The sequence below is a fragment of the Hemisphaericaspora subhashii genome, assembly GCF_019202705.1.
Source record: "Hemisphaericaspora subhashii strain CBS 10753 chromosome Unknown scaffold15, whole genome shotgun sequence".
Classification (NCBI taxonomy): Eukaryota; Fungi; Ascomycota; class Pichiomycetes; order Serinales; family Debaryomycetaceae; genus Hemisphaericaspora; species Hemisphaericaspora subhashii.
Window position 1 is genome coordinate 1 of NW_026057436.1, and position 70,473 is coordinate 70,473.

Sequence of the window (70,473 nt, forward strand, 5' to 3'; positions counted from 1 at the left end):
TAATGAAAGAAGAAAAGAAAAAGAAAAAGAAAAAGAGAAAAGAAGAAAACAAAAATTTTGAATTCTAGGGGATTTCCAGGTCTATTTATACTTGAGATTTTTTTGCAACCACAAAAAATCTGCAACCAAATTTACATGATTTTTTAAATACTATTGCTCCATAACCACAAAAGTCCATACACAAAATAAAACTGAGGCGTTTTTGAAAAGAGGGGATTGTAAATCTCTATCAAATTTAACAACCACAAAAGACGATGCCTAATCTACTCTTTTTGTAAACTCCACAAATTCCTAGTGTTTCGATTAAGTTTCCACAATGTCCTTTTGATCATATTTTGTTAAATATTTTTATTCTAAGAAGTGTATTCCAAGTATACCATGCCAAAATAATATTAGATTATTGTAAGTGAAACATAAGAATAAAAACCATGCTCGGATCATTCTTGATTCTAATAACCAAGAATGGTGAATGATACCTAGCTCAACAGTTCACTGAAAATAGTTTTGACAATGATTTCCTACTATTGGTTTTCATAGTCTAACCTTGCTTCAACCCATTTGAAATTATAAGATAACCCACTGACATAACCCGATTCCTAGTCAATTAGCTCAACTAATGATAAACACAATTTGGGCGCTACCACCCGTCGACCTTCTATCTAGTGAGTATTATATGGGTTTTTTTGCAACCATTATTTGCAGCCACTTTTAGTAGTTTTCTAACAGAGCTCCAAAACCAGTTCAAATAGGCGACGATGAACTCTATGAATAGAATGAAATAATATTTAGATGTTAATTAAGCACTTATGCTTTGCATCTAACAGAAGCGTCTTAGTTAAATTTTTCAAGTTACGAAGATTTGTGTTTATATGATGTCTAAAAATGACCAATGGGTAGAGTATCCATTCCACGATAAATAGCGAAGCTATGGATCTGTTTGAGAGATATATGGCTATGACGATTCAAATAAATTAATTTCTATAATGTTATTCTCTATTTACATGAAAATGCAGTTAAAACCAATATGTACTTAAATTCTATTAACTAACCATTTCTCTAAATCAGGATAAAACTTAGCAACTACAAGTTTACTTTCATTTTCTACTTCTATTTCTTCATTCAATTTCTTCAAACCATGTTCAGGCAACTTCAATATTTTTTTAGCTACAAATTCTTGTTTCAATTGGATTAAATCTGGAGAACGGTTCATTAACTCTAATACTAATTTGGTTATATTCTTAGCAGTAACTCCAATCTGTTTAGACCAATCAGAACCCTTTCTGAGAGAACGCAAAATCCAATTATCATAATTTAGATTGAACCAAACATACAATTGATGAATATGTTCCACGTTCATTGAATACGTGAAACCAATTAATCCCAATTCAATCAATTTGGAATCAATATTATTCAGGATGAAGTTTAAAGTTTTATGAAGAAATTGGGAATTATTCGGGAATGATAAGGATGACACAGCAATTGTTTGCAATTCATTTTCAGATAAATTGGTTTGATTCAAGATTGATGAATTGGCGTTTTTGACAAAGGCAAGGACTTGTTTATATTCTTTCATGGAAGCTTGAGTCATCATAACATTAAACAAAGCAGGAATCAATTCTTTAGGAGTAAAGGATTTGTTTATCCCTGAATTAAGGAATTGGATATATAATTTATGAGCAATATCGTAAGCATGTTTGTTATGAAGATTTAATTGGAGTATAGAAGCACGAGCTTGGATTTCAATTGGGTCATAATCAATTGAATAAGTCTTGTTCCAATTAACTCTATTGAATAATTTTTCAGAATATCCTTGTAACCATTTTGAAAACGCATCACATTCCGTAAAATGTAATAAATTATGATTAATTGATTCCAAATATCCAACGGCAATTAATATAACTTGCCAATCCCATTTCCAGATCTTTTTAGTAAATGTTTCAATAAATTGAATGAAATTAATTAAATCGTTGCTGGTGGAATTGGAAGTACCCAAAATCTTACCCAAATCATTCAATACACCGATAATAGTATCAGGTTCCATCAAATGAATATTAGATAACCTGTCATACAAAACTCTATAATACCCACCGCGACCAGTGTTAATTGCAACAAATTGTTCAATTGGAATATCCAACTCCATAGAGCGATCAGTCAATACGATATTCAATAGTTTTCTTTCCCCATTATCTTTAACAACATCAATTAAAAGTGGGATATGATAAGGAATATCTTCAAGACCAACTTGTTCTGCGGTTAAATTGTAGAGATATGCATGTTGTTCAATATGAATCTTGCTTCCATCTTCATTACTAGTTACTTGAACCAACGGGAACCCATGGGCTCTAGACCAGGAATAAACAAAACTTGGTAAATCGATACTTATCTCTTCATTTAAAACTTGCCAAATATCGAATAATTTAATTGATTTATTTTGATGTTGCAGAATTACCTTAGTCATTGATGAAACCAAATCTTTATTTTCACTTTTGAAAACATGATGAATCATATTAAGTAAAACAATCCCTTTTTCATACATATTGGTATCAAAAATAGTCGAGGTTGTGGCATTTAATCCAGTATATACTGTCAGCATATGTTCTTGTATACTTCCAATACTATACTTTTCATCAACATAGAAACAATCTCTATCTAATAATTCCTCATATGAAACATCATTTGATATAAGAGTCTTGGCTAACCAAGTAGCAAATGATTCATTAAACCAGAGTAAATTCCAATTATCAAATGACACCCAGTTCCCAATCCATTGATGAACTAATTCATGAACTACTAACTCAACAACTTGATTCTTTTCTGGTTGTGATGCCGAAGCTTCATCGATCAACAAGCTAGAACCAAGAACGGTTACCAATCCCCAATTTTCCATGGCACCATCGTTTAAAAATGGTAATGTTACAAAATCAAGTTTGGATAATGGATATTTATGACCAAATTTCGATTCTAAAATCGGCAAGTATTTTTCAATTATAGATAATGCAAATCTAGCATACTTACTTTCACCAATTGATGTATAAATTCTAACATTAGATAATAATTCACTTTGAATATATTCGAAATCACCAATTACAAATCCCATAACTGCTGGGGTTATAGGTAAGTCATATTCAAATTTAGACAAAGTATTTTCATCAACATATTCTGAACTAACTAACCTTCCATTAGTCATTACTTTAAATTTAGTGTTGGTAGTGATATCCAACGCAATGGTTGGTTTATGGGTCAATTCATCAATGATCGGGAAAACTTCCTTGGCGAAATGAGGTTGGAAATGTGTTGCCAAAATGTAGTTGTTTGCTTTACCTGAAATAGAATCTAAGTAATTTGTCTTGAATAAACCCAGAGTATTATCTTTAAATGTTCCAATTGTTTTGATTTGTCCCATATATTTAATATACAAATCATCCAAAGTTGAATCGATGACTGCATCTTCTGGGGAAGAAAATGTTATTCTTTGATTGGGTTTATCATAAGTGACTTTCAATGGGACGTCTCCAATGGTCGCTTTGGTAATGATTAATCTGGAAGCATGCAAAGTTAATGAAAATCCAAAGGTAGCAACACCTTGTGGTTCTTCACTAGCATTCTTGTTGCAATTCTTTGAAAGTTTGATTATTGCTTCTCCAGAAAAATTCGGTTTCAAATGATTTATATTTAATTTGTAATGATAATGAATGGGAATTACTTCATTGGATATAGACAACGGAATGGAACTGTTGTCAGCCATCTTTAAATTCTCTATTTGGGGAATATACTCACCAACTGGTATTCTGATCCAAAAAGATGGTTTTGAAAATTTTTTTCTTCCCCAACAACTTCTTTATTAGAGAGAGACAAGAAACATACAGACAGACAGCGAAGACAAACCTTGTCTAAATAATAAATAATTTTTCTATGTACATGTCATAAACTTCTAGTGATAATGCAAAGAGAGAAAGACAACGAAACAAAGATTAAGCCGTTAATGTTCAAGAGCGTATTCTTTGGCATCCACTATTTTATCTTTGTAGCAAACTTTCCCATCTAAGAGAAGCTCCCTAGCTTTCTTTTCAAGTTCTGCTAATTCATCGGCAGATAACCTACGAAACCTATTCCTACCCTTTTCTATAGTCAATCCCTTTTCTAGACGATAAAACTCTATAAGCATGGGCTTTTGAATAGAATAAACAGCAATCACATCACCTGTTTCGTTCAATTCTAAATCTACACCTTTGTACATGCACCAGATTAACTCATGCTCAACCGTTCTTTCTTCGAACGGAATAATTTTCCCATATTCTATATATTTGCCCGCTGTTACTAATTTTGCAAATCTCTGTCCAAATAATCTTTTATCCCTGGTACTAGATTCTTTCCATTCTTGTTGAAGTTGGGCATCAACATCTTCCATAGTCAAATCTGGCTTGTCCAATTCTTTCTGCATTTCACTAAGTCTAGATTGTTTCAAATAATAGCGTCTTTCAAATTTTTGTAATTCTCTATCGAGGGTGGGTGGTTTACCACCACCAATCTTCTGTGGATTTTCAACTATTGGATATCCGTCCCCAACCATTTGTTTATATGTGGTTACAATCCTTTGCCTTGTTGTGCTGCCAAGTTCATTCCATCTACGTTCTACAAGTTGTTGAAAATCAGGAGGAAAAGCTAGTCCCACCTTAGTTACTGCTTCATGTCTCTTTGCACTGTAATACGTGAATGTCTCATTAGTCCCCACCAGAGCCACTCTTGCTGCTTTAGCTAGTGCAACAGCTTTTTCCTTTCCTTCAATTTCATTTATATGGTATATTTTATACCATTTAGAGACGAATTCTTGAATCGAATCCTTGGGAGTATCTTTAGTAAAGTTGTGCTTATCGAATTCTTCATTTACCAAGTCTGTGTATTTATTGCTAACATCGTCTGATTTTGGGATAATATACCATCCAAATTTGGTATACAATGGTCGAAGTTGATCAATTGGTAAGTCAAGTGAAGGTTTTACATAATTGAATCGTTTTGATAGTATAATACTGCATTGTCTTGGAAATGAGCGGATCGAGTTAAACATTATATTAAAAGCATAGGAATAAAGTAAATGAAAATAACAGTAGATATGGAGATGTGATAAATATTTGTTTATTATAAATTATTTCTGTATTGTTAATTATCCGAAAAATTTTTTTTTTTACAAGCGAGCAACTGGTAGCACTAAATCAGATACTCTAATGACATTGTATAGCTTATTTTTTGCCCCAGAATATTATATGAAGGATGAAGAGATTGAGCAAGTAGAGAGGTTTCATAGAACATGTACCAATTGATAAATACGTGATTAACTAATGGTACCAATGACAACGAAATTTTTGGAAAAATTTGCAGCCAAGGGGAACTCTCGAAGATCTAATAACACAACAAAAGAGACAGTATATGAACCAGATAGAATCAAAAATCTGGTCTTGTTTCTTGATTTTTGTGCAACTTGTTTCTGGGCTAAATCTTTTTACTTTATCTTGTTTCACAGTTTCTATAAATTATATCTAAAACCAAAGTTCTTCATCGGATTTGATTTTACTCTTTAAAATGACAAAGCTCACACTCCGAAATCGCGATAAAAGAAGTAGTGTATCTGGAAAGAAAGCCGAGAAATATCTAGATAAAGAGAACATTATACCCTAGTGATTCACGAGCTTCAATCAATGTCTATCTTCTGTCCACGCTAATAGTTAAGAGGCGTAGACACAGGTTGTATGATATCCGAAGACCATTCATCAAACCTCCAAGTACTGAATTTTTAAACAGGTTCAGGTATCCGGACTTCTGTCAAGTAGTTCCGACTTTTTGGGTTTTGCAGCCACGGGGAGCTGCGAAAAGGCGGTCATTGCATGGAAAAAGAGGAGGATTAAAAGAACATGATAGCAAAGCCAATTACAATACGGGAGAGGGTACCACGTACCGAACAAAGTTCCATGGCGAGTTTCGAATGTGGAGATGTGGGAAGCATGCATGTCGCTAATCCATATCTACTGTACATAACGCAAGGTATTCACTTCAATCTCAAACTTCAACAGCCGCAACCAAAAAAGAACATATCTCGTGTGACATAAAATTGGCTCTTTAATGATCGATAGGTTTATATGAGTTCTAACAGGTGTCACGAAATTGTTAGATATAGCAAATGGAAATTGTGTTTGAATGCTAGAATCTACTCCCACGAACTGTTGCAAAATTCTCGTCTATCGGGGCCACCGGAATTGTATAATCTGCAACACTTCATAATTATAAGAGATTGTACCTGCTGACACATTTAGACTTTTTTTTATAATTATGTACATGTCAAACTTACAAATCCGTTATCGCTCATCTGGCTGCCATGGCAGGTATAGTAGAATTAATTAAAGTGAAATACGATGTGAGGGGTTCTTTACGGACCTTATTAATCACAAAATCAAAGGTATAAAAGTCCTCACAATAGAAAACCACACAAGATCGGAATTTTTCGTTTTGGGTTTGGCTTGTTTATTCCGAAGTATTCCGTTCTCCGTGAGGTTTTTTTTTACCAGTGTACAGCATAAACCGATATTCGGGGGGACAACCAGCACAGTATATCATATTAACTGTAAGTAATCCTCGAGGTCTACATAGTAGGGATTGATTAGAATGAAGTTGGATAGCGCATTAGGTAACTATAAAATGAAATGATAAGCGAAAGGAATATACGCCCTGCAAAAAGAAAAGGCTGCTATTTCTTATAGTTTTATAGGGACTGTATATAGCTACTCCTCCTCCGCCCCTCACTTATATCTCTCAATAGCGTTTTTTAATGTGGCTTGTGTTTGTTTGCGTAAAGTGTTGGCAACAGTTGGTGTAAAGGATGGAATATCCGCAATGCGCCAACTAATTGGCGCATCTTTCTCAATTTCAGGAAAAACTCGGAAAAGAAATTTTTTTATTTTTTTTTTTTATTTATTTTTAGCTCAATAGAAAAATTTTTAAACGAGAGAGAAGAATAATAACGCATACACGTGACTTAACAGGGTCAAGAGGTCTAGACTTACACCTAATTAACTTTTTCTATTAACTTGTAATTAATACTTATATGATACGAGATGGACCACCCCAGGTGTGCATTCTAATAGGACATCTTCTTTAATAGAAGTTGCAGTTTGACCGATATATGAAATGTTTCTACGGACATCTTATATATCGCGTCTTCTTCCTTATTGTTTAAATTTGTGTTACATTTCCTTTTCACCAGATGAATTAGTGTTACCCAAAAAAAAAGTTGGGGGTAGTAGAAGTAGAAGAAAAGAGGGGAGGACAACCGGAAACAGGACCGTTTTCTCTTGACAGTCTTAGCATCTCATCATCCCTTGACGCCAATCTTTCTATCTTGTAGTTGTCGTACGATATAGACATATCTGCTACTATACATTCAATAGTCTAAGTAACTCCCCATAAACTATTGAGGCGAATTTCATTTATTTCTAGAAAGATGAGAAAGAGTTTATTATAGGCACAAGATTGAATTAATTTAGAATGAAATGAAAATTAAAATGTGTCAAAAAATAAAATTTTGTTATACTGTCTTTACATTAAATAAATTAAATGTATAAAGGATTAAATCGGAAACTCAAAAAGAAACGGATAAACCAATATTTTATTTTTTTTCATAATTAAAACAATTACGTTTAACATATTTTTATTTAAATACTTTCCCAAATTTCCATTCCAATAAAATTTTTAAATAAGAATTTCCTTTAATTTACAAAATCTAAGTCATATTTTATTTTACTTCTCAATTGGAACTTCAAATCAATTAATCAACATCCTACAACTAACAATGTTGAAAGTAAGTTATAGACCACAAATAAGATTTGCTAGATTTGCATCTAGTGTAGCCACCAAACCAACTCCAATTCATACTCATACAATTAAAACCCCAGTTGATGTACGGGCTGCTATTGCTAGTTTAAAACCAAAAACAACCAGATTATCCATTGAAGGTCCAATTGAATGTGATTTAGAAGGATTTTCCTTATTAAATTCCCCAATCTTTAATAAAGGTTCCGCTTTTACTCTAGAAGAAAGAAGAGCATTTAGTTTAAATGGTTTATTACCAGCACAAATAAATACTTTAGATGAACAAGTCGAAAGAGCTTATAGACAATTTTGTTTTTTGAAAACTCCTTTAGCTAAAAATGATTTTTTAACTTCAATGAGAATTCAAAATAAAGTATTATATTATGAATTAGTAAGAAGACATATTAGAGAAATGTTACCAATTATATATACTCCTACTGAAGGTGATGCTATTGCTGCTTATTCTCATAGATTCAGAAAACCAGAAGGTTGCTTCTTGGATATAACTGATCCTGATTCAATAGATCAAAGATTATCTGCATATGGTGAAGATAAAGATATTGATTATATCGTTGTATCTGATGGTGAAGGTATTTTAGGTATTGGAGATCAAGGTGTTGGTGGGGTTAGAATTGCAATTGCTAAATTAGGTTTAATGACTTTATGTGCTGGTATTCATCCAGGTAGAGTTTTACCAATTGTTTTAGATGTTGGTACAAATAATGAAAAATTATTACATGATGATTTATATATGGGTAATAAATTCCCAAGAGTAAGAGGTGAACGTTATTGGGATTTTATTGATAAATTCATTAATTCAGTTAAAACTAGATTCCCAAATGCGGTGTTACATTATGAAGATTTCGGGGTTAGTACTGGTAGAGATATGTTATATAAATATAGAGAAGAATTGCCTTCTTTTAATGATGATATTCAAGGTACTGGAGCTGTTGTTATGGCTTCAATAACTGCTGGTTTGAAATTTTCTAAACGTGAATTACTTGAATCGGAAATTTTAATTTATGGAGCTGGATCTGCTGGTTTAGGTATTGCTGATCAAATTGTTAATCATATGGTATCTCATGGTGCCACTAGAGAAGAGGCAAGATCTAAAATTCATTGTATGGATCGTTATGGTCTTATTTTAGAAAGTTCTACTACAGCCAGTCCAGCACAAATGAGATATGCTGATCCAGCTAAGGATTGGGAAAATGTCGATACAGCCAACTTAGTTGATGTTATTGCCAAGGTTAAACCAACTGTTTTAGTTGGATGTTCTACTCAAGCTGGTGCATTTACTGAACAAGTCATTAAAGAAATGTATAAACATAACTCACAACCAATTGTTTTCCCATTATCCAACCCAACTAGATTACATGAAGCCGTTCCAGTTGATATTATGAGATGGACTGATAATAATGCTCTTATTGCCACTGGATCACCATTTGAACCTGTGGATGGATATTATATTTCTGAAAATAACAATTGTTTCACATTCCCAGGTATTGGACTTGGAGCTGTCTTGTCAAGATGTACTACTATTTCCGATACAATGGTTTCAGCCGCGGTTGATCAATTAGCTAAGATGTCACCAAAGATGGAAAACCCTAAGAATGGATTATTACCTCGTTTAGAAGAAATTGATGAAGTTAGTGCATATGTTGCAACTGCAGTTATTTTACAATCTTTAGAAGAAGGTACTGCTAGAGTTGAAAGTGAAAGAAGACCAGATGGTGGATTTGTTAATGTTCCAAGAGATTTCTATCATTGTCTTGAGTGGGTAAGATCACAAATGTGGAAACCAATTTATAGACCATTGGTTAAGGTTGAACATGTACCTGAAATTCATACTTATCAATATTAATTGGCATAAATATTTATATTTTTCTTTTCTTTTAATGGTGTACTTTATAATTTTATTTAATTTAATTAGTTATTTTTCTTTATTTTTGGGTTTAATAGACATACAATACGATATTCTTTAATTATTCAAGTTGTAATGTAGAAGAGGCTTGATAAGATGCAATCTTACTTAAATACTCCCAACTAAACTCAGATCTAAATGCTTAAAAGTGAAGTTGGTTGCTAACGGTTGTCTTGGCTTCTAAAGCTCTTGACGATTCTTTAGTTTACGTACTCTTTCAGGAAGGTTATGTGGGGGAGTATATAGTACTTAAGAAGGGACCAATTAAAACACGCCAGAATCCCGGAGTCCAAATAATATTTTTTTTTTTTCTTTTGTTTTTTGCGGGTTCGAGAATTTTTCACTTTTTCTCAATTGGAGGTTGCATTTTATATTGTTCACTTCTCAGATTTTCAACAAAAACTTAAAATTGATTTCCTTTTTCAATTCCAATTCCTTTATCAGAAGAACTATAAACTAAAAACATGTCAGTTGAAGACTTAAAGCAAACCGTTGCCAAATTACAAGAACGTATCCACCAATTGGAAAAGAAAGCTGGTATTATTCCAGATGTTCCAAAGTCAATCCGTATGGTTCTTATTGGTCCTCCAGGTAGTGGTAAAGGTACTCAAGCACCAAACTTACGTGACAAATTCTGTGCTTGTCATTTAGCCACTGGTGATATGTTGAGAGCTCAAGTTTCCGCCAAGACTGAATTGGGGGTTGAAGCCAAAAAAATCATGGATCAAGGTGGATTAGTTTCTGATGAAATTATGGTTAATATGATTAAATCTGAATTGGAAGGTAATAAGGAATGTAAGAATGGTTTCATTTTAGATGGATTCCCAAGAACTATTCCTCAAGCTGAAAAATTGGATAAGATGTTGGAAGAAAGAAAAACTCCATTAGAAGCTGCCGTGGAATTAAAGATTGATGATGAATTATTAGTAGCTAGAATCACTGGTAGATTGGTTCATCCTGCTAGTGGAAGAAGTTACCATAAGTTATTCAACCCTCCAAAGAAGGAAATGACTGATGATCTTACTGGTGAACCATTGGTTCAAAGATCAGATGATAATGAAGCTGCTTTAAAGAAAAGATTGGTCACTTATCACAAACAAACTTTCCCAATTGTTGACTACTACAGAAAAGCTGGTATTTGGAGTGGTGTTGATGCTTCTCAAAAGCCATCCAAGGTTTGGACTGATATCTTAAAATGTTTAGGTCAAAACTAAAGAAAAGCCAGTAAAGCTTAAATAAGTATATTTATTATTGAACTTTTATATATATATATATTCTAAAATAAAAGAGAGTATTTATTGTTCTTGTATTTAAATGAAAATGTTAAACACTATACGGATGATCTATTAACTAAACACATAGCTTTTCTATTTGACTTATTTCTATAAAACATTGGTGAGTTCAGTATTTTCCTCTTTTAACATTGATTCCACCAACTTCACCCTCAGCTGAACGTTTCTTATTAGATTCATTAAAACAACTTACATGAACAATCTTTCTACTATTTTTCCCTTCCCCAGGATTCTTCATACATCCAAACCAACACCATTCTCCAATCTCATCATTATAACTAGCCTTCACTTGTTCACGACATATCAAACATCTATTATTCATATTAGTATCAGAACTAGCCACCACAACATATGGAACCTTATGATTCTTATCATATACATCCACATCACTTGCTGCTGCGGCTGCTTCCATTTCTCGTTGTGTTTCCCCCGTAGTGGCATATTCCAACAATGCATCATCCTTAAACTTAACCCAATCATAATCATCCAAATACCAGCCCCGAGATTGAACATTCGATCCAGCTGACCCGCCACCAGCACCACCACCACCCAGGGCGGATAATTTCTTATTGATTCTGAAATGCCAATCTAAATGCAATCTCTTTCTTGTGGCACTACCTTCATCATCCACGGAAAATCTCTTACCACATATGGAACATTTCGATGGTTTGGCATCATATAATAGATTAATTGTTTGTGTGGTTGGTTTGTTCCCATTGATGAAATCTTGTAGGGATGTATTGGTGATTTTCTTGGTGATGAGTAATAATTCACCAAATTTTAATTTTTCATATTCGGAACGTTGAATTGAAGAACTGGCATTTAAGATGTCTTCTAATGTATTATTTGATGGAAGTTCATTAGATGGCTTGACATATTTGATCTTAGGGAATACTAGGGAATAACTAGGTTTGGATCCAGGAATTGGTTCTTGGTGTTTTTTGATTAGACCGGATTGTATGAGTTGCGGGAAGATGGCAATCGCTGGGTTTATTCTGGGTTGTTGTTGTTGGACTTGTTGCTGTTGTTTCTGTATTTGAAGGGGAGCAGCATTCGCGGCTGGTGGTGGTGTAGGAGTTAATTCTTGTTCTTTGATGTTATTAAGTTGACTCTGAACTGCCAATAATTCAACTTGTTTCATTTGTTGACTATTTAATAATAATTTCAATTGTTTTAATGCTTCATATTTGTCTTTTACTTTTATATCATTACTTGATTTCAATTTTCTTTCAAATAATGGAATTAATTGATTTATATCATCAATCAATGATTTATTAGTCAATGACATCGTCTTTTTCCCTCCGCTTGAACTCTTGGGATATCCTGCCTTATTAAGAAATTGGTCAATCTTATCAATTTGTGATCTAGGAAACAATGGATCAGTAGTCCCTCTTACTTTTGAAACCTTCCAAGTTTCAAACAATCCAACTAATTTAGTTCGTGTTTGTTCATTTACCAATTGGAATACATGAGAATATAATGCAAATATGTCATCTCCAACTAACATACAATAAGGATTTCCTATGGTCTTACATATAGAATCTAATAAATATAATGCAAATAACTTTTGATCGGGTATGGCTTTATAGATTCGTTGACTAATTAAATCAATTATTCCATCTGCTATTGTTGAGTTTTCTTTGGCTATAGTTGTTAAAGTATCAATTATAGGACGTGAATTGAAGGTTAATTCACTTAGACTCTGTTCATATGCTTCTAATATATCGGCCATTCTGGGGTGAAGGATAGTGAAAAGGGGATGATGCTGTTTGATTACAATTCCATCTTGATCATTTGAAGAGAAGATTTTCAATTTCTGGGTTTTAGCAGAAAAGAGAATAGTTTGTGCGGCTCACAGAAAATTTCCCAATTGAGAAGAGACAACAGATCCAATTACTTTAGTGATAAACAAGATGAAACTACACAACTTGAATGTGCAAAACTTAAAGTGCTTTCATAGTACTAGTAAACGATTCCGTCTTCCATTAGTAACAAATAGGTTTGCAAAACGAGACAATCGCCTAAAGCTTTCGTGAGACAACACTCAAACTACCAGTGGTTACTTTGAGACACAGTATTTTTTTATAGTACGAAGATAACAATCTGACTTAATTGCTTATTTACATATTAGGGTACACTTGTATATCAATAAGGGTACCTTTATATCAATTATGCTTTTAAAAATTTGTTATAAGGATGAATTCCAGGATGATACATTCTGTGATTTTTAGGTCCGTCGTTTCCCAAGACGAAGTTAATTTAGAGTTTAAGCTAATTAGTAAACTAGAGTAATATTAGTCAGGATTTGCCTTAGGGGTTTGCTTAGGGAGCTTAGACGAGCTTTCTGGATTAATATTAATATGAGTGGATTTCCACCTTTTGGAATTGATATTGTTAAAAACTAGTTTAGTTAGTGAATTTCTATATATGTCATACAGGGAGGTGTTAGTTCATAATATCTCAGGTATCAAATAGATAACGCGTTTCCAGGTTTATAAAGCTTATTTCTCAATAACTGCGTTTCACTCTTACATTGTGATTGCGTCTTTTTATTGAGTTTAATATAATTGTTCAAACAAAATTTTATGCATTCTTTCTCAAAATGGATAGAAACATAAATCCTAAATTGAGGAACAGTTAAATTCAAACAAGAGAGGTACTAAAGTTACAAAACACACCGGAAGGGAAAATACGCAGTTGGTTCAAGAAAGTTCTTCAGAACAGGTTGGTTCAGGGAAGGGAGATAATCTTCTCCACCGAGATCCTGATCGTCAGAAAACTGGAGGATCTCAAGATGCTTATGATGGCAGTGGTGATGGTGATGATAATGCCAATGACCACAATGTAAGAGTGTAACGCAGTTATCGAGAAATAAGCTTTGCTAACCGGAAGCGCAATTATCTATTAGATATCTTGAGATATTATAAACTAATACCTCCCTATATAATTTATATAGAAATTCACTAACTAAGCTAGTTTTTTACAATCTCAATTCCAATGTAGAAGTGGGTTTAATGGTTGCAAAAATAAAGTATAAACCCAAAAAAAGGGAATTTGATGGCAAAAGATTTAGTGTTCAAAGAATCCCCGTTTAATGTATTTCAGGAACGGTAACAATCACATACCACTCTACTCATAATGGCAATGTTTCATACTTCATTATATGGCGATATCTTACATATGTTGGTGATTAAGTTATTTGCATGATTTGAATGACTGATCTACTAATCTACCGGTAGTGCTTGTTCTTGGAACATAAGGAAACAGAAGTTTCGCACGAGGTTGTTTCTAGTCATACGAACTAAGACGTTCTTCTAAATATCTTGGAAATGTATAATGAGTTTAGGTAATAGATTTGCAACATTGTCAATTCATTTATGCTTAGTATGTGACGCAATGGAGTGTACATAGAGGTTTTGTGACGTAAAAGAATTGACGAGGTTACACACTTCAAAATATTCATACCCCACAAAATAGAACACAACCTCGGAAGTGTCAATAGAGGATTTGGTAGTCAACATTAGGCTACACAGTTGTACTGAATTATAAGTTACCAGTCATGCATACCTTTGAGAAGGGTTCTCATCCCGCAGTATTAAACCTAACTAGAATAGTCTGAAAGAAAGTGTGGCATGAGAGATTGCGGAGTACTCATAGATACTTGTCATGAAATGAAATTCCTTTACTATTGCAAACAATGTAGAATGTGAATGTCTGAGAGTAATTTCCCCATTGTAGTATTGTTTATCGATTACGTAATTTTTCACAATATTTTTTTTTTTTCAGTTGCCTCTGTCTCTCTGTCAATCTGGTCTAGGTCTAGGTCTTATGAATCTTATAAAATTCCAAATAACTATTAAAGTACCAATTTTTCACTACTAACAACTTAACAAATAACTTATAGAAGGAGAGTGTGTGCATTGTATATGAAAGTTATCTTATATACAGTATTACTCTTACCATTAATGTTATTTATAAGAAATAGTAGTTTACCATCAATTGTATCTTCATTTATTACAACCAATAAATTATTTCCCATTAAATTTATTTACAACACTTTTACAACCTCAACAACTTTCAATACCACAATGAAAGATCAACAATTCACTTTATTGGCAGACAACAATGTCATTGAGAAACCAATTATAGACGACCGTTCTTATAGATTTATCAAATTAAATTCAAATGATTTACATGTTTTATTAATCAATGATCCAACTGCTGATAAATCTGCTGCTTCATTAGATGTTAATGTTGGTTCATTTGCTGATAAACAATATCAAATCCCAGGATTAGCTCATTTTTGTGAACATTTATTATTTATGGGTACTGAAAAATATCCTCAAGAAAATGAATATTCCAGTTATTTATCAAAACATTCTGGTCATTCAAATGCTTATACTTCATCTGAACATACTAATTATTATTTCCAATTAAGTTCGGATTATTTGGAAGGTGCTTTAGATAGGTTTGCTCAATTCTTTATTTGTCCATTATTTAGCAATAGTTGTAAAGATCGTGAAATTAATGCCGTTGATTCCGAAAACAAGAAGAATTTACAAAATGATGATTGGAGATTACATCAATTAGATAAACTGAATAGTAATCCAAATCATCCTTATAATGGATTTCTGACTGGTAATTATCAAACATTACATGTTGAACCAATTGCGAAGGGGATAAATGTAAGAGATGTATTAATAGAATTTCATAAAAGTCATTATTCTTCAAATTTAATGAATTTAGTTATTCTTGGTAAAGAAGATTTAGATACTTTAACTTCATGGGCAATTGATAAATTTTCAGCAGTTCCAAATAAAAATTTACCTAGACCTCAATATAACGGTTCAATAATTTTACAACCTGAGCATTTAGGTAAATTAACTAAAGCAAAGCCAATTATGGATAATCATCAAGTTGAACTTATGTTTATGGTTCCTGATGATTTAGAAAATCAGTGGGCAACAAAACCTCAAGGTTATTTCTCCCATTTAATTGGACATGAAAGTGAAGGATCTATATTGCATTTTTTGAAATCAAAAGGATGGGCTACTGAATTATCTTCCGGGAATATGAAAATTTGTGAAGGGAATTCATTCTTTATTATTGAAATACATTTAACTCCTCTGGGATTGGAGAATTGGAAACAAATTATTCAAATTTCATTTGATTATTTAAATCTTATTACAAAAGAACATGAACCACAACAATGGATTTGGCAAGAAATGCAAGAAATGTCTCAGATTAATTTTAAATTTAAACAAAAATCAGATACTTCTTCCACGGTATCAAGATTAAGTAGTACCTTATACAAATATCCTGCAATAATCCCTCCGGAATATATTTTAAGTTCTAGCATATATCGTGAATTTGATCCCAAATTAATTAAACAATTTGGTCAATATTTAAACCCGGATAATTTTAGAATTACATTAGTTTCTCAATCATTAACTGGATTAACCAAACGGGAAAAATGGTATGGAACAGAATATGAATTTGAACCAATTCCTCAAGATCTTATGAAAGCCATTCGTTCTCCAACTAAGAATCCAAAATTACAATTCCCAATTCCAAATGATTTCATCCCAACTGATTTTGAAGTTCTTAAAAAGAAATCACCAACTCCACAACTCGCTCCTTATGTTATTGAAAATAATAATAAGATGAATGTATGGTATAAACAAGATGATCGATTTGAAGTCCCCAAGGGTACTATTGAAGTGGCATTTCATATTCCTAGTTCAAATACTGACATTTATTCATCAACTTGCGCAGCATTAATGACGGAATTATTGAATGATGAATTGAATCAAATTACATATTATGCATCTTTGGTTGGGTTGAAAGTACATATAATTACTTGGAGAGATGGGATTAATTTTAAAGTTACTGGATATAATGATAAATTAGCAGTGTTGTTGGAAAAAGTATTACAAAAATTTGTTAATTTTAAACCTGACAAGGAAAGATTTGATGCAATTAAATTTAAATTACGTAAAGAATTTAAGAATTTTGGATATAGTGTTCCATATGCTCAAATTGGAACCTATTTTTTAACTTTGGTTAATGAAAAGACTTATCTTTATGATGATAAAGTAAAAATATTGGATGATATTTCATTTGAAGATATTTATAAATTTTCTACTGAAGATATTTGGAAATCAGGTATATTTGCTGAAGTTTTAATTCATGGTAATTTTGATATTGTAAAAGCAAATGATATTAAGGCTACAATCCAAAATGCTATTCAAAAAATTAAACCTATTGCTAATGAATATAATCAAATTGAAGAAGTTTTCAGAATGCAAAATTTCATTCTTCAACTGGGTGAAGTTATAAGATATGAACTTCCTTTACAAGATGATAAAAATATTAATTCATGTATTGAATATTATATTCAAATTAGTCCCGATTCTGAAGATCCAAGATTACGTGTCTTTACTGATTTATTGGCTACTATTATTCGTGAACCTTGTTTTAATCAACTTAGAACTAAAGAACAATTAGGATATGTTGTATTTTCAGGTGTTAGATTAGGTAGAACTTCTTTGGGGTTCAGAATCTTGATACAATCAGAAAGAACAAATGATTATTTAGAATATAGAATTGATGAATTTTTATTACATTTTGGAAAATATGTGAATGAAAAATTAACTCAAGAAGATTTTAATAAATTTAAACAAGCACTTAAGGATTTCAAATTAGCAAAATTGAAACATTTGAATGAAGAAACTTCTAGACTTTGGAATACTATTACTGATGGATATTATGATTTTGAATCTAGACTTAAACATGTAAGTATTTTGGAGAATATCACCAAGCAGGAATTTATTGATTATTTTAATGATTATATCCGGGCAGGAAATACAAAGACCGGGAAGTTATTGGTTTATTTAAATTCTCAAAATGCCAATGAAATTAGTCTTGAAAAGAGAGTCCAAAGTGCGGTGGTTAATTATGTTTATAAACATGATTATGAAATCGATCATGATATTATTGAATCTATTGTCAAAGAACAAATTCAAGAAAAGATCGATTATAATCTCGTTACCAAGAAATTAATTGCAGAAATTAGAAAAGTTAATCCAGATGCTGAATTGGATGAAGCACTGATTGAATCCGTAATTCAGATTATGGTTGAAAAACCTGTTCCTGAAGATTATCCAACTGGACAATTGATAACTCAAATTAATGAATTTAGAAATGATAGATTAACTGGTGGAATTCCAAAACCAGTTAATCCATTATCGAAATTTTATTATGATCAATCGCATTTATAGATTATTATTGTACTTATTTATATAAAAACTATTCAATGCTATATTAGACTGTCTTTTTATCTGATCTCTATCGGCATTTCCTGTTACCAGTAGATTGTTGGGAATGTACTGCATATAACTAATCAGTCACGTGCGTGTTGCCAAACCTTAATATTCAGGGAAAATATTATGACGATTCATATTTTACAACTCTACTTGTTGTTCCTCTTCTCCTATTCATCAGTGGAATTGAAAAGTTACAAGATGACATTAAGTTTATTACAAGTTAAGGATAGTTATTTCAATAAGATATTCTCACCATCAACAACAACCAATGCAAAGCTGAATACTGCCGGTGGCACATTAACATCAAATGTCAAAGCTAAGGTATTATTACTTGATAAACATACAACCCTGATTATATCAATGTGTTTTACTCAATCTCAATTATTAGCCAATGATATCATCTTAATTGAATTAATAGAATCACAACTGCAATTGGCTACCATGAAACACCTTAATTGTATTGTTTATATTCATCCATGTAAAGAATCAATTCAATATTTAAATTCAGAATTACATTCACCACATTTTGGTAAATATCAATTATATTTAAATAATTGTATTTCAAAGAATCAAATAGAATCAATTGCTGAAGCTGATGAATTTGAAGTTATTGAGAAAGTAATGGAAATCTTTCAAGATTATTTAATTGTTAATGATAATTTATATTTGATTGAAAAGCCAATAACTGGAATATTAAAAATTAATCCTGCAATTGAAGAATCTAATAGATTAATTAGTTTGTTGTTATCATTAAAGAAAACTCCAATTATCAAATATGAATCGAATTCACTTGATTTGAAACGATTAAGTTCTGAGATTTTGTATAATATCAATTCCAATTCAAATAATAATTTATTTGATGATTTGAATAGGAATTCAGATGTTGCTCCAATATTATTATTATTAGATCGGAAAAATGATCCAATCACTCCATTACTTTCCCCATGGACTTATCAATCAATGATACATGAATTTGTCGGTATATCCAAGAATATTGTTCAATTACCAGATACAAAGGAACAAATTATTTTATCAGAAGAACTGGATAAATTTTATCGTGAAGCAATGTATTTAAATTATGGAGATTTAACCGAAAAATTTCAAAAATATGTTGAAGAATATAAAACTCAAACTAAACAATCTTCTTTAGATAATTTAAAAACTCAAAATTTGGTGGAATTAAAACAATTATTAACTAAATTTCCTCAATATAGAAAACTTTCCGAAAATATTTTAAAACATTTAAATCTATTATCAGAAATTGATAAACAAATCCTGAATCAAAGTCTATGGGAAGTTGGGGAATTACAACAAGACCTTGCTTGTGGATCAGGTGAATCAAATCATCTGGAACTTAAATCAAAACTTATGGAAATCCTCGAATCAAATAAAACAAACACCATCAACAAAATCAAATTGATTTTATTATATTCAATCAGATTTCATAATAATCCTCAAGAATTATCATTATTTATATCAAAATTAAATAATCCAACCTATACGAATCCATTACCAACCCTGGCACAAAATGAATTAATGAAAAGATTTAAAACATTATTTAGTTCTGCCATATCTTCAACCCATCATAAATCAGACAATCAACCAGTATTGAAGAATATCTTTGCCAAAAAGAATATTCAAAGTTTATTTAATCGTGATAGCAATAATTCTGGAAATGATAATATTTATTTACAATATACACCTAGATTGAATGATATTCTTAATGATTTGATTAATCCAAATACTGATTCCAGCGGTCATCGTTCATCAAGTCAATTCTTATCCACCTTGGTTCCGGATACGGTTAGACGACAGTATGGAAATCTGGTTGGGAATGGCGGTGGTGGTGATGTACAAGATATAATTATTTATATAAAGGGAGGAGTAACTTATGAAGAAGCAAGAGTGATTCAGGAAATTGGACAAGTGAATAAAAAAGTTCATTTGATAATTGGTGGAGATGATAAGATATTGAATAGTAATACTTGGATATCGAGTCTTTATGAATTAGTTAGTCATGAAAGTGATGATGATGAAGGAGATGGGTTAAGAATTGATAGACAAGCACAATTACGGGAGATTTTATAGGCGGCTATTTCAATACATATATATAATAATACAATTACCAATTATGGAGCATATTTCCCGAAATTTTGTTCCCAATTAAGGATTTTATCAGTTAATTTCTCCATTAATATTAAATTTTCATTAAAAGTAACTTCTAAACTTGCGGTATCTTTTATAATCTTTTGTTCATCCCCAGATTCATTTTGTTGAAAATTGAATAATTCAAGTTTATGTAGTTTTTCATCTTCTAATTCTAGTTGTGATCTAGCTAACCATTCCAATATCGCTCCTGTTCTCTTACGTAATTCATATATGGAAGATCTATCACTCACAAATCTAGGTTTTGATGGTTGATTAATCAATTCTTCTCGAGAAGGTAATCCTTTACCATTGTTACTATTCATTGACGTAGTTGTAGCGGAAGTAGAACCAGACGCAGCTGAAGATGAAGCGGAAGATGGTTGTAGGACAGGTTTTTTCTTTTTTGACTTATTATTAGCCCCCAGTTTCCCACCACCCCGGGTCTTCCCACCTCGTTTGGGTTCAAGTTTTGATTCATCAATCCCAATTTCGTCTTCTATATTTGAAGCCGTATCTTGATCATTCATATCTGAATCTGTCGCCCCTTCAATCTCGATCTTGGGCTTTTTGAGTTCAGGTATTGGGTCATCTTCATCTTTGATTGGATCATCAACATCATTATTGACAGTGGTGGCGGTAGGCGGGGTGGAGTTGTTACTGCTATTCCCACGAGATCTTCGTTTGGAAGCATTATTATCAGATTCAACGGCTAGCCCTGATTCTTTTGCACTTTCTCGAATGGCACGTTGTAATGCTTCTTTATATTCGTCGTCTTCTTCTTCATCATAATCATGGTGATGATGATGTCTTCTTTCTCTTTCCTTTCTGTTTTGTTTTGCCGAGGATGCCGATTTGGTAGAGGTGGTGGTGGATGCAGTTGACGCAGTTGGAGAATTTCTCTTTCTTTTATTATTATTGTTGGCGGTGGTTGTGTTATTATTGTTATTATTGGTGGTGGTGTTGTTTGCTGTTGACAATTGTTCAACTTTCCGTCGACGATCATTCACCGGTTTATATAATGTTCTTTTTGATTTAATTGGTGGTCCTTCAGTAATCAAAATATGTAATTCCGGTTTACATACTTCACACCAATACTTTTCCGGTACATCATCATTTTCAAACAATCCAACACAATAACCATGTTGCCAAACTCCACATCGATCACATTGAATAAATAATCCATGATCAATCTTGATTTGGAATTCTTTATTGAGTAATGATTCTAAATCTTTGTTGATGTAGTTTGGTTGAAGTTCATCATGAGCACATATACATCTTGTGACTTCATCATCTTCTTCTAATAATTCTTCATCTTCTTCGATTGAATCTTCTTCTTCATCGATGATTAATTCTTCTTCTGGAGGAGGTGGGGGTTGATCAGTTAGAGTGGTATCTCTGTCTGTTGTATATGCTTTTCTTCCTGATCGACGTGACATTATTACTTGTTTTGCGTTGTGTAAGGAGAGAGATGAAAGAAAGATGGAAAAAGGTTATTGATATGTGAAAATGGAGAAACCTTAACAAGGATGAAATTGAAAAAAAAAAATAACAGATTACATACAGGAATATCGGGATTTCCAAAATAAACACTCACATCTAGAACTTTACATGCAGGAGACTATTTTACAATAGGCGCTACCAATAGTATTATAGATCTTAATGAAAGTTGGATCTGTGTTTCATTGCTACCACTCTAGTATAGTGGTTTTGTATAAGTTGACATAGTTATACGCATTTGAAACAACGAATATCTTTTACAATTTTTTTTTCCAAACAAGAGCAAGCATGGAGCCCATACGACATAGTAAAGATCCAGCATCTGTGCGGGTAAAGTGGTAATAGTAGATTGCTGGCAACTGAATCTATAAAACGGAAGAAAGCAGCACCTTTCTTCAATTGATTTCTTCTAACAAGTCAATGCTTCAAAAAAACGTGCATAGATCCCTATAGAACAAGGGTTGGACATGTTTCAAACCAATGCGCTGGATGTAACGTAGTGTTATGCATTTGGGAGCCAATAGAGTCTTTAAACGTCTTTCTATTTGAAGAATGTGTCAATGGATGGGTAGGTTAGTACACATCGAAATGAAGGGGTGGGGAGGAGGGGGAGGAACGGAGATTCCATAGATATTATGGAGAAGGGGTGTCGTATGAAACGCTGTACTTTTGCGATCATATCTAACTACATAGCATAGAGTTTGACATATCCCAGTTCAATGTGTTTTCTCTGCTTCATAACGCCTCTGGTGTGAGTGAAGCAAAACTATTTGAAAATTTCATTATTGTGGGGCTATAGAACCTTACGCAATAAGCGGTGATATGTTCACATGTACATAAAGGAATATTAAACACATCTCATCTCATCTCATCTCATGACTTAGATTCAAGAAAAGGGGGATATGTTCCCTTAGTGCAGGGTTTCATTTATGGCTAATGAATCTTTGAAAGTTTTGCAACCTAATTGAACTTTAAAAAAGAAACTTAAAAGAATCGGCACATGGGAAATTTTTTTTAATTTTTAATTTTTCCGGGTCATTAAACCGAGGCACTTTTTTTTTTTTTCTGAGAATACCATTTATTCTAGTTCTTATACATAATAACATACAGAAATATAATAAACAGATATACAAATAGAGGAACAAAAAAATGCATCAGCCAATGATTCAAAAAACCTCATATAAGCAACATAAATTAGTAGGTGTATAGGGAAGGAATTGTAGTTAGAGTGAATGTTACCCAAATCTTAATAAAGGAAGTGGAGAGGTCCACCTCCAGGCCAACATGCCGTCGAAAGTATAAGAAACGGGAGACAACATAAAGGTAACGATTAAGGACAAACGATTGGTAAGGTGATAAAGCTGCATTGCAAATAAAGTAGCGAAGTTTCCTTGGAAGATTCGGTGGGTGGAGCTGTGCCCAAATAGCATTAGTAATTGGACATTTAGTATAGACAGAAAAAAGCAATTAAACGAAAAGAGGAGAAGAGGGGGGTCAAGTCAATGGATGTATATATAACCAATTACTCACTAACTAAAGTTAATCCGAATGATCTCGTCTAACCTTTATAAGTATCACCAGTTTACTAAAATCCATATGCTTTATAGGCAATTGATATTGTAGATAGTAAAGAGTAAGTGTAGATGTAAAATGTAAAATGTAACAAAAAGTTACTGTAAAGATATATAAAATGTAACATCTATACAATCAATCTGAAATCTATTACATGTATACTATATAATTTATATATTGAAATTGGGGTATAACCTATTCAACACATAATAGAATGATATCACCTTATTCTTACATGTACATACACATTACTTGCATCTGATGTTGTAGTAGCAATTGCGTCGTTAGTTACAGGTACCTTGCGCTTCAATGTACCGAAAATGGAGTGGATTAACAAGAGGTTGGCGGATTAAACTAAAATTAATTAATTAAGTATTATGGAAAAATAAAAATAAAAAAACAATAAACCCATTGAACTTATAACTAAAGATTTTATTTATATAAGCATTTAAACATTTCCCAATCTTCTTTTTCATTTACAAATATTCTTTCTTTTCTTTCTTCTTTCTTTCAATATGGATGATAGTAGTAATAATAACATACTAATTACACCTTCACCATTTAATCCATATAACTCACAACATCAACTACCCATACATTATTATTCAAGATCACCATTACATCCATCATATCAATCATATTCTTCTCAACCACACACTAACCAACAACAACAAATAGATTACAACTTATACAACTCAGAGTGGAAAGATACTTCAAGCTTAACAAATAGACACCCTAATAATAGTAACAACAACAACAACAATCTACTAATAATGCCGTCGACTATTGCGCCTACCATACAGCAGCAACAACAGATTCCTGATACCCCAACTAAATCTATAGATGCAAAACGCTTAATCTATACAGCAGACCATAACATCAATAACAAACCAAACACACCTAATGACTTTAAACGAGATGATTATATTAAAATAGAAACAGTTAGTATTGCTTCATCTACTTCATCATCATCAACAATCATCAACAATGTTCCTCATATAAAGAATTGGGATATATTTTGGGCAATGTTAAATGATATTGTTGGTAAAGATAAATTAGCTAAAATTGGTCAATATATTCTTCGATTATTATTACATCATTCAGATCAATTACAAACTTATCTTTCAGATGATAATCATTTAAATATTAATATTATTCAATCAAGATATAATGATACAACTAAAAGATTAAATCTTATAAAGAATTTCATTAAACATCCTCAAGATTTCATTAAAATTGTAGCTATATTATTTTGTTCAATTTTCGAACAAAAATTTAATGGTGTTATAACTGGTTTATCAATGTATAGACAATTACTTAGATTTGGTAAAACTCCATTTAAAATTAGAGAATTATTAAATAAATTATCCAATAACATTTCCATTACATCAAAACAAGGTTTAACCATAAATAAATCAAAATTATTTAATAAAAGTACGTTAGGGAATGTATTTTCAATTTATTATGGGATAAATGATGAATCATTATTATTATATAAACTTGGAGTATTAAGTAATAAATCTTATAAGAAATTTGCCAGTAGACATGAATCATTTGGTTGGTATTGTGAAACTTGGTTAGCAATGTATAATGCTGTGGATAAATTAAATATATTATCTCAACAAGAAATGGATATTAAAATATCAATACAAGTTAGAAATAAAGCAAAAATACTTTCAAGACAATTATTAGGAGTAAATCCTAATTTATCAAATCATAATGCATCATCAACTCCAACTCCAACAACTGATGATTTAGAAATGTTGGCAGAAATTAAATTTAAAAAAGATAATTGTTGGTTAGATATTTATAAGAATTTAGCTGATTTAGCATTTAATAGTTATACGGTATTTAAAATACCTTTACCATTTGCTACTTGGCAAATATGGATGGGTATTAGTGCTGCTTTATTAAGTACAACTAAATTATATCGTGAAACTAAAAAGAAATTGATTGAAAAGGAAATGTCAAAAATTAAATTTGATTAGAAGCAATTAATTAGTTTATGTCCTCCATTTTTATTTATATACATATACACTTGATTAAACCTTACCCTCATGCCTCTTGTAATACATCTTCTAAGGTAATATCATTAGGAATACTACTAGCTTGTTTCCAAAACTTAGATAAATGTCTTGAACCCGAATCACATGCAATAACAACAATCTTTTGCCCCGGGCCATACTTGAAAGCAGTCTTAACAGCAGCTACACAATTAATTGCTGAAGAACTACCCCAAAATAACCCATCATTAACACATAAATACTTCGCCATCTTAATTGCTTGTTCATCACTAACTCTAATTGCTTCATCAATATATGTCTCCCCCTGTTTGAAATTCCAGGTTAATCTATTCAATCCAATCCCTTCTACTAAAGTATCCACCTGATGTCTTCTTCTCGTCCCTTCCTTCTCAACACTATCATACATCACCCCAAAATTAATCCGATTAGCCAATCCACTTCCTTGGGGATCAGCAAGAATAATCTTGGTATCCGGGTTTTGTTCCTTAAGATATCTCCCCACTCCAGCAATGGTCCCACCGGTTCCACTTCCATTTATGAACACATCCACCCCATCCCCACATTCCCCCATTTGTCGAATTATTTCTGGGCCCGTGGTCATATAATGCACTCTCCAATTCGCATCATTCTCAAACTGATCGGCAAAGATCGCCTTTCTCCCGCTACTTTCTCTTTCGTTGTTTAATTTATCGGCCCTACGCTTGGCAGCATTCACATATTGGTTGGGATCGACAATACTTGCCGGCTTCACCTTCTCAACCTCGGCCCCTAATGCCACCAACGTCTCCACTTTTTCCGACGACGTATCATCAGGCAAACAAATATGACAAACATATCCTAAAGCATTGGCTAACGTCGCGATTGAAATCCCCGTGGATCCACTGGTGCCTTCGAATATGACATGGTTTTGATGGGGTTGGATCTGGCCTTGGGATTCGGCTTGACGAATAATGGCGAGGGCGACTCGATCTTTAGCCAGTCCGGCGGGATTTGTGAGTTCGAGTTTGGCGTAGATCTTGCATGCTGTGAGTTTGGAGAGGGATTTTATTTCGATGAGGGGGGTGTTTCCGATTTGTGATTCTATGCCTCGGGATCGTGGTGGGAGAGGGGTGAGTTTTGATTGGTTGGTGGAGGACTTGGTGGGTTTGGTGATGATGTGGTGGATTTCTTTGATGATTATGAGGAGGGATATGAGTGAGGCTGAGGTTTGTAGTGCTGATTTCCAATTGATTGACATGGTTGAATTGAGGGTTGCTGGTTAGAGATAAAGAGAAGGGAGTTGATGGGGTTGGTTTGGAAATTTTCGATGCGCGAGTTTGATGTGGTTGCGAAAAGCGCAAGTTTTTCAGATTTCTAATGACACACCATTTCTTATAATATACACATTCTATACATAATATACATATGGGTACCGCACTCAAGTTCATATAAAGACAAGTACCTATGTCCCGTTCATTGTGGGAATGCCGTCGAAGAATATAATTACTAGCCTTGGAAGTTCTGGTAGGGTACTATCACACCTTTTCAATTGATCTTTTGAATAACTTTCTTGTTGTCACTAAAAATTTAACAAACTTCTGATGTCCATTAAACTCATCTTGTAAATATTTCTTCACATCATCCCCCAAATCAGGCGTTGAATCCCCCACACTATATTCCGATCCACCTATATCCAATTCAATCCAAAATTCTCGATTATAATCATCAGAATCAATATTTATAAACATAAACCTCATCAACGTCATATCCAATACTTCAATTCGTATCCCTAAATATCTTTCATATCTTGATAATTCCGGTATTCCCCGACGCATCTCTCCATTTAATTGATCTTGTAATGTCTTAAGTTTCCCAGTCAAAGCACGATGTTCTTCACCTAATTCCCGAAGTCGGGTTTCTCCTTGGCTATTTATCAATTGTGCCTCGTGTCGTTGTCTCTCAAGTTCATCGACTTTATTTTTGCCTTTGTCTTCTAATTCTGATAATAATATATCCAAATTCGATGATTGTTCAGAATATTCCAGTTGGATAGTTAGGAGATCTTGTCTCAATGTTTTGATTTCGGAATTTAGATCCCTGATTTGGGTATTCTGGTCATTGGATATATTTTTGACCTTTTGGGGGATGGCTGTTAATGCATTGGCGAGATTCTTTTCTAATTCAGTATAGGTTTGTTGAAGTTGGTCAAAGTCAAACACGGTTGGGATTGGGTCTCGAGGAACTGGGGGTTGGAAATTGAATGACAGGTGGTTATTGTAGGACAGATGCGGACCTGATGGTCCACTGTGGGTACTGGATGATACGAAGTTAGACATTTTGTTCTTCAGAGACAAGGGGGTTGATGATTGTGGTTGATGATTTGATATTTTGTTTACGTTTTTGTTTTTGTCTGTCTGTCTGTCTGTCTATGTTATTTTTTTTGTCACACATTTACGCCAAATACCTATGAATGCGACATGGCGACATGGATGTCGCAATATTTTAATTCATGGAATTGGAGTTACATGTAAGTGCAGATTCTTCCCCATGTCCATATATGTTAAGTAAATAAGATTCTAAGAATGGAACACCGAAGAGTGAGTACCATTTTTCTGTGTATCCATGGTTCATAGTTCCCATATTTAAGGATTTTGTTTCTGCAGATTATTTAGTTTTTAAAATGTTATCAATAAATTACATTTAGAACTATCACTTCGACGATATTGTCATTACAATCATTTCACCCATATCAGCACCACTGAAATTATAACCTTGAATAAGCAAATTGCTTTCCCAGTTCGGCATAGTTGTGACAGTCTCAGATAATTTTTGTCCGTCTGTCTCTGAAGAAGTTGTAATCTAATCACTTTCCCGGTGTTGCTACCAATTGAAAAGATACTAAACGCTTTGACTCCTTGGCAACCAGAAGTCCTTTTAGATTCTCGGGTCATTCATGGCAAGAGTCCTTTAGAATATAGTATGGGGGGAGTGGCAAGATAGAATTCAATTGGTAATTGTATTTTTGTGTAATGTTTCTAGTCGTGCAAGTTTTCAAAAACAATTGCAAAATTTGTTGCAATTCCACAAGCAAAAAAACATATAATTCCAACTGAAAACAATACTATTTGTGTTTTCTTCGTCTTTTCTTTAACTACTACAATCATTCATATCTCAACCAAAGACAAGACAACAGTATGTATTCAATCAAGTTCACTAGCCTGAAGCTAGAGAGGGGGCCACTTTCAAAGCCAAATCCCTTCAGATGGGCATCAGTAGTTGATGTCTGTCTAAATGTGAGTCATTACCTGGTCTAATTTGCTAAATGCATAGCTCGTTTGAGCATTGACTGGGGGGTTAAGAAAGTGTCACAGATGCAAGGTAGCTGACTACCATCATACCATGTACATGACAATAAACCTAAATATGGAACCTATAGATTCAGCAAATACAGACCAATCATTGTTGACCTTTTTAGTTATGTCAAGAGAGAAGACACATATAGACTAGATTTCTTTTTAAAATTATTTAAATACATCTGGAACGTTTTTAACAAAGTAATGTAAAATTGTTATAGGTTGTTGCTTCTTGAATTTATTGCTGATGTTGAAGTTTGTGCATTGATTATTTTTTGCTATGACGAATGAGATTGTCTCCTTGAGGTGTATTTTTGAAAGGAACAAGGATTTCTATTGCTTAATGGACATATATAAAGTGGTAACTGGTGGCTGTGGAATACCAATTGGTTATGGAAGGTCCTGACACCTAATTTTGACGGAGAGGCTTGCAAAATTGGATCCTAGTGTTGGGTGTACATGAGGTAGTGCTTGGCCATATTTGAGGAATAATGGAAATTTGCAATCATCTTGGAATGTGGGATCGTACTCATGGATTCTGGAATTCTAGAGAGCATGCCCATTGATTCGAAGATATCTATTCGATGCGGGAATTCTGGCTATAGAACTATAAGCAAACTTAGATTATAAAACAATTACGAACAAAAGCAATAAGGTATTCTTGTCCTGTATTTTAAAGCACTGATATCGAAAGGATCGTAGGTACTTTACTTTAGGAGGAATAGATAGTTCGATTTTAAGGTGAATGACAGATTGAACCTGGAACCTAGTGTATCACGTCTGAGAAACGTAGTATTGATACCTCTCTTCTTTGTTATTACAATAATTCAGGGTTGATTACCTTGAGAATTCTGCAGTCGCTATAGAGTTACAATTCCAAACTATTTGGTTTCATTCAATGATTATTATGTTAGATAAAAATTTTCTATTAACAATATTATATCATAACACTCCTAAATATAAATACGCAAGTTGATTCTTAAATAATAACTAGTAAATATAAATAAATATAGTAAGTCATCACATATCAACACTCCAAGCATACGGACTTCTGCTCCTCAAATATTCACCATACTTAAAGAACAAGAATGGAATAGGTATCAAAAGAATAGAAAAAAACGCCAATAAACTAGTTGCCCAATGTATACCCATTTTCTCATACATCCGCAATCCAAACAATGGAAGTATCCCCGACAAAACTGATCTCACAAATGAATTGGTAGCCATTGCCAGGGCAGCATATAAACGATATGCTTCAACTGTATAAGCAAATATTCCATTAAATACCAAAATAGTCCCACAACCAAAGATCGCTGATCCGATCATGGGGACAATCCAGTGTATGGACGGATATGCTGTCCATGCGATGATAAAAAGTCCAACGGGGATAATGAATACTCCAATCATGAGTGATGCGAATCTGAATTTGGGTTTGGGGACTCCGTTGTTTTTGCGAAGCATCCTCATGTATATTCTGTTGATATAATAGGGTGAAATTAATGCTGTAAGAACCATTCCAATGACCAATGCAATAAATGACATACCTTGTTGACTTAAGGAGAATCCATAAACGGTCTGGAACATATATGGGAATGCAACAAAGAATAAATAAACAACTGCTAGTGTAAATGCGGTATAGAAACATAATACGAATGTCATATTATCTCTAAACATCAATAAAAGTGGTCTTTTAGGTGATGTGAGTATACTTTCATATAATGTAGTATTAACCCTTTCAACGGGAGCATAACATTCATCATTTCCTGTTTCTTTTCTTAATCTTTTGGCTTTTCTCTTTAGGTTTATAGGTTCATAAGTTTCTGGCACGAAAAACACAACCAATACCAATAATAACACTGACCAAAGTAACATGATAATAAATGTCCACCTGAATTCCATATTACTATTGACAAACCCAGAAATCAAAGGTCCAAGCCCAGGACCAGCAAATGGTGACACTGAATACAAAACCAATGATAACGCCAATTCTTTATTGGCATCTTTCTTCCCCTTATCATGATCCTTTGCTTTAAATAAATCAGAAAATGATCCAGAAGCAACCCCTAAAAAACTTGATCCAAAAACACCACTCATAAATCTTCCAAATAACATACCACCTATATTATCACAAAATGAGGTCAAGATTTCAAATGCAATAGTTAAGGATAAGCCGAATATATAAACCATTCTTCTTCCATGAAATTCACTTATTGGACTCAAGAAAATAGCTCCAAGACCTACACTCCATACATACAAGGAAATACCCAAAGTACTTACTTCTTGACTAACACCAAAATGGGACATTATATTTGGGGTAGCCAAAGCCCAACATGAGGAGATACAAGTAACACATAATGAATCAAAAGATATAATTGAAACAACTATCCATTTATGAAACCGCGATAGTCTTGATGCATCCTCTTTATCGTCAACAGAGTCATGATCAGGATGGAATGTGACTAAGTAAGGATCGACTGGTAATTTCACCACAATTGCATCTTCTTCTTTTAGTTGATCATCGTTAATTAATTCTAGCGACTCTTTTGAATTTATTGAAATTATTTCCTCTTCAGACATATTTTTGGAGACGACCTGTTATTGTAATATATAGAGAACGTTGAAAAAAAGTGATGAGATGAGGGTACTTTCTCTCATCATTATATAGATAACTGACGGGTTTATAGGGGTTTTCTTTCTAAAATGGTGTAGTAACGGAATTTGAAAAGACAATTAAAAATATAAAAGCCAGGAATATTTTGTAAATTATAATCTTCTTTGTTTCGATTCGCTCATACGGTCCGGTTTGAATTCCCAATTAGGAAAGACCGAGAGTTCCCAATTAGGAAAGACGGAGAGTTCTATTTCCAAATAGAGTTAAAATCCGAAAATCACCCCTCGTTTTATTTTGACGGCTGATGGCGAACTCCGATTATTACTAATTCTATTGTTGGGTTTGTAATTTATGACACTAAACGGACAAACGTCGGTTGCCAAGATAATTTTGATTATCTACTACAAGTGTATAATAGTATATGTGCGTTCTTTGACTCAGTCTGTAGAAAGAATCTGAAGGTAATTTCAAATAATTCCAATACAATGCATACTAGACCCCATATATCTGCCCGTTCATCCGCGGTATGTTTCTTCTATGACTGACTTGAACAAAACATTGGACGTACATGCGTAATCTTGTTTCATTCCACCGGATCCATTGTTGATATAGGATTATCGTAACCAATCAATTTGCTTTGTGGTGGGAGTTGATACAGTTTGTCTAACCGTATTCTTCACGGTGCGATATTCGGATTGTAGGTATCAGATACAACCATACATTAAATAACTGGAGACAAGCAGAGAACAATTAAAATTGGCTATTTTCGGAATATTATATGGACATAGAATTCCGAGATTGTGTGTCTGTGTTAGTGCGTCCACTGAAACAACTGGTCGTAAGCATGTAGGTCTAAGCAAGAGAGATCATTTTCTTTCAAAGTGTCCTAATTTTACAGACTTTCAAGTTTTGAAGTTGGTTAGGACAAAGCAAGCAAGCTTACAAGAAGAAGTCGTTACTAACACTGTTTACAATCAAACAAGAACGTCGCTTGATTGAGGATGTAAGTAACGCGTCATCTTTTATGTTCTAATGCTATCGAATTATTATGAACAGTGTTCACGAGGCATACTTTGCGTATCTAATCAAAATGACACACAAATCTTGTAACCTAAGATGTGATTAAAAAACGGTACGCAAATTCCCAGGGTTCTGCTTATAAGAGTTCAAATCAGTGCCAGTTTGTAGCGAATAGACGTAGCAATGATTCCATGTAATTGGATCGGAGATAGGAATAAAATTGATTGTGTAATAAGCAAAAGTTTAGAAATTGACGTATATGTGGAAAAATAGAAGGTCGAATGAGTAACAAGAGTGATGATGAATAATTCCTTCAGATTCTCCAGCTTGTTCAAATACTTGTGGAGCTACAATTGCTTCTCCATTGATCCTTCTTGTATCCAAATTTGATGATTCCTCAGGATATTGCAATTGGATAGCTAGAAGATCGTGACTCAATGATTGGATTTCGGAATTTAGGTCCCTGATTTGGGTATTCTGGTCATTGGATATATTTTTGACCTTTTGGGGGATGGTTGTTAATGCATTGGCGAGATTCGTTTCTAATTCAGTATAGGTTTGCTGAAGTTGGTCAAAGCCAAACACGGCTGGCATTGGCTCGCGAGGAACTGGGGGTTTGAAATTGACTCGAAATTGGTTATGATAGATGTGGACCTGATAGTCCACGTGGGTACTGGATGATGCGAAGTTAGACATATTCCTCTTGAAAGGCAGAGGCTTGCCGATTGATTTGATATTTGTATTTGCATTTGTTTTTGTCTGTCTGTCTGTCTGTCTGTCTGTCTGTCTGTCTGTCTGTCTGTCTGTCTGTCTGCTGTCTGTCCGTCTGTCTGTTGTCTGTCTGTCGGTCGGTCTTTTTTCTAAGTCTCGTAATTTTTGTCTGTCTGGCCGTTGGTGTCTGTCTAATTCAATAAATAGTCACTGTCCGGCTGACTACAGCCATCCCAAAGAAGCTGCAATTCTGTTTAGCGGGTATACCCATTAGTGCGCTGCTGGCACAACATGGGGATTAATTGTGCTTGGATGTGACCATTTACCTAATTTGATTATAGCCGCCCCTTGGTTGATACAAATCGGAAGTATAGACTTCTTGATAAATGGTCAACCAAGATCGTGTGAAACAAACGAATTTCACAACCAGATCTAGTCTGATTCAAAGCTTTTCTGCTCTTTTCTTGATCCAAGCAAAATATGCATCCCCAAAGGATACTCAGGGAGATGCGCTAGGACACGTGTGACGAATGAGATTGCCTCCTTGAGGTGTATTGTTGAAAGGAACAAGGAATTCTGTTGTTTAATGGACAAGGATAACCTGGTAACTGGTGGTTGTGGAATACCAATTGGTTATTGCAGGTAATGACTCCTAATGTTGACGGAGAGGTTTCCAGAATAATATCCTGGTGTTCGCTGTATGTGAGCCATATTTGAGGAATAATGGAAGTTTGCAACCAAGAGCTTCTTGGAATGTGGGGTCGTACTCATGGATTTTGTGAGCATGCCTATTGGTTCAAAGATCTCTACTCGATGGGGGAGTTCTGGCTAAACTATAGAGCTATAAACAAATTTAGATTATAAAACAATTTCGAACAAAAACAATAAGGTATTCTTGTCCTGTATCTTATCGATCTGATACGGCAAGGATCGTGTGTACTTTCGTTTAAGCTGAATAGATAGCTCCATTTTGACGTGAAATGTAAGAGCGAAGCTGGAACCTAGTGCATCATAACTGAGAAAGGTAGTATTAATTCCTTTCTTCTTTGTTATTACAACAATTCAAGGTTGATTACCTTGAAAACTTGCAATCGTTATAAAGTTACAATTCCAAATTCGTTCAATGATTATTATGCTACATTAAAATCTTCTATTAAAACTACTCTATAACACGCCTATGTATATATGCAAGGTGATTGTTAAAGAATCAACTAATAAATATAAATAAATAAATGCAATGAGCCATCACATATCAACACTCCAAGCATAAGAACTTCTACTCCTCAAATATTCACCATACTTAAAAAACAAGAATGGAATAGGTATCAAAACAATAGCAAAAAATGCCAATAAACTAGTTGCCCAATGTATACCCATCTTCTCATACATCTGCATCCCAAACAATGGAAATATCCCCGACATAATTGATCTCACAAATGAATTGGTAGCGATTGCCAGGGCAGCGTATAAACGATATGCTTCAACTGTATAAGCAAAAATTCCATTAAATACCAAAATTGTCCCACATCCATAGATCCCTGACCCGATCATGGGGACAATCCAGTGAATGGAGGGATATGCTGTCCATGCGATCATAAAGAGACCAACTGGGACAATGAACACTCCAATCATGAGTGATGTGAATCTGAATTCAGGTTTGGGGACTCCGTTGTTTTTGCGAAGCAACCTCATGTATAATTTGTCAATATAATAGGGTGAAATTAATGATGTAAGAACCATTCCGATGACTAATCCAAAAAATGACATACCTTGTTGACTTAATGAGAATCCATAAACTGTGCTGAAGATGTATGGGAATGCAACAAAGAATAAATAAACAACTGCTAATGTAAATCCAGTATAGAAACATAATATGAATGTCATATTATCTCTAAACATCAATAAAAGTGGACGTCTAGATGATGTAAGTACACTTTCATATAATGTAGTATTTACCCTTTCAACGGGAGCGTAGTATTTATCATCCCCAGTTTCTTTTCTTAATCGCTTAGCTTTTCTCTTTAGATTTATAGGTTCATATGTTTCTGGCACGAAAAATACAACCAATACCAATAATAACACTGACCAAAGTAACATAATAATAAATGTCCACCTGAAATTCATATTACTATTGACAAACCCAGAAATCAAAGGTCCAATCCCGGGACCAGCAAATGGTGATACTGAATACAACACCAACGACAATGCCAATTCTTTATTGGCATCTTTCTTCCCCTTATCATGAGCATTTGCTTTGAATAAATCAGAAAATGATCCAGAAGCAACACCTAAAAAACTCGATCCAAAGAACCCACTCATAAATCTTCCAAATAACATTCCACCTATATTATCACAAAATGCGGTCAAGATTTCAAATGCAATAGTTAAGGCTAATCCCAATATATAAACCATTCTTCTTCCATGAAATTCACTTATTGGACTCAAGAAAATGGCTCCAATACCTAATCCCCATATATATAAGGAAATACCCAAAGTACTTACTTCTTGACTAACACCAAAATGGGACATTATATTTGGGGTAGCCAAAGACCAACTTGACGAGATACAAGTGACACATAATGAACCAAACGATATAATTGAAACAATTGTCCATTTATGAAACCGTGATAATCTTGAGGCATCTTCTTTATCGTCAATGGAGTCGTGATCAGGATAGAATGTGACTAAGTAAGGATCAACTGGTACTTGAACCACGACTTCTTCTTCGTTTTTTAGTTGATCGACATCGTTAATTAATTCTAGCGACTCTTTCGATTTTATTGAACTTATTTCTTCTTCAGACATTTTTGTACAGTCGACCTGTTAAGATAATATATAGAGGATGTTGAAAAAATATGATGAGATAGGAGTACTACTTTCACTTATTGTTGTATAGATAACTGATGAGTGTATAGTAGTTTGTTCCTTAAATTGGTGGAGTAAAAATAGGTTTTGGTTAGTCATTTGGAAAGCAAACTAAAAAATTTTGTTTAAAAATCTTTTTGGTTCGGTTCGAGTGTGCGATCCGGTTTTTCCATTCCCAATTAGGAAAGACCGAGAATTCTTTTCCAAATCGAATTAGAGTCCGAAACCCCCTTCCCCCCCCATGCTGATTCAATTTCTTGACATATGTGGTCGATTCAGATATTCGTATATTCTATTGTTAGTGCTAGTATCAGAACTCCGAAATAATTTATAAGGACTTGTAGTCGGGCCTTGGTGACAAGTGGCTGATATTAGTAATTCTATGGTTAGATATTTGTAGTTTTATGACATATAAACGGATGAACGGCGGTTGCCAAGCTAATTTTGATCCTCAATTACAAATGTATTCCTTATAATGGAACTTTTGAACAAGTATAGTGTGATCTTTGACTATGGAAAGAATCTGAAGATAATTTCAAAAATAATTCCAATACTATGCATATAATGAGTCGATATAACGGGTCTAGTCGAACATATCAACCCTCCATCCGCGATATGTTTCTTCTATGACTAACTATTCGTAATCAACACCATCGGAAATGGACTTGAACAAAAAATTGGACGTGCCTGCGCAATCTTGTTTCATCCCACCGGTTCCATTGTGAATATGGTATAGGATTATTTTAACCAATCGATTTGCCTTTGTGGTAGAAGTTGATACATTTGTCTAACCATATTCTTCATGGGTAGAGTTCTGTTAGTAGGTATCAGGAACAAAATTGGCAAATGCGATAACTTGAAGAACTGGAGACAAATAGAGAACGATTAAAATTTGCTATTTTCGGAATATTGTATGGATATAGAATGCATTTTCCGAATCAAGATCTAAACGTGTGTTTGTGTTAGCACATCCAAGCAACTGTTCGAAAGCATGTTGGTCTAAGAAAGAGAGATCATTTTCTTTCAGATGCTCCTGGTTTTACAGAGTTTCATGTTTTGAAGTTGATAAGAGAACTTAACTATAAATTTTTGCTACAAGAAGAAGTCGTTACTAAACAATAACGCCGTTTGATTGTGGGTGTAAGTGACGCGTCATCTTTTATGTTCTTCTTCTATGAAAAGTATTCACGTGGCATACTTTGAATATCTAATCCCAATGTTAAACAAATCTTGAAACTACAGACTTGTTCATTTTCTAAAAATAGGGTTAAAAAAAGGGTACGCGAATTGTTAACAATAGATATTGACACGTGCATAATCTTATTAAACTTACCAAAGACATGTGTGCAATATATGTAACATACATTATTGTAATTCACGCGACCGTTGAATTCTCGTTTTCAATACGTTTCTTCCAATTTGAACTCTTGTGACACAAGAGTGGGGGGAGTGTTTAGTAGAAATTTGTTGTTGAATATAGTTATAATTTTGAAATTTCAAACGAGATTTACGGTATCACAAACGTGTCAAAATTCTCAAGAAAAGATCAACAGCCACATAGCCACATACAGCCAATTTATTTAACTTCCAACACTTCAACCAGGTACAATACGCTTTGCATTTATTCATAGAAATATAATCACGTGTAATCCAAATCTCCATAAAGGTCAAAACATTTTATCCTATCTTGCATTACCTAATTATTAATATTATAAAGCCCAGGGCATAGTTCAAAATATAAAATATGTCTCTTCCATTATCATCCAAGGAAAAGATTAACTTCAATGAAAAATCACCATCGCCATTCACACCGGGTGGTAGTAGAAGTAAGACTAGTTTAGAGAAATTAATTATAACTATGTTAATAGAATCAAGCATATCATTAATTGTATATTATAATTATGATAAATTAAATTTTATAAATCCAATGTTAGCACCTACATTATTAGGATGTATATCAGGAGCATTAGCACAATCAATAAATCAATATTTTAAGAGGAAATTTTATTTAAATAAAATCATTAAATTTATGATTTGGGGAAGTATTAATGGATATTTTACAGTTGCTTGGATTAATATTTTAATTAATAAAATTGATAATTTACCTTATAGAATTATGATTGATCAATTAATTGGTGTACCTACGTTCCAATTGATATTTAATGTTTTAAATACTTTATGGGATCAAGGAGAATTGTTTACGGAGAATACAAGACATTCATATATTAAATCATTAAAATATAGTTATTGTTATTGGCCATTCTTTTCAATATTTTCATTTATGTTGATTCCACAATCTTTAATGTTTCCATGTAATTGTTTAGCTAATTTACTTTGGAATATCATATTAAGTAAGATAGCTTAGACATTACCAAGAGAGAGTATATACAAAACACTTAGCATTTGATAGACGTTTATATATATATGTCTGTATTATTATAGTACTATAGCATATACACATATAGAGCATTTACTTCTTAAACTTCTTTAAAGGATCAGATTTCTTTCCTCTTTTATTATGCTTATTTCTCTTTTTATGAACTTTATGAAATGGAACAAATCCAATATTTTGAGTATCACCTCTAGCACTTTCAGGTAATAAATATTGAGGAACCCTCTTTAATTGAGTTTGAACTCTAGCTGAATATAATTCTTTATCATGTCTTAAACTTGATAAATCTTGAGGATTTTCTTGAAAGAATCTTGTCAACTTTTCCGAATTCATTAATTCGGTTTTCAACTCTTTTATTCTTGCTTCTCTAATTGCAGTTTGAGTAACTGCTCTAAATGCATCTTCTGATCTATATCTAAACCCTTCTATTTGTTTCATATCAAATTGATATGGTTTGATTTCAAATCCATTCTTGGATTGTTGTTTAACTATACGATGTAAAATCTTTTCGTCTTTCTTGCATGTTGCCAATGTAGCAATCTTATGTTTTCCTAATTCTTTAGGTGGAATTACAAAGGAAAGTGCCATCCCAGATTTCCCAGCTCTCGCTGTTCTACCAATTCTATGAATATATGATTTTGAACTAGTTGGTAAATCAAAATTTAATACACAAGCAACATTTTTGAAATCAACTCCTCGACTTACACCATATTCTTTATCATTCTTGAATTTAGATTTCTTATTCTTCTTGCTTGACTTTTCTTTTGGTTCGGCATTGTTGTTCTCTTGTTGTTCATCATCTGATTCTTCATCTTTTTCTTGAACATATTCATTGCTTTCATCGGTAGCAATTAATAAGTTATAAACATTCTTATTAAACTGTTCGACTAAATGTAACCGAGAATTCATCGGTAATTCACCATTTAATATACAGCATTTAACTCCAAATTGTTCTAAAAATAATTTTAATCTATAACCACGATCAATATTATTAACAAACACAATTGATTTACCTTTAATTAAATTCAATTTAAAGATAACATAAGTTAATAAGAATTTATCAAATTCAGTTGTTTTTACATAATATTGTAATAATTTCCCTTGTTTATCGGCATCATCTTCATCATTTAATTTTATAATTGCTGGTTTTGTACAATATCTTGATTTCAATTCATTTAAATCATCAGTTAAACTGGCAGACATTAAATAAGTTTGTAAATTATTCTTATGAGGTAAATAACTTTCTAAATTCTTCAAATCATCAAAATATCCAAATGAAAAGATTAAATCAACTTCATCAATAATAAAATATTTCATTGATTTAAAATTTAATTTTGATAAATTTGAAATTAATTTCCCAGGAGTTGAAATTATAATCTCCGGTGATATTTTAATTAAAGATTCAATAACAGATTCATTCAAATTCCCATCACTAAGATTTAAGATATTAAGTTTCTTTCCATTAAACATTAATAATTTTTCAATAAATTGATAAACTTGATTACTTAATTCTCTAGTTGGTACCAAAATCAAACATTTAACTCCCAGTTCGTTGTTCTCATTGTCTTCTTGCATCAAGTTATGTATGACAGGAATAGCATATGCACCAGTCTTACCTGATCCAGTAGATGCTTTAGCTATGATATCTCTTTTTTCATCAATGGCAAGTGGAATAACACTTGATTGGATTAAGGTGGGAGATATGAATCCAAGTTGATCTATTGCTTGGAGAAGACGGGCATCAAGATTGAACGAATCCCATGTTGTTTCTTCATCCAAGTAAGTCTGTGAAACTTGTGTATTATCTGACATTTGTTAAGTGTGGAAAGGATGTAGAATAAGGATAAGAAAAGAAGAGAGAGATGAGATGAGCTTTCTTTAAATTTTTTTTTTTTTAGTCTTAAGAATTTTTATTTCGGTTGCAAAAAAATCCGAAGAAAATAAAAATAAAAATTAGTTTACAAAAATGAATTGGCGGCAATCATCAAACAACAACAACAACCCCATATCAAACAACCATATTCATAAATATAAAGAGGAAAACCTCACAGTATACAACACTATCAAAAAACTATTGGTAAGCAGATACACAAAAAAGAAACATATCATGAGCTTTGGCAAACTTCAACAATAATTGAATCAATTTAAATATGCATACCAATAAGCAAAAACACAACTTTCTTCCATCATTTCTTCTGTTTAAAAGAGATTTATTCTCGTCCAATTCAATTGGAAACACTCCCACTCCTATTGATTCATCAAAATTCAAGCTGGTGAAGGAAACAATCAAGCTGAGTAATTATCAAAGAGGTTGTCCTCCCTCTGAAAAAGAATTCATGAATAAAGTTTCAAAACGAACTAATGAGAGAGATAAGAAGAAAGAAGCCGTTTCTACTAAGAAAAGGTCTTTTGATAAAGTTAACCAACTTCCATCACAAAGTAAAAGTGTCCCAACTAAACCGGATCAAGGAAAGATTGCTCAACTTTCATTGCATAACAAACGACACATAGAGAATGAAGTACATTCCAAAGCTCTTGGTAGAACTATGTCTGAGTTCACATCAGTTTCTAAGCCAGATTTTCCGAAACAACAATCAGGACTTGAAAAGCAAAGAGAAACCCCACAAGCCAAAACAAGAGATGAAGGCATATCTGAAAAGGGTGAACATGACCTCGGCGTTTTCCATGCTGTCCCGCATTTACTGGCCCGGCCTGATTTGGTCACCACTTCTCCTATCAGCCAACACAAATACCCCAGAATAAACCAATCCAATCAACCTTCCACTACTAAGGACAGAGGAAGTATGTATGACAAAACTTTCGGGAAAAATTCAACAGGATTGGCTTCATATGGAATCAATGCTGGGGTTTTAGAGAGGAGTATTTATCGTTCTCCAAATTGTACCCCAGAATCACTAATCCGAAAGGAAAAAATGAACCCGAAACAAACAAGAAGTCCAAGAAATGACAGAAGGAATAGAGCAAGAAAAATAAAATCAAATTACCAACCACGAACTATATCAGAGCCTGAGCTCAATTTACTAGTTGAACCAAATCTCATTCTACCTCTTGACAAGGTTTATAAAGTTGAGCCTGAATTCAATTTTCATGTTGTCCAAAATACTTATGTATCTCCACTTGAATTGATATTATCTGATACCCAAAATATAGACACATATGACCCAGAGGTCATTGTACCTGTTACCCAAAAGTCCAAAATATCTGAACCCGACGTCAATATCCTGGAATATCGACATCCAAAAAGTCCTAGAATAAACCGAACAATCAAGGTGAAGCATAGTGGAAATCCCCAAACAAAAAGCATCCGCTATCCTTATTGGCCTAACAACAAATGGTCTCAATTTACAAAAATCGTCAAACTGAGAAGAATTACAAGACAACAGGCAATAAATTGTCGGTTATTGGCAAGGATAATGGGATGTAGAAGTAAGAAGGAATTAGCAAGGAGATATGATTTTATAGTTGCCTTCGTGGTGAAAGGTAAGAAATTTAGATTGAGAAATTATAGGGAAGTAAAATATAAATAGTAAATAGGTTAGTTGTGAATTTTCTTTGAAATTAACTGTATTGTTAGTTCTAGAAAGATTTAATTGATACGCTTGTCAAGTGGTCTATACACACTAGTTTTTAAAGATCTCTATACCAAACCGTTTATACCTGCCGAAGACCATAGACAGACTTGGGAGTCAGTGTACAGTCGTATTACAAATAACACAAAGTCTGTCTCGGTGATAATGCTGCAACCTAAATTTTGCAAGTATCAAAAAAATAATTTGTGGCAAATTACATACATAAAAAATACAAGAAAGCGCAAAACTTGCAGCAACACAACATATTTTACTAGCCACATAGTTCTAAATGTCGCACTCCCCTCGTTCGTTAGATTAATTGCGGATCTATGCACAGGCAATGCAAGGTTATCCTGATAAGAGAAGGCTTCTTTTAGATATCCGCAGATGTTATTTCTTTGATTTTTATGACTCTGGTATTTTAAGTACGCACTAAACACCGAAGTAGAAAATTGATGAACTTCGGTTGACGGAAATCTTACGTAGGCTCCATTACTAGTAGAAATTTCTAAAGTAAGATATGGAAATCGAAATTAACAATCTAACAAATGAACTGACTAGTGGAGTCTTACCGGATGTAGTGTTGTCCATTTTGTCATGGTAGATAAAAGAGAGTTCTTGATTGCAACAAAAGTTTTTTTTACAACCAAACGGGATTTGATCCTAATTCTTTTATATCCACAATAGATCAATTAGCTTGTGATATTGTACGGTCAGTATGGGTGACCCAATCTGTAGTCGACTATACAGGTTCTTCGGAATTTATTGTTGCACTAGAAAAAATGGCTGCAAAATATCTCTGATAAATAAACAAAAATTTGCAATAAATATAAATCCTCCCCAGAAACAACAACAAAATTTACAAATCTCCACGGAAAAGACAATATATCTTATGAATTCGTCCCTTTCTAGAACTTCCAAGTGACTTTATGAGTTTTTAAGAAAGAATTGCCCATCGAAACACTCGAAGAAATTATTACCATACAAAACAGAAATTCCGGTCTTTGGTCACATGACAATTTTCTAAATCCTGGAATCTTTGTCTCTGACAATCAGGCTTCTATCATCCAATAGACGAATCTATGAGCCTTCGTTTTATATAAAACATATGCCATCAAGTATTCTCAAGCTATAAATAATCCAATAAAATGAGAATCGGGATTACGTAATCAAACCCGGACCGGGCTTGCGGATCGATGAACAAAAACAACCAAAAGGGCGTGTGGCGTAGTTGGTAGCGCGTTTGCCTTGCAAGCAAAAGGTCACTGGTTCGATTCCTGTCTCGTCCATTATTTTTTTGTATTTCCAATAAAGGTTGATTTGATGGATTTATGAAGCTATTATTTTTAGTGTCAATTATATTGATGGTCATTAATATGCATAAAATAAATAAGGTATATACGATTCTAACTCTAATTGCTCTATCTAAATGTTTGCTTTGAAAGTTTAATTTTCCTTCAGTGTACTTGGAAGACCTACGACTGATAAGTCCTGTTCGAAACTTACTTTCCTGGGATGTTGCTGAGATTGATTTATGAGACTGGGCTTCGTACGAGGAACACCTGAAACTGAAGAAGCAATTGATTGTGTTTCCAGCTGCAAATCATCTGCATTTAGGGTCCACGAGAATCTTGTCGGCGGTACTTGTGACGCTCTGCGATTTGAAGTCGATTGTCGTGGGCTCCTTGCTTTTGGAGGTCCAGCTTCTAGATCTCGCTGCTTTGTTGATTTATTGCTCAAGATTTTTTTCAACTTTTCTCCGATATATTCAGCCTCCGCTTCTGTATCTTCCGGTCCCATGATATCTGCGACAAAATTCTTCGGGACTGAGTGCCGCCTTCCATCAGCAATTGTGCGTTCTCTGGCTAATGGTGGGCCCATGCCGTATACTGGAAAAACGTTTTTAGGTGATCTGTGGTTGCGAGAGCGTATGGTTGATGTAGAATATGCCGAACCGCGCGTTGTGGAATAACTTAGTCCCCGGTTATCTTCGTAGTATGGTTGTGGTTGATAACTTGCAGAATCTGGTGAGTCTGTTCCTTCACTAGCGTGATTTCTCGAATCGTCATGTTTCTCATCGGTATCATCAGTGTCACTTTCCTCTACTTCATCATATGTAGGACTACTTTTTTGTCTTACAACTCTTGAATCCATATTCAATTCAGGTTGTTCATCTCTGACTTCATACTTTGGTAATTTCAATTTCTTTCGATCTTGTTCAACAACGTAAATATGTAAATACCATGTAACTACAATTCCATAAAATGATCCTCCTACTATGTTTCCCAAAGTGGCTGGTATAAAAACTTTCCAGATTGTCGTTGCAACTGATATTGGAGCTCCATTGATTAAACCAACAATCATAATATACATGTCAGCGATACAATGGGTGAAACCAATAGTGACAAATGTGAGAATAGGAAGTAACAACATTAAAAACTTAACATGAATTGGTTTTGCCATTAATTGCAAGAAGATACCCAAACAAACATAGAAATTTCCAGCAATTGCTCTAATAAATATTTGAACAAAAGAACCGGAGCTTTTTGCAACAGCAATTTCAATAGTCCCCGTTATCATACTTTCACTTCTAGAAATGCCAGAATAATGACTGAATATATATACAACGAAGATATTCCCAACAAGGTTAAAGGTCCAACTAACAATCCAACTTATCAACAAATCTAAAACTGATACCGCTCCTCTACATAAGGCTGTACTGAAAAACAACACATTTGAATTAAATAAATCAACCCCGATAATCACAACATAGAATAGCCCAATAGGATAACAAAACCCTGCCAAGATCAGTATAATTCCAGGGTTATTCTGATAAACTTCAGGTAATGTGGACCCAACTGTTGTATGTAGCATTCCACCAGATGCAAACAATATTCCTCCAATAAGGGAATTAATGATTAATGTATCTATTCGCAACCGTGATTTCTTCATTGCGGTTGCAACCACTGCCAAGGCAGCTTCATAAGTGGTTAAATATAGACTATCATCCATGGCGATTATTCTATTAATAGCGAGATGACTTGATTCTTTCTTTGAAATCTAAGGATGATAATGAATATTGAAAGAAAAAGAAATGACAGATCCGAAACTAAAAAGAATCTATTTTTGAATCATTTTCCGTTTTCGTTTAAAAATTGAATGATAATCTGACAGATTTTTGAAATTCCAGTTATTCCGTTGAAATTCAAAATTATTGCGGAATTAATTTTAATGATGTGATGTGTGGTTTTTTTTCGGTTCCAAAATCGCGCGGGTTTGGGTCCGAGACATCACACCAGGAGATTACCCTAAAGTGGTTTTGATAAGGCAGATCTAGGGCTAATGATATGGTTCAGATACGTATTACAATTAACCTAAATATGCAAGATAATATATATACAAATTACTGGGAAACAAACGGATCCAAATTAGAGCGGGAGGTGGGAAGACACTCTATAAAAAATATGTCAACCGTTATGTGCCTTTGTTTTTGGGCCCGGCTAAGTCATCCATTACAAACAATGGACTCTCGGTCATATCCAATTTAAGCTCATTTTCTGCCGCAGAAGATTCTATTTCCACTGAAGCTAGACTTATTTTTAGTATCACTTGTTCCTGGGCTGGAGCTATCTTCAGTCACATCTTCTTTCTGTTGACTACTAACTGTGGCACGTTCAGTGCGGGACCGCTTGGCAGATTTTTTAGCCACCTTAATCAACTCTCTGAATTCTTGTTGATAAGCATCCATCCATTCTTTTACCAGGAAATTCTTATCAGTAATTGACTTATTGCTAATGCTACTTCGACTTCTAAACAAACCACCGTTTTGGTTATTAAATGCCAGATGTGATAATTCCCATTGATTCAATCTTTGCCTTAAAATCTTATCGGAAATTGGTCTATTACTATCAAGATTCGAATTATACAACACAAAGTATTGATTATATCTTAATTCTAATTGATTTCGGGTACCTTGTGTTGGTAGTTTCAATGCTGAAAGTTTCTCCTTGAGCTTTGGTGTAGTTAATGACAGAAAATCAAGCTTCGAAAGTCGTTTTGTCTCAAGAGTTTGCTTCGTTGTTTCATTAAAATAATAGTCCGCATTACCTAATGTTGTCGGTGGACTAGGGGAGGGCGATGATCGTACTGGTGTACTTGATACAGGCTTGAAGAATGATGAGATCGAATTTCTAGGTGACTGCTTCGTTTTGGAGGTGATCCTAGTGATACTTCGTCTCGGAACTTTCCCATTCAAACAATCATCAATATGGCTGTTTTGCAAGACTTCAGCAGACATCTGCATTTCACATACAGGACATGAAACTAAATCATCACTACTAGGGATGCTAGGAATATCTTGTAAATCACTTGAGGATGGTTCCATTTTCATTCGTTTATTCTCATCACTACTTGCTCCGTCATCTGATGCAATTTCTATAATATCCACGTCTTCCAACTGTCGTTTCTTAGTACTCGCAACTACTTCTATTCTCTCATCATCTTTTATTGGATCCTTCTTTATCAATTTTAAAAGATGTGGTCGTATCTTTGAATAGCAAGTCACGATTTCTTCCAACAAAACATCGCGTCTCAAATTACTTTCAAATACTTCTGATTTGCATAAAGGACATAGATTATTAGTTATTAGATATTCTCGGATACATTGTGAACAAAAGGTATGATTACAGGTTGTTGAAACGGGAGCTCGGAAGAACTCTTTGCATATATAGCATCTCTCAAGGACATCAAGTTCTGCAAGTACAGGGAGTCTGGTATTTCTAAAATCTGTTGGATCTGTAACATCCCCTAGATGCTTTGTAAAAGGGTTAGCACTCATATTAACATAGAGTGCAGGTCTATAACAATAAAACTATGGATATGGGCTCTTTGATAAATGAAGATGATCTATTCATTAAGAAAATTATTTAAGTTAATTTGATATCGCGCGTCTTGGAATCAACAGAGGCAAAGAAGAAGCCAAAAAAAATAAAAAAATAATAAATTGCTAACAATTGAAATTGCTATAATTTGAATCTAAAAATTAATTAATTAACATTAGAATTTCTAATAAAATGGTAAAATGCCTAATTATATACATATATAAGTATGTAAATTAAAATCAAATATAATCTCAAACTAACTTTTTATTTTATTCCAAAAAATCAATGGTTTTGTATTTTTTATAATTCATCTTTTTCAATTGGGACTTTCTCAATTGGTGGTTTACTTTTTGGCTTTTTCACGGTTCTAGTTCTTGTTACAACTCTTCCTTTCCTTGATCGAGATGACACACTGGTAGATTCAGATGTGGTATTTTCTTGAACCTGTGATGCTGGTGACGATTCAACACTCTTCGACGATTGATCAACGGAAGATTTTTCTTCAAGCTTCTCGGCTGCTTCCTGGGATAAACCTGGGGAAACATGTAAAATAGATTCAGTAGATGACACGACGGTACTAGTTTCAACTGATTCGGAAGATTCTTCGATGGATGATATTTCCTCAAGCTTTTCAGTTGCTTCCTTTGACAATCCCGAGGACACATGCAAAACAGATTCACTCGCTGGCTCAACCGTACTAGTTTCAGCCGATTTGGAAGATTCTTCGACGGATGATTTCTCCCCAAGCTTATCAGCTATTTCCTTGGATAAGCCCTGGCGTACATGTAATAGGGTCTCGGTAGATGGTTCAACTATACTAGTTTCAACCAATTTGGAAGCCTGCTCGATAGATAATTCTTCCACAAGCTTTTCAGCTACTTCTTTTGACAAACCAGGGGACACATGTAATATGGTTTCAATAGAAGTCTCGGCATCAGATTCAGATGTGCTTGAAGATGAAGCTTGAACAGTTTCTTCAGTCTTTAATGACGAAGCTTGAACAGTTTCTTCAGTCTCAAATGACGAAGCTTGAATAGTTTCTTCAGTCTCTAATGACGAAGATTGAACATGTTCTTTATCTGCAACAACTGGGGTTCCAATTGGTTTAACTTCAGGCTCACGTAATGGTTCAGCGTTGGCAACCAGTCCTTTATCTGGTACTGATGCCTCTTCAGAAACCTTAGCATCTAACTTTTCTTCAACGGAGGGTTCATCTGGAATTTCAGCATCTTCATGAGAAACATGGGAAGGTTCAATTGATGATGTAGAAACGGTATCAGGGATTGCAACAGCAGAAGAAGGAGCCACGGTACTTTCAATAACAACGGAGGATTCAACAGAGGAGCTTTGGATTTCTTTTTCAGTTCCAACAGGAGATTGTTGTTCTTGAGAGACTTCAACAACTGGGGATACAGTGCTTGATTCTTCAACGACAGGTTCTTCTAATTTGCTTGCAGAAATAGATGGTGCAACTTCGGATGTTTCTACTTTGTCTTCTTTCTCAGCTTTGACATTTGATTCAGTTGGGATATTAGAAGAGTTCGATTCTTGGATTTCTTCACTGTTGTCAAGTGGTGATTCTTTTCCCACATCTTCAACCACTTCTTCAATAAATTCCTCAATGACTTCTGTATCTTCATGGTCTTTTTCAACGGTAATTGACGTAGTTTGATTCACTTGAGTAGTGGCTTCCACAGATGATTCTACAGAAATAGGTTTCTCTGGTTCTTCTTCGTCCTCCTCTTCCACTTCTTCAACTACTTCAACAAATTCAATCTCATGTTCTTCTTCTTCTTCATCATCACCACGAGGTACTGAGTCGGCTTGGTTGCCTTCTTCAACAATCGTATTTGGATCCACGAATGACAGTTCAGAATCGATTACTGTATCATTATGTCCAGGAATTTCTTGTTGTTCTTCAAAATGAGGTACTTGCGGAGATTCCGATGGAACTTGAACCAGGGATGAAGATTGGATAGTAGGACTAGTTTGAACTGATTTGGATGAAACCGTATCTGGCTTGATCTGCGACTTCTTTTCAATTTCAACAGATTTTGGAGCAGGAATGGTAACACTGGTTTGAACTGATTTGGATGATGTTGCATCTGACTTGGTTTGAGACTTATTTTCAACTACAACTTTTTTTGGAGCTGGAATGGTAGACTTTCTTTTGTGGATGGAAGAAACAGGCGATTTGGTCGATGTTTCAATTGATGCTGGAGGAGTAACTGCTTCAGGAATATTGTCTTCAATGATTGATTGTTTAACATAGTTATCTTTGTCTTTGAATAATGTTTCACTCTTAAACCCAGACTTCTTGGTATCCGCATCAATATTTCTGGTAACTTCAGTTACCCTATCCTTCAAAGTTGATGCTGTAAAAGTTGAATCTTCATTCCATTCATCCATTGTGAAATATTCTTTAGTTTGATCATCTCCATCAATATTTTCACCTTGGAATTTTTCTTTTATAAATTGATAACCTTGATTACCATACCTTTTGGCATATTCTTCAGCAATACCAAAACCAGTTTTACCATATTCAAAACCAAGCTTACCATATTCCAATCCCATTTGTTGAGAATATCCAACCAATCCATCCAATTTACCATTTTCATGGGCATTTTGAATCACAACACCCAAAGCTGCAATCAAAACGATAGTGAAGAAATAATGGATCAAAGTACCAATAGCACCAAAGACAGATCCACTAGAACCATAATCGCGTGGTATTTTTAAAACATGCAAAGTATTAGCAGCACTACCAGTTGCTAATTTGGTTCCATTGGGTGAAAATGCAACACTTGTAATTGCAAATTCATGCAAATTTTTCATGGTAGTTAAAACATTAAATGTAGATAATTTAATCAAAGTCAAACTCAAATCATTTCCCACTACAGCAATTAAATCTCTAGCTAAGGAAATGTCTAACCCCACGATATTATTGAATTTTTTGGATATGATTTTTGCTTTTATGAGTCTATTTGTTTTGATATTATACTTTAACAATGTTGCCCCTTTTCCACCACGTACACTTGCTGTTATGATCACTTCATCTTCATTAATAAATTTCAATTTAGAAAGTATATATTGTTGCAATTGTTTCGCTACTTTGGGAATTTGGGTGGTAGTGGAGATTAATGTCCCATTATCGGAAGAAACTGTGTCGATAGACGAGGATGAGGAAATGAAACATATGGTTTTCCCAGTCCCAGGACTCAATGCCACATCTTTAATTTCAACTTGTCTTTCTGGTTTGTATTTATATTTCAAATCCAACAGATCAGGATTGAAGATATAAAGTTGAGATGGAACCGTGGATGTTAAAAGACAAGCTATTGAGTTATCATTTGATACCCTCATGACTTTTGGATAATCTCCAGCATCAGCATTGATCTCTTCTTCAAATTGAGCTGCATCAACAAATCGTAAATGCTCATCTTTAGTATAGATATATTTCCTAACATTATTATTAATATTCATTTGTGAAAGTAATTCATAACTTTGATTACAACCAATTAGAATATTGAATTGTGCCTCTTCATCCATTCTACAAGTATCCAAACATTGCGGACTATCTTCATTTGCAGGTAATTTGATTTCTCTAAACTTTTGTAATATTCTTCCATGATCAGAAACTTTAAATCCACATCTAATGGCAGTTATATTGTTTGGTACTCCATGCTTACCTTCACCACCACCACCGGCAACTAGTATTGTTTTATTATCTATAAATTTTGTAGCAAGAATCGGATATCCAACATTGATATTTGCCGATTGTTTAATTGACATTATTTGGGTTCTTCTTGCTTTTGAATGAATTATTTTATTAACAAATTGGGTGTCCTTTTGGAGGATCAAATATTGAAGTTAAAGATGTTGGTTGTCAAAAAAAAAAGAACAACTGAGCTGTTCGGTTAATACACGTCGCAATTTGAAACTGCAAAAATAAAAAGAACAACAAACAATGAATAATGTCGTCCATTGAAATTTCGGTCATAGAATGTCGCAATAAATGTCTCATTATCTTGCATCCAAAATTTTCATCGTTTGATTAGATTGTTGAACTTCCATCTCTTTATCCAGAAACAGAGTATCCACAATGAACAAATCTCTACTATCTATTCTGTCTCATGTCGTTCATGGATATGTAGGAAACCGAGCCATGGTATTTCCACTACAATATACAGGATGGGATGTTGATGCATTGAATACAACCAATTATTCGAATCATCCAGGATATGGATCATTCAGTGGTACAGCATCACTGGCAGAATTGGTTAGTGATATCTTAGCGGGATTATCCAAGATTCTTAAATTCAATCATTATGATATTATTTTAACAGGTTATACTCCCAATGCAGATGTTTTGGAAGTTGTTAAGAATGAGATCTTAAATATTATGCATGGTCCCGAAAAACCGAAATGGATAGTGGATCCAGTACTTGGTGACAATGGACGTTTATATGTTTCTGAGAAAGTCATACCTGTATACAAAGACATATTTGCAAGTGGACATGTTTCATTGACTACTCCAAATCAATTTGAATTTGAAACGTTAAGTGGGGTTAAGGTTACTAGCTGGGATAGTATAAAAGAGGCAGTTAATAGATTTAATGAATTATATAAGGTTGATAACCTTGTGATATCATCAATACATATCGACGAAGAATTGTATTGTGTATCATATTCAAAAGAGTCAGGAAAGACGTTCTATATACCCATACGACAAATCCCGTGTAATTTCAATGGATCTGGGGATTTATTCACTGCTATATTGGCCAATTCGTATTATGATAATGAATATAGAATTACTCCTGAAGTAATTTCAGATACTGTTACCAAGTTACATAAAATACTTGATTTCAGTTATCAAGATGAATTAAATCAGACAAATAATCAAGATAAAGAAGTGACATTAGTTAAAGATATTCGAGTAATTGCAGCAAAGGATGTCTTACTTGAAAACCATACTTTGGAATTAATAGAAGAAGTAGTTTATTTATAAATACAACAATATATAAAAAGCATAGATATATAAATACAACAATATATAAAAAGCATAGATATCCCTATTGTAATGTAACCTCGATCTTCTAATCCCAACAATTCCAAAAATTTGGTAGCGTCATCTTTTTGTCTCCCCGCCAACCAGAAAGAAAAAAAAAAAGAATCACAGCCAGATCTAGACACACATGACCGATCTTTCTTATCTTTCCTTCTAAGTTGATTTGCTTCAACATACTCCTACACACACTTACCTTACAACTTCTTTTTAACAGAGACTTGCCACTTCCAAGATTATAATTAAACGATACAACACAAACAATATTCAAATGCCACAAGAGAAACAGACAAAACGTACCAATAATTGCTCGTGGTGTAATCGATTGCCATCCAAAGGAATAGTATGGTTTATATTGATATCATTCTTATTTATAATTACAACAAACCACTCCAAGATCACTAATAAGCTTCAACAAACTACCTTATATCAAACCTATATAGCCTCAGATAATTTGGATGCATCTGAAACACTACAACTAAAGCATATTTTCCATCATGGAACAGGACCACATAATAACAATCATAAAATCCATCGTCGATTAGATATTACCCCAGAATATATCGCTAAACATTATACTTATTTCACAACACTAACTGAAGAATTACAATCTCTGGGTGGTGATCAACATATTGAAGGTATGAATGATTTCGATCAAGTCTATACACAAATGGATTGGCCCAAAGTTCATCATGGTAAGAATCCATTCACGATTCAATTACCAATCAAGAAACACGCAGGAATATCTACCAGATTAAAACATCGTCATGAACCAAATTTTGTCAAATCATATCTTAATTATGTCACCGACACCAGCATTAAGAACAAGGTTCCAATTTCTTTGGAATGGATAGATGAAGAAATCAGGGTCCCGAATATAACTGATCGTAATACTCTTATTTCTTTAGCTACCATTTCTTCAAATGCATATGTTCGTCTTCCTTTGAATGAAGATGAGAAGAAGAAATCGGATTGGGTGGATTTGGGTGATTATATCCCAGACATAAATGGCGAGATTGATTTTGGGTGGAATGATGTCGGGATTAGAGGACATGTGTTTGTTAGTAAGGATAATAAAACCGTGGTGATTGGGATTAAGGGGACTTCAGGTGCCGGGTTACCGGGTGGAGGTAGTGATGAAACTGCCGTCAATGATAAATTAAATGATAATTTATTATTTTCATGTTGTTGTGCCAGGGTTGGATATATGTGGACAACCGTGTGTGATTGTTATGAAAAAGCATATACATGTAATCAAGATTGTCTTGAAAAGGAATTAGTCAAAGAAGATAGATATTATGCTGCAGTTTTGGATTTATATAATAATGTAACTGCGTTATATCCACCCGATAAACATGATATTTGGGTAACTGGACATTCATTAGGTGGTGCACTTGCATCATTATTAGGACGAACATTTGGATTACCAGTTGTTGCATTTGAAGCTCCTGGAGAAATGTTAGCTACTCAAAGATTGCATTTACCTTTCCCACCTGGAATTCCATCATATATGGAAAATGTTTGGCATATTGGAAACACCGCCGATCCAATCTATATGGGAGTTTGTAATGGTGCATCAAGTACATGTAATGCTGGGGGATATGCTATGGAAACCTCCTGTCATACTGGTTTACAATGTGTTTATGACGTGGTTGGTGATTTAGGTTGGAGAGTTAATATCCTAAACCATCGTATTCATACTGTGATTGATGATGTGATATTGGCATATAATGATACTGCCAAATGTATAGAACAACCTCCATGTCGTGATTGTTTCAATTGGAGATTTGTGGCTCATGATGATGATGAAGATGATGAACCGGAGTTACCTAATCCATTAAAACCACTTCCTCGTAGGAAGAGTTCTACGTTAAGAACATCAAGCACAAATGAAGGAGATGGGACGAAGACAGGAACTGAATCTACTGTGGTGCCAACTTCAAGTGAACCTCCGGATGAACCAGAAAAGTGTTTAAAGAGAACATGGTATGGCTGGTGTATTGAATGGGGACATGAAGCTGATGGTGAGGGTGATGATGGTGATAAGAAGAAGAGAATGGTATGAAATAATTTATTAGATGAACTTATACAGTATGTGTGAACGGATTTTTTGGGTGAAACAGGGTAAGGAGAAAGGTTATTATTTAGTGCTAGGTTTTATACAATTGCATTTATATACGTTTTGGAATTGGGTTTGTTTTTGTTTTATACAACGGGAATACTATGTAGATCGTGTTCTCTGTATTCAGTTTTCACAGAATAGATTGATACTGCAAAATGATTCTTTGATAGTCGGCTGCGAAAATTTCATTCTATCCTGTAAAAAGTTCCTCTTGTAGGTCTATGGCCTGTATATACAACAGTAATGATAAGCCCAGACTGGATTCATCCATCCCATAGATCGCCCCTTATTCCTTGAACTCTTCTCCTCTGCTCTAAGCTTGAGGTACTTACCGCATTAGGGGTGTAGGAGACATGAATAGCACAATAGCAGTCAAAAAAAGGTTATTGATTTGACGAAGGCTAAAAATAATAACCGCAATTTAATGCACATGACCCAAAATCATTACGACCATTTGGTTTAAGTCAATGATAACAACTAACCAACTATTGCAACCATTTTTTATTATGGTTATGTAGTCATCTTGTAAGGTATTCAACTCAAATGGCCTGTTTAAAAAGAACAATAGTCCAAAGTAATACTATATGCAGTACACAATTTCACTGTTCCGTTCCGTTTTTAATGTAAGTGAATGCAAATAGTCATTTTTTTTTTGAATTTCTTCTTTAGCCTCGGAGGAGATTTTTTTTTAACGAAAAATTAGATATAGCCCCCCCCACAGGTCACTCTCTCTCCTTAACATACTAACGCATGAGATTAAGTAAGTGGGTAATTGTAATTATAATAACATCATTTTTCTATATATAACCCAATTGACTGATTTTAGAAAAGCGTTAGATAGCACTGCCCTTTTACAAAAGGTCATGTTACTCTGTAATTTATTTATTCTATTCGGTTTGTAGTCATTTTTTCTTATTGTTCAATTTAAAAGAGTTTTGAAATTCTTCTTTTGTTCAAAAACAGTACAAAAATAAACAAAGGGAAACCTTAAATAGTTTAACACATAATAATAATAATAATATTCCAATAGAAGAAGAAGAAAAAAAATCATAATAAATAAACTCATCATCCCTTTTTCTTATTTAATTCTCTCAAGGAAAAATATCAATTGACTTTTAAATTAACACTTAAACTTAACTACCAATTATATAATATTATTTCAATTGAGTTTCTATTACTACTACTACGTTAACTATTAATTAGAACTACCACTACCACAACCACTACCACTACCACATATACAAACAAATGAGAGTAATTCATACGTTTTTCAATCTATTCTTCTTAGCCGGAGCAATATTATTATTAATTTTAACAGTATTATCTGGGTCAATTAACAGTGGTACTTTCCGTACTTTCTATTGGCTTCGAGCAGATACTGCAGATATACCAAATGCTCCTGCAGATACCAGTGTATGGACATTCTGGGGTGTATGTGACCAACATAACTTTAATAATTGTTTATTAGGTCCAGCATATCCTATTTCACCAGTTGATAATTTTAATACTGATACAAATATTCCAGCAAAATTTATTGATAATAGAGATACATTTTATTTCTTGAGTAGATTTTCATTTGCATTTTGTTTATTAGCTTTAGGATTTGCTGGATTAGCTTTTATTATTGATTTATTAGGATTTTGTTTTGAAGCAATTGATAAAGTTGTTGTATTTTTAATTACAATTGCTTTATTTTTCCAAGCTGGTTTTGCTGCTTTACAAACTTCAGTTGTTGTATTAGCTAGAAGTGCATTCAAAGATGGAAATAGAAGTGCAAAAGTTGGTCCTTCATTAATGGGATTTGTTTGGGCAACATTTGCTTGTTTATTCATTTGTTGGGTATTGACATTTTCATCAAATATTGCTCGTTCTTACAGAAAACATATGGATAGAGTTAAAGCTGAAAGAGGTGAAGAAGTTGGTGGTGCAGGAGTTGCTGGTGATGAATCTTCTTTTACTAGAGCTGCTGCTCCTGCTGAACATAAAGATGAAGAACATACTGGAGGTATTAGATTCTTTAAGATTAAGAGAAATCAAAAGGTTTCTGATGAAGATTCTGAATAAGCCTAGCCACTACTACATTCTCCCCACTGCTTCATTCAATTGAAATACACAAATCAATTGCAATGTTATAAACGATTTCAATGAACATCCATTTCCAAACAAAAAAAGAATTTTTGTTGATATTTGATATTCTTTTATTAATACCGTTATCCCTGTTATTATTTTCGTCCTATTTTTTTTAATTATTAACTTTTATAACCTTTTATATATATTTAGTTTTATCTTAATCCTTGATTATGTATTTACAATTTATTCCAAACAAATATACAATTCTTTTTTAAGTGAAATTCAATTGGTTAATGTAGCCTTACAACATGAAAATTTCAGAGTGAATTTTGTTCTTAAAGTTGCTATAAATTTGACGAAAGCAACGAGGAAAAAAAATTAGACAACCGTTACGTAAATGTTAAGAATATCCCTCGACGATATTTCTGCGTGGTTCTGCCGCATGGAACCAAAAAATCATCATAGGAGGTGACAATTCACCTAATTGAATAGATTATAAATTTCAGATATATGTAGCTTTTTATGTATTAGCAATCTAATAAGTAATTTATCGAGACTACAATAGACTGGAACCAATTTTGACTTGGGAACCTTAATTTGATTAGAACGGAATTAAACTGGAGATATCGAGGATAGGTCATTCTGGTTCGGAGAAAGTAACTACTATTACATTATATGCATTGGGAGACAAGTCACTCCGTAAATTGATTGGTCTACAGTAACACCGAAAAGATAGAGCAAATAGGAGCACTGATAAAAGCCCAATTATGAACATTGATTATCTCAATGCTTCAAACTAAGAATTTTCTAAAATCTTAAAAAAAAGGAGTCACTCTTAGGGCTGCCCTTAAATAACAGAATGTTAGGATTGTTAGCAACGAGTAAATTGGTTTCAAGAATTGGTTTGACTCTTTGTACCCTGGCCAACTCCACTTCTGGTTACATTATATTGTCAATCCCAAAGAACTGTAAGGAACTCAATTAATCTACTAATACTGCTGCGCCATTGAGATATTAATTTTCGTAAATGAAAGTAAAAATCACAAGTTGCTGTTCCCATGACTATTCATCATATTATCAAATAATAAAAGTGGCTGCGAAAAACGGATTTACTTCTCTTAACAAGTGAATAAGATCTGTTCAACAATATTGTTCGTTTTTTATTGTTTTCTATTTGTTGAAAATTTATTTCAAACTCATGCAAATATCTTCAAGTTAATGCTGTAGCTGCTATTAAGTAAACTTAAAACACGAAGAGAAGTCAATTAATGAATGCCCCATAATAAATATTAATTCACTTTAAAAATTTATACTTGCTTGTGGCTTACGAACAAATCACCTAGAATGACCTTAATTTGCTTTTATAAGCCTACACAATGCCTCTTTTTGATATCTTGTGGTGAATGATCTTGTATAGTCATCATCTAGACCAAACCGAATTATGATTAGAGACGTTTGGATAGAAATGTTTTGGTGGGGTGGGGGGAGGGGTTGTCTAGAAAAGAAGGAGTCAATACCAAGAGAAATCAGAAAGTAGTCAGTGGAGTCAGTTTACCAATCGCTTAGGTATACTAGTTTCGAATCATATATGACATAATAAGTTTTAGATTCTTTTTTGATTGCCGTAACGAAAAGTTTAAATTCTACTCCATAATTTTCTCCACATAAAGTCAATATAATTTCCCCCAGAAATAGAACCATTTTTGTCTTCTGCGGGTATGCTATTTTTATATTTATTTATTATAGGGGTTGGTGGTGGTCAACAAGAATATGATTGGTTTAATTTAGCGGTTGATATTTACCCCGTAATCTAACTTTATTAACTTATTAAGGTTATAATTCGTAATTATATTTGCACATAAGTAAATAAAAATAGACTATGGTGTGTGTGTTTCGTGGTGGTGAGAGGGTAATTTTATTTTTAGTTAAACTCTTCCGAAGTTCCGAGCGGTTTTAACGATTTTAAAAACTAAAAAAATAAAATTACGTAATGGCTAAAATCATCATTTATTTCAAGTAAACCATTTAATGTATATGAGATGATGGGATGATAATAACACCACTAATTCATTAAGTCATATGATTTGAAACGTGGTTAATAATATATGAAATTACTTAACTAAGGATTAGAGATACCTTACCTCATTATTATTATTTACTCTTATTATTATTTGCTGAGAGAATGGGATCCTATAGAAAAAAGCGTTGAACTAAAATCAAAAAAAAAAAGAGAGAACAAATGTAAATCGTCGACTTAAAAAAGAAAGAAAGAAAAGAAGAATTTTTAATTTTTTTTTTTTGGTTGTATTATTTAGTTGAAATAATGATCAGAAGAATTGTTTCCCAATTGCTTAGAATTATTTTTAAATGCAAATACATAGAACAATTGGATTGAGTATGTAGGTCCTTGTAATTATACAGGTAGGTAGTTAGTTAGTTAGCAATTATCTTTTTTTGTCTACTGTTTTTAAAAGCTATTCGTTTCATTCTTACTTTTTACAATCTTTCATTTGATCTCCAATACTTTTATCAATAAGTGTGTGTATAAAGTATAATAAATACCCAAACTCCCCACCTGGCTGTCTCCCCCCTTAACGAAAATAATTTTCATCTTTTTCTTAGCGTCCCAGGAGTACCGACATTCTTCTATCATCTAAAACTACACTTAACACCCACCCACTACAACTCCATTGAATACATTGTTGGTTACAAAGAGATTGTTAGGTACCGCCACCTTATACTTGTTTCAGTTTTTAATAAAATTAACATAACTTAAATTCATTGTGAATTAAAATATTCAATCAATTATTCTATAAGCTAATTACAACGATTAATAACAACAACGCGCCCTACAAGAAGTCTTGCAACTACTACCCCTCGACCTAATAATAATATTTAGAATTCATCCCCCTCCAACCTTGTCTTGTCTCCTATCTTTTCTTTTTTGATCAAAAAGAAATCGGAAAATTATTTTTATTCAAATTATTAATTATTATTATTATATAACCCATTCATAAGTGTTCAATCATCATCATCATCTTGATTGTTCCCTCCCCCCCCTTATAATTGAAAATTTAAAAATTTATCAATTTATAATTTATTTATTTTATACATCCATTACCATTAGTACTACTACCATTGCTAGTACCATACTATCCTAACAACAACTAGATTCAGCATGCCATTAGCAAAAGTGCGCCTGCACCATTCTATCAAGAATATTTTCAAAAGAGAACCAACGCCCGATAAAGATGTTAATGAAAGTGGCGGTGGACTTAATTCTACCTCATCATCACACGTTGGTCTTTCAAAATTCTTTCATCATACTAAAGAATCACCTCCGACTGATGATTCCCTTTTCCAAGCACCAATTAGATCACCTTCATTGTCATTAAGAAGACAAAATTCAACACCCAATAGATTACGAAGTCAATCTGAACATATACCGTCAGCCATTTCTCCGCCTACTTCAAAAACTCATCATCATCATCAACATAGTCATAGTCAAAATCAACCCCAAGTTCAACATCAACCAGTACCTCATCATCCTAAAAAATTATCAAAAGCACAAACTTTTGCTCATTTACAACAAATTAATACTAAGAATGCAGCACAACAACAATTAAGAAATAGTAGATTAGGCTCTAATCAATCTACAACTCCAACCGGTGGTGGTGCTGGTCACGCTGAAAAAATTGTTTATAATCCTTATGGACTTAATAAGGATGCCTCAGTTGAAAAACCAAGAAATACCAGTTTTTATCTTTCTGGAGTCATTGATGGTGAACGAGTTTTAGCAAACCCTGTAGCTGATCCTAATGATTATCTTCCAGAAGAATTAAAACAAGAACATGTTAATTTATTAGACGATTTTGATATTGATGTAAGTACTAAGAAATTAGGAGCTGGTGGATCCTCAGATGTTAAAGTTGTTACATCGGCAAAGAATAAAAAATTGATATTTGCATTAAAGAAATTCACATTATTATCAAAAGAAACAGATGAAGATTTTTATAAACGTGTTCTGACTGAATATGTCATTCATAAACGTGCTGCAATTTGTCGTCATATTGTAGATACTATTTCCTTAGTTAGAATTCAAAGTCAAAGTAATTTTAATCGAGGTTGGGGAATGATTATGGAATTTTGTTCAGGTGGTGATTTATTCTCATTAATTATAAAACCAGGTTGGAAACGAACTCCAATAGCTGAAAAATATTGTTTATTTAAACAAGTTGCATATGGATTAAAATTCTTACATGATCATGATATTGTTCATCGTGATATGAAACCAGAAAATGTTTTAATTGATAGTAATGGATTAGCCAAACTTTGTGATTTCGGGGTTAGTGCATATGGTCATGTCATCCCAGGAGATTTTACCAGTGATGTTCATCTTTCTTGTTCTTATGTTGGTTCACCACCTTATTCACCACCAGAAGTTATGCTACTTAAAGATAAAACTCATACTCAAGCAAAATCATTCCCATATAATACATTCAAAATGGATCATTGGGGTTTAGGAATGTTATTATTTTGTCTTATTTATAGTGGTGTACCATTCCTGCATTCTTCTCCCAATGATCATGCATTCCGAGAATATAATTTCAGTCATAAGAGATTTTGTACCGATCATCATGCATTTAAAAATAATGTTGGTTACCCCAGGGGACCAGGTTCAGAATTTAAATTAGCGGCAAAATTTGAAAGTACTGGTGCTGCAAGAGTTGCTTGGAAATTATGTGATCCATCACCTGAAACTAGATATGATTTAGATTTATTATTTAATGATCCTTGGTTCCAATCTTTAGAAATGTGTATTTATGAACATCCTGATCAATTAGTGAATCCATTTGTCTTGCCGGGCACAGGTGAGAATCCTACTGTTTTACCACAACCTGGGTCAGGCTATTCTTCTGCTCCAGGTTCGGCCGTTCCTTCAAGAAAGGGAACCATTAATGCTCCAAGAAGACATAAAGAAGAGGATTATCCTGAATATAACACCTCAATTAGATCGATGTTGGATTTAGATGATAGTCCTTCATCAGCCTCACCCGCACCATCAAAACCACCACACCCACCACAATCACAACCACAACCACAACAAGGTGATAAACATCCGATTCATACAACTACAAACAATACCCCAATCCCCCATAGTTTATTCTTACATCAAAACCCAAAACTTGAAACTGAAATGCGAGCAGAATCAAATAGTGTCCCGCTTCCAAAAATAAAATCAATGTTAGAATTTGGTCCAGTATCACCTTCACAATCACCAGTTATGGGAGGATTACCATTACCACGTACACCATCTCCACCAATGAATGTACAACCGCCACCACTGCTTTTGCAAACTATTAGTGGTAGTAGAGGTGGTAGTGGTCCTACTACTCCGGTATCACCAACTAGGGCGTCGCTACCTTCGACAGCATTGGATTTGAATCTTGGAAATGGGTTGTCTGCGGTGGAAGAAGTGGGGTTGGTGAATGAGGTATTACATGAAGAGGATGAGGAAGAAGAAGAGAGTCACGAGGAGGACGAGGAACCTAAGCCTGACCATCATGAAGGTTTGATTATTCCGGAACCCAAGATTGAAGAGAAAGTGAAGGACGAAGTAGAAGAAGGAAAGGTTACTCCGAATTTGAAACCGGAAGAAGAGGAACAAACGTCAAGTAGTAGGAGTACACCTATCCAAAAGGAACTATCTCTGGAATCTAACAGTGACAAAGAATTAAAACCACCAGTTTCACCCAGCCTATTAGCAGAATCCTCATCTCGAGACACAAACACCGACGTGAATACATTATCATCAGGTGAAACCGCCATCACAAGATTTAAACGCGAGATAATTTCCAGCAAACTAGAACATGATATCACACCCTTGGAAAGATTTGGAGCAGATCATGAAAGTACCTTATTACAACGAAATATCTCAAGTTCGTCTTTGAATTATGAACAAATATTAGGATCACATCCACAAAGCCCCATACTGAATACTGAATTATTATTGGGTCCGAAGGAATATCGATCGGCGGAGGATTTGGTGATTGATAAAGATGGCATGTGTGAATTGGGGTATAAGATTAAGAAACATCATCATACTGAGGTGAGTAATGTTGCTGTTAGTGGTTCAATGTCTAGAAGACGATGATTATTATTATTATTGTGTTAAATTTGGAGATGTATATATATATATATGTGTTTTATGAGTAAGTTTTATATTTTGTGTATTAACTAAGTTTGTTATTGGATACAGTGTTTATTATTTAACAGAATTTTGAATTATTTTATGTTTTAATGTAGATGAGACGATTCAATATCTTTCTCTATGGATCAGATGGATATTACGAGTTTGTCTTATCTTCGGTCATAGAGTACAAATAGTTTGTAATTGAAAGAAACTTGGATCTTGTTATCGCCAGGTAATAAGAGATACATTCGCTAGATGTACTGTAGCTAGTGAGACAGATGAAAATAGAGATAAACGATTACAAGTACTATTAATCACTTGTATGATGATCATTCGGGAGATCCAGATACACTCCCTAAATGAGGTAGACTACAAATATATCCTGTTATTCTCTTATTAAATCACGTAAATGTACATTAGGTTGGAATTCCAATTTTTAAAAAAACTCAGAATGAATGAAAATGAAAAATAACAAAATTCTTATATAAATATATTAAAGCTGTTTTTGTCTTTGTAAAGATGTGTGTATATTTTTCGTTTATAAACTCATTTAAGCTTCTAAAGAAACTCTACCCTTTGGATTGGTAACCTTAACACCGTATTTCTTAGCCTTAGCAACAATTTCAACTCTGTTCTTAGCAGAAACATTGTGAGCAATTTCAGCAGCATAAGATTTAGTGTGTAATAATAAAACTTCCAAATCCTTAACGTTCTTGACTAATAAGACCTTGTGACCAGATGGAGTCATGTGCTTGGTCTTCTTGTTGGAACCATAACCAATGTTTGGTTGAGGAATGGTACCTCTGAATCTTCTTCTGACACAAGAGTCAATACCCTTTTGCTTTCTCCAGTTTTCGGCAACTCTGTGGTATCTGTCAGAGTGATGTCTCTTGAACTTACCGGTGTATTTCTTAACAATCTTTGGGTGTTGGATTGAAGCAGCCACTAGAAAAATATTTGTTAGTACATATATTCATGATACGGTTTTCTTTAAGAAGGATAGATTAAAAGATGACGGGATTGCTTGAAAATTAAAACGTCTGATGATATATATTCAAATGACTTGTAGTATGGTATAAATCGAGTTGTTGATTCTTTGAATAAAATTTCGACTGATGTTGGTGATATTATTTTCGAATATTAATCACTATTGAACATCGAGTTTCTTGATATAAACAGATCTCAACGTTGATTTAACTCTTACTGAATCTTCATATTATCGTAGTAGTATATTCTTATTTGATTTCAAATGTTTAGCATCAGTCTTCGATGTCTGACTGAAGTACGCTTGTGCTGTTCCCATCTTCGATGTCTTCAATATGACTATGTCTATTCAATATGCTCTATTATCTCATTCCATTTGCTTAGATATAAATCTATCCTTCTTTTTAATCATCTATATACGATGATCCCCCCATTCACAACATACTTTTTGATCTTGGTGTTGTTCTATTGAAAAGAGGACTATAAAACAAGAAGAGGTTTCAATTTTTTTTTTACTCCTTACAAAATCAGTATGGTTCAAAAAATTTTTCACTGTGAGACTGTCATTGTGCGAAGCGTACTCACTATGGCACTAACCAAAATTGATGTACTCTCCTATACAAACTGATAACCAGCAAAAAAATGAAATAAGTGTAAACTGTAAAAAGTGGGATTTGTTCGTTTTCGCACTACCTTTTTTAGCTTGTGGGTGCTAACAGAAAAAATGTTTAGGGACATTAGGTCTTAGCCCTAATCCATCGCACGTGATCAGTTATTTTGTAAAAGAACTGCAAATTCGATGAGAAATAATTGTGGTTGGTTGCAAAAGAGACTGGTTGAGAATTAGAAAGCCAAAAACAAACACAAAGATACTACAATAACTTCACCCTTCCGTCGAACGAAACAATAAGGGCTTCTAAAAGAGAAACTAGAACTTACCCACAAAAGAGTATAGAAGTATTAACTGTGGACTACGAAATTCATACTATCATTGCTTACCAATCAATACATCGGGTGAAAGTCTGTATTTTATCATGTCACATTACACATAAACTTTTTGATTCTATTTACAATAACAAAAACAACCAGTGCTTTTCCCATATCTTAAAGCCGTGTCCTGTTAATACAAACCTTAATAAGACTTCTTGTAACTGCCTGATAAACATTTGGACCGGACGCTCCGTGGCAATCTTTATAACTCGATGAATATCCTTTAAGTTGGACCAGCAACTACAAACTCTCTTTGTTTCTATACTGCCTATTTTCATTGGTTTGACACAAATGGAAAGCCTCAAAACCACGATTCTCTTATGAGAGGAGGTGTCGGCTTCATAGGTTTCGGTTTTGGTTCTGGTTTTGGTTTTGGTTCCGGTTTTCGTTTTAGTGTTGGATGTTGACTTCGAACCGCCCAATCTAAACAAACCCTCCTACAATATTCTGCTTCAGGACCCTTTAAACTTCGAAATTGACTGGGTAAATACGTAAAATACAAATAGTCATAATTCATATTCAACGGAAGATATTTAACCACTTTCCACCAAGAATAGAATGTTTGTTGAGTTCTACTATTTATCGTAAATTTATCTATTTCGACTGGAGGTTCAGGTTCTGGTTCGATATATTCTTGATCACGGTGAAGAAATGGCACATCTGTAAGTGGCACGATCTTACCCTCGAACATATCTCTACCTGAACTAAGCAAATCTTGATAAGCGGATTGATATCCTTCTTTTTCTGAATCAGACATACTCTCCCAAGAAGGGGTATCTAAATTACTGGGCCCGGTCAATTCTTCATAATACTTCTTTGCATGTCCCAAATCGGGATTTTCCCAAAGTTCAACCCCATAAGGATCACAGAATTCGAATCTAATTCCACTAAGTACCGACCTATTCACCGCCAATGTCAATTTGAGATCCACATATTGTCCATCCGCGACATCTTTCCCACACAATAACAACGCATCATAACTTAATCGATAATCCTCTCTCATTAGATCAGTCATTGAAAGCCATTGCGCTTTTATGGAAGGTGTACTTCTCCGATAGGTGTTTTGAAAGTTTTGACATAGCGAATAATAATAATTCCAAGCTTGTCTTTGCGTGATTGGGGAATTCAATTTGATATTGTTGTTATCATCAATCATTATATCAAGTTCATTGCATGGGATTATACGCTTTGGAACCATGCCAAGGGAGCATCTATTTGATTTATGCTCTGATTCTGGCTTTCGTTTTCGTTCTCGTTTTGGTATTAGTTTTGATGGCTTATATCGGACCAACCAATCTAAGCATATTTTCCTATAATACTGCTCCTTGTTCGTTCCTTTTATAGTGTCATAAAATTGACGTCCTAAATGACGCTGAACCTCGCGGGACCAACCACCAAAATAGGGAAGATATTCAACAGTTTTCAAACTTATGTAGAACCTTTCTAATGTGTCTGTGTTGACTTCGAAGTCTTCTGTTTCGACAGGAGGTTGAGGCGGAGGTTTGATATATTGATTATCAATGATCTGTGTTGGTTCACATGTAAGAGGAATGATTTTGCCGTTGAAAATATCCCTACCTGATCGAAGTAATTCGCTATAGGCATCTCGATATTCTTGTTTCTCGATATCAAGCAATTCTTCCCAAGCTCTGTTCTGGTTTTGGGATGTCAATTGTTCATAATATTTCTTTGCATGCAGCAACGCAACATCATCTTCAAGTATAGTACCATTAGTAGTATCATTTTTGAATTCGAATCTAATTCCGCTAAGTACCGATTTATGTGGTGATAGCACCAATTTAAGATCCACAAATTGTCCATCCACAACATCTTTCCCACTCAATACCAATTCTTCATAACTCAATCGATATTCTTCTCTCATTAAATCGGTCATGGAAAGCCATTTCCCCCTGACATGAAGGACATTTCTCCGGGTGTGCCATTTATAGTTTTGACATAATGAATAATAATAATTCCAGGATTGTCTTAGTGTGATTGGGGAATTCAATCGAATTTGGTCGTGCTCGTCAATGGTGATATCGTGTTTATTGATGGGGATTATACGTTTTGGAACTAGTGGAAGGAAGAACTTGGCTTTTGTGGGTTCTTGATCAGATGTTAAGAATATTTCTTCGAGTGATTCAAAATCAAATTCAGGTTCAATTAGGATGGGAGCGGGGGTCTCAATTGATAATCTTAGTCGGGTCGATATTCCGAAATGTCGTATTCTGACTAGAGTTGACCATTTTGTAAATAGTGACATTGACTTCTAATGCATATCTAGATTTGTTATTAAAGAATTGTATAATTTGTAGGAGGGGGTTTGGCAACAGGACGCGATTTGTAGATTATATTTTAATCACGTGAAGGAATAATGTCGTTCAATGTCGTTGAGCGGTTTGTGGACATTTTTTGAAGCCAATACCCTGAACTAGGATGAGAAGCAACAACGATCATCCGCCATCATATTCCTTTACTATCAGATATTGGATTTAGAAAAGGGGCCGAAGGTTAGATGTGAATGGTTTGATAAATTATCTCTCAATGAAAGTATCTAAGAGGCTGTCCAAAGTGACGTTATTAAGCCACTCCAAAGTGCAATCAATGAAGTTGAAACGCAAGTGTGCTTTCCCCCAGTCCATTCCAGTCAGCAAAGTTCATTAAGGAGTGTGATATGCAAAAGACGAATTCTCATATTAAACACCTTTTGTCGTTCTTGCACAAAAGGTAGGAGATAGGCGAACAAGCCAGAAGTCCTCTTTTGAGTTTTTCTTGATTTCTCCCTAAAAGTTGTTCAGATTTTTGCAAAAATTGGTAGAAATGAGAGAGCAACTCCTTTGCAGACACTCTTCACAGACACTCAATATCAGGAAAAAAAACCTACATTTCAATAGATTAGAGGGTTGCTATTCAGATGAGAAATCAATATAAACATCCGGATCCAATCCATCCCAATCTCTCTCTTATTTGATTCGGACAGAAAACAAAGGTTTGGTCGGTAAACATCCATTGTTATCCGATGAAGAAATCTACAATAATTACTGTAACTCTTTATTCTCTATTTTTATTAAATTTTGATAAATAATTATATATAAATATTACCCGTTTTTCTCTTCGCTTTTTTATTATAATGTAAAAAATTTATACTACCCTTTCAAAAAAAACCTTAAACAATTAACACTAAACCCAAATTATTATAATATATATATTGACAAATTTCTTTTTTGATTTTTAAAATTACAATTAATACTGCCTATTCACTCATCAGTGCCACGTCTTCTTTTTAGGTGAGGTGAAGAACTTCCATCTACTCCAAATCCATTTGAGTCATATTTATGTGCTGCGATATCATGATGAAATGCCACCGGGGCTAATTCTTCCATATCTTCGTCATCCCCACCTTCTTCTTCTTCATCGTCGTCGATTATATCCACATCGTCCTCATCGTCTTCACTATCGTAATAATCATCTATATCTTCATCGTCATCGTCATCTTCATCTTCTTCGTCGTCTTCGATTATAGGAACACTCTTGACAAAATGAGTGAGTTTCGATTCAGTAGAATCATTCACGGTATTCTTCCCCATCAATTCAATCAATTGTGAATAATATAAATCAAGGACATCTTTGGCATACCTGATCCCACAAAATACTTCCTCATCAATATTATTATTACTCCTGGTTGATCTCTCTTGTTTTTGTTTTCCTGGCATAGTTCTCCAATCCACTCTATTCAAGAAATCCAACTCCAAACAATTCAATTCATGCAAGGCAACCCCACCGACTTTTGCATAATGATCATTGGTATAAAAGAAATCTTCCATTGATTTTTGGGCCAACATGGTCGCAACTAATAAGAAACGATGTACTGTCCAAGAATTCAAGGTGAAATAAGGTTGATATTGATGAGAAAGAAGATCGATATAATAGATTGTGGTTAATAAGGTTGCTGGATTGAAATTGTTGAATTTGGTAAGACGAGTTAAATAAGTATGTGTTGAAATTGAAGGTGGTGTTCTTGAATGATATCTTGTAAGTAAACTATTTGTTGGGGCGGTTGTTGGAGATGCGGTCGTGTTTGGAGGTGGATTAGATATTGATCGGGGCACTGATTTGTCATTGAGGGTGATTAATGAATGTAACATTCTTGATATTAGACTTATTATATCATCGATTGAACAATCCATAAATTCTCGGGGGAGAGTTTTTTCGGAGATGGTTGGTATTATTGGTTCTTCTTCAACTATGGGTATTTGAATATGTTGCTTTTTTATTATTGGTGAAGGTGATACTGATGAGGGTTTTTCTATTACCTTGATAGATTCTGGTGATACTTTTATTGCAGTTATAGTTGGAGTTGTTTTTAATTTCTGAACATATTGTTTAAATTCTTTATAATTGAAATGTTTGTTATTGTTATTATACAGTATATGACTTTTAGTTGTTGTATTTGGTGGTTGTAAGTATTTTTGATAAATTTCCATCAGACGAATTTTACGTTGCTTATCAATTGAATTAAAGTATAATTGATTATTATTTAATATAGATGTGACATTTGTAGATCTAACATATTTAGCCAAGAAAGGATCTATCTCGGGTATTTTCAGTTGTTGTTGTTGTCCATTTGGAGGTGACAGTATAGGTGGTTTATGATTATTGGTAGTTAATGGTGATCCTATTGTTGGTGAACGACTAACAGTGTGATTATTATTATGAAGGGCATGAGTACGACGACTCATCTTTGGAGAGGATGTCACATGGGTTGAGACTGTAGACATCTTCGGTGATAAGGTATCGAATACTATATCATTCGGTAAATGGAATGGTGATCTAATAGCTTGTAACATTCATTCAAAAGTTTTTCTATTTCCTTAAAAAAAAAAAATCGATGTTCCTTCGGTGACTTAGTTTACGACTTGTATGCAGGACACCCTATTATATGATAAAACAAAAGAATGGCAGAAAAATAATTTGTTTCTTTTTTTTTGTTTTTAATCTTTCACTTAATTCGGTGATTTCCGTGATTATTGTCGTTTACTACTTAGTCAGATAGTTAGTCACCAATTAATCACAAACTTATAATGAAATAATCAAAAAGAATTAAACTTAAACAACAAAACTGTAAAAAATGAGGAGATATTCGTTGTATCTTATATACGTTAATGGAATGGAAGATGGAAGCCGCAATATAACTTTTCTTGGTATTGGTAAACTTGTCAATAATTAATTACCAGATGTTCTTTTTTATTGAAACTTCTTCTTCTTCTTCTTACTGTGTGGTTGTAAATCCAAGAAAAAAAAAAATTGGAATGGAGGAGGCAAATTTCTATTGGAAAAACACTTGGCAATGGTACAAAATTGGGAAAATGATGAAATAGTTAGTACAGTATAGTACAGTATAATAAACACTAACTAACTAAGTACAATAGTAATAACTGGAAATCTAAATAATTAAAAGTGAGAAATATTAATGGGTATATATATGAAGAGTGTGTATATTTTGTGAATAATAAAAAAGTATGGGGTAATTTATATAAATAGAAAGAAAGTTTATTATTGTAAAAAGAAGAATATGTCGCATAACCTTCCTTATTAATAATAATGGATGATTAACTCCAACCACTTACTGTGTAAGTACAATGAAATAACCAATTCCACATAGTAAAGGAAAACGTGGTGCAAGAAAAACACAAATGGTGGTTTTGATGTAACTTTAACTCGTGTACCCCTTTGATAATAAATTTAATTATTGAAGTTTGGATGTTTAAGCTCCACGTGGATACACCATTCATTCCTGCATACAACCTAGTTTGCAGCCAAAAAAAACTTTAAAAATTTAAAAAAAATAAAACTTTAAAAATAATATTGAAGTTTCCCTTACTTTGTACACTTTGTACTTTTGTTGTTTCTTGTCATTTCAATTTCTTCTATTTTATAAGAAAGTGACATTACAACAGACAAGAAACACAGATGTGGCAATAAGTCGTAGAATTTCTAAACGTGTCATGA

General features: G+C 33.7%; 26 protein-coding genes across 26 annotated transcripts; 11 read left to right on the forward strand and 15 right to left on the reverse strand. All coding sequences in view use genetic code 12, as the record gives it.

The window, feature by feature from the left end:
- Window positions 1-1,030: 1,030 nt before the first annotated feature.
- Window positions 1,031-3,745, reverse strand: J8A68_005621 (uncharacterized protein; the record flags this gene model as incomplete). The annotated part of the gene is made up of 1 exon (XM_049409708.1): window positions 1,031-3,745. One exon carries the CDS (start codon window positions 3,743-3,745, stop codon window positions 1,031-1,033), a length of 2,715 nt encoding a protein of 904 aa, XP_049261037.1.
- A 234-nt stretch (window positions 3,746-3,979) lies between these two features.
- On the reverse strand, window positions 3,980-5,065 carry J8A68_005622 (uncharacterized protein; the record flags this gene model as incomplete). The annotated part of the gene is made up of 1 exon (XM_049409709.1): window positions 3,980-5,065. The coding sequence occupies one exon, from the start codon at window positions 5,063-5,065 to the stop codon at window positions 3,980-3,982; it is 1,086 nt and encodes a 361-aa protein (XP_049261038.1).
- Window positions 5,066-7,837: 2,772 nt separating this feature from the next.
- Window positions 7,838-9,721, forward strand: MAE1 (malate dehydrogenase (oxaloacetate-decarboxylating); the record flags this gene model as incomplete). Its single annotated transcript, XM_049409710.1, has 1 exon — window positions 7,838-9,721. One exon carries the CDS (start codon window positions 7,838-7,840, stop codon window positions 9,719-9,721), a length of 1,884 nt encoding a protein of 627 aa, XP_049261039.1.
- A 524-nt stretch (window positions 9,722-10,245) lies between these two features.
- ADK1 (adenylate kinase) lies at window positions 10,246-10,995 on the forward strand (the record flags this gene model as incomplete). Its single annotated transcript, XM_049409711.1, has 1 exon — window positions 10,246-10,995. The coding sequence occupies one exon, from the start codon at window positions 10,246-10,248 to the stop codon at window positions 10,993-10,995; it is 750 nt and encodes a 249-aa protein (XP_049261040.1).
- A 187-nt stretch (window positions 10,996-11,182) lies between these two features.
- J8A68_005625 (uncharacterized protein) lies at window positions 11,183-12,805 on the reverse strand (the record flags this gene model as incomplete). The annotated part of the gene is made up of 1 exon (XM_049409712.1): window positions 11,183-12,805. One exon carries the CDS (start codon window positions 12,803-12,805, stop codon window positions 11,183-11,185), a length of 1,623 nt encoding a protein of 540 aa, XP_049261041.1.
- Window positions 12,806-15,161: 2,356 nt separating this feature from the next.
- Window positions 15,162-18,353, forward strand: STE23 (metalloendopeptidase; the record flags this gene model as incomplete). The annotated part of the gene is made up of 1 exon (XM_049409713.1): window positions 15,162-18,353. The coding sequence occupies one exon, from the start codon at window positions 15,162-15,164 to the stop codon at window positions 18,351-18,353; it is 3,192 nt and encodes a 1,063-aa protein (XP_049261042.1).
- A 243-nt stretch (window positions 18,354-18,596) lies between these two features.
- Window positions 18,597-20,486, forward strand: J8A68_005627 (uncharacterized protein; the record flags this gene model as incomplete). The annotated part of the gene is made up of 1 exon (XM_049409714.1): window positions 18,597-20,486. The coding sequence occupies one exon, from the start codon at window positions 18,597-18,599 to the stop codon at window positions 20,484-20,486; it is 1,890 nt and encodes a 629-aa protein (XP_049261043.1).
- A 41-nt stretch (window positions 20,487-20,527) lies between these two features.
- Window positions 20,528-21,982, reverse strand: J8A68_005628 (uncharacterized protein; the record flags this gene model as incomplete). The annotated part of the gene is made up of 1 exon (XM_049409715.1): window positions 20,528-21,982. The coding sequence occupies one exon, from the start codon at window positions 21,980-21,982 to the stop codon at window positions 20,528-20,530; it is 1,455 nt and encodes a 484-aa protein (XP_049261044.1).
- Window positions 21,983-24,130: 2,148 nt separating this feature from the next.
- On the forward strand, window positions 24,131-25,603 carry J8A68_005629 (uncharacterized protein; the record flags this gene model as incomplete). Its single annotated transcript, XM_049409716.1, has 1 exon — window positions 24,131-25,603. The coding sequence occupies one exon, from the start codon at window positions 24,131-24,133 to the stop codon at window positions 25,601-25,603; it is 1,473 nt and encodes a 490-aa protein (XP_049261045.1).
- A 67-nt stretch (window positions 25,604-25,670) lies between these two features.
- Window positions 25,671-27,954, reverse strand: J8A68_005630 (putative cysteine synthase; the record flags this gene model as incomplete). Its single annotated transcript, XM_049409717.1, has 2 exons — window positions 25,671-26,654; window positions 27,211-27,954. The coding sequence occupies 2 exons, from the start codon at window positions 27,952-27,954 to the stop codon at window positions 25,671-25,673; spliced, it is 1,728 nt and encodes a 575-aa protein (XP_049261046.1).
- Window positions 27,955-29,991: 2,037 nt separating this feature from the next.
- On the reverse strand, window positions 29,992-31,548 carry J8A68_005631 (MFS transporter; the record flags this gene model as incomplete). Its single annotated transcript, XM_049409719.1, has 1 exon — window positions 29,992-31,548. The coding sequence occupies one exon, from the start codon at window positions 31,546-31,548 to the stop codon at window positions 29,992-29,994; it is 1,557 nt and encodes a 518-aa protein (XP_049261047.1).
- Window positions 31,549-32,845: 1,297 nt separating this feature from the next.
- J8A68_005632 (uncharacterized protein) lies at window positions 32,846-33,298 on the reverse strand (the record flags this gene model as incomplete). Its single annotated transcript, XM_049409720.1, has 1 exon — window positions 32,846-33,298. The coding sequence occupies one exon, from the start codon at window positions 33,296-33,298 to the stop codon at window positions 32,846-32,848; it is 453 nt and encodes a 150-aa protein (XP_049261048.1).
- Window positions 33,299-34,558: 1,260 nt separating this feature from the next.
- Window positions 34,559-36,118, reverse strand: J8A68_005633 (MFS transporter; the record flags this gene model as incomplete). The annotated part of the gene is made up of 1 exon (XM_049409721.1): window positions 34,559-36,118. One exon carries the CDS (start codon window positions 36,116-36,118, stop codon window positions 34,559-34,561), a length of 1,560 nt encoding a protein of 519 aa, XP_049261049.1.
- Window positions 36,119-37,922: 1,804 nt separating this feature from the next.
- Window positions 37,923-38,543, forward strand: J8A68_005634 (uncharacterized protein; the record flags this gene model as incomplete). The annotated part of the gene is made up of 1 exon (XM_049409722.1): window positions 37,923-38,543. One exon carries the CDS (start codon window positions 37,923-37,925, stop codon window positions 38,541-38,543), a length of 621 nt encoding a protein of 206 aa, XP_049261050.1.
- A 105-nt stretch (window positions 38,544-38,648) lies between these two features.
- J8A68_005635 (ATP-dependent DNA/RNA helicase) lies at window positions 38,649-40,382 on the reverse strand (the record flags this gene model as incomplete). Its single annotated transcript, XM_049409723.1, has 1 exon — window positions 38,649-40,382. One exon carries the CDS (start codon window positions 40,380-40,382, stop codon window positions 38,649-38,651), a length of 1,734 nt encoding a protein of 577 aa, XP_049261051.1.
- Window positions 40,383-40,906: 524 nt separating this feature from the next.
- Window positions 40,907-42,118, forward strand: J8A68_005636 (uncharacterized protein; the record flags this gene model as incomplete). The annotated part of the gene is made up of 1 exon (XM_049409724.1): window positions 40,907-42,118. One exon carries the CDS (start codon window positions 40,907-40,909, stop codon window positions 42,116-42,118), a length of 1,212 nt encoding a protein of 403 aa, XP_049261052.1.
- A 1,488-nt stretch (window positions 42,119-43,606) lies between these two features.
- J8A68_005637 (uncharacterized protein) lies at window positions 43,607-45,172 on the reverse strand (the record flags this gene model as incomplete). The annotated part of the gene is made up of 1 exon (XM_049409725.1): window positions 43,607-45,172. The coding sequence occupies one exon, from the start codon at window positions 45,170-45,172 to the stop codon at window positions 43,607-43,609; it is 1,566 nt and encodes a 521-aa protein (XP_049261053.1).
- A 538-nt stretch (window positions 45,173-45,710) lies between these two features.
- On the reverse strand, window positions 45,711-46,997 carry RAD18 (E3 ubiquitin-protein ligase; the record flags this gene model as incomplete). Its single annotated transcript, XM_049409726.1, has 1 exon — window positions 45,711-46,997. One exon carries the CDS (start codon window positions 46,995-46,997, stop codon window positions 45,711-45,713), a length of 1,287 nt encoding a protein of 428 aa, XP_049261054.1.
- A 343-nt stretch (window positions 46,998-47,340) lies between these two features.
- SEC12 (Sec12p) lies at window positions 47,341-50,832 on the reverse strand (the record flags this gene model as incomplete). Its single annotated transcript, XM_049409727.1, has 1 exon — window positions 47,341-50,832. The coding sequence occupies one exon, from the start codon at window positions 50,830-50,832 to the stop codon at window positions 47,341-47,343; it is 3,492 nt and encodes a 1,163-aa protein (XP_049261055.1).
- A 310-nt stretch (window positions 50,833-51,142) lies between these two features.
- On the forward strand, window positions 51,143-52,048 carry J8A68_005640 (putative pyridoxal kinase; the record flags this gene model as incomplete). Its single annotated transcript, XM_049409728.1, has 1 exon — window positions 51,143-52,048. The coding sequence occupies one exon, from the start codon at window positions 51,143-51,145 to the stop codon at window positions 52,046-52,048; it is 906 nt and encodes a 301-aa protein (XP_049261056.1).
- A 328-nt stretch (window positions 52,049-52,376) lies between these two features.
- On the forward strand, window positions 52,377-54,170 carry ATG15 (triglyceride lipase; the record flags this gene model as incomplete). The annotated part of the gene is made up of 1 exon (XM_049409730.1): window positions 52,377-54,170. The coding sequence occupies one exon, from the start codon at window positions 52,377-52,379 to the stop codon at window positions 54,168-54,170; it is 1,794 nt and encodes a 597-aa protein (XP_049261057.1).
- A 1,305-nt stretch (window positions 54,171-55,475) lies between these two features.
- Window positions 55,476-56,291, forward strand: SUR7 (Sur7p; the record flags this gene model as incomplete). The annotated part of the gene is made up of 1 exon (XM_049409731.1): window positions 55,476-56,291. The coding sequence occupies one exon, from the start codon at window positions 55,476-55,478 to the stop codon at window positions 56,289-56,291; it is 816 nt and encodes a 271-aa protein (XP_049261058.1).
- A 3,184-nt stretch (window positions 56,292-59,475) lies between these two features.
- PTK2 (protein kinase) lies at window positions 59,476-62,451 on the forward strand (the record flags this gene model as incomplete). The annotated part of the gene is made up of 1 exon (XM_049409732.1): window positions 59,476-62,451. The coding sequence occupies one exon, from the start codon at window positions 59,476-59,478 to the stop codon at window positions 62,449-62,451; it is 2,976 nt and encodes a 991-aa protein (XP_049261059.1).
- A 589-nt stretch (window positions 62,452-63,040) lies between these two features.
- RPL32 (60S ribosomal protein eL32) lies at window positions 63,041-63,793 on the reverse strand (the record flags this gene model as incomplete). Its single annotated transcript, XM_049409733.1, has 2 exons — window positions 63,041-63,435; window positions 63,769-63,793. 2 exons carry the CDS (start codon window positions 63,791-63,793, stop codon window positions 63,041-63,043), a joined length of 420 nt encoding a protein of 139 aa, XP_049261060.1.
- Window positions 63,794-64,765: 972 nt separating this feature from the next.
- J8A68_005645 (uncharacterized protein) lies at window positions 64,766-66,727 on the reverse strand (the record flags this gene model as incomplete). Its single annotated transcript, XM_049409734.1, has 1 exon — window positions 64,766-66,727. The coding sequence occupies one exon, from the start codon at window positions 66,725-66,727 to the stop codon at window positions 64,766-64,768; it is 1,962 nt and encodes a 653-aa protein (XP_049261061.1).
- A 994-nt stretch (window positions 66,728-67,721) lies between these two features.
- On the reverse strand, window positions 67,722-69,242 carry J8A68_005646 (uncharacterized protein; the record flags this gene model as incomplete). Its single annotated transcript, XM_049409735.1, has 1 exon — window positions 67,722-69,242. One exon carries the CDS (start codon window positions 69,240-69,242, stop codon window positions 67,722-67,724), a length of 1,521 nt encoding a protein of 506 aa, XP_049261062.1.
- Between the last annotated feature and the right edge of the window lie 1,231 nt (window positions 69,243-70,473).